Genomic DNA, 72,089 nt, shown 5'->3' on the forward strand with positions numbered 1-72,089 from the left:
AAATATATATAATGTGTGTGAAGAATAATATTACATTTGAATTCTATACCACTGTGTCTAGAATTAAACTTATTTTGCATCTATATACAAAAAAAAAGAAGCTTCCTGATGAGGAATGAAGTGTAAATTAGTCTATGGGTATAAGCATTTGCATTTTAAGGTTAGTTTGATGCCTGGGGCTGTAAGGTCCCCAGCAATAAATCTGAAGAAGCCAATATGAAGGGAAAAACCCCATAAATCATGCATTTCCTCCTATGTATCAGGCCTTAAAACTAATCTGTAGTGGTTGGCTACTCCAGTAACATCCATGCAACTCTTGCACCCACAGGAATATCTCACAAGGCTGATTGTTATTGTAGCTCAAAAATGGTTACAACTGGATAAGACAGCTGAGGACTTTTCTCCCTCAGAGGCCTGCATAGCACCTTCTAGTACTGTGAAATCTATCCAGCTAGGAACCCAGGCAAGAAAATAGGAATAATAGGGAGGAGAGGGATGGAAGGTTAGGGCAAAGGAGGGGTGCTGTGAAAGATAACTAGCTGTACAGATGTTTAAGGAAAAGCCTACTATGTTATAGGCCACACATACATATTTAATTAGAGTTACTTTACACAGAGAATAATTGTCCTTCTGTCCATAGGCTGCCAATCAAAAAAACCCAGTAGGATGCTTCTCCTTGGATCATAGGTGCGCTGGAACTGCCCAAAATAAAACAGGCTACTGCCACTGATATTGTTTGTCCACCGGAACTTGATAGTAAGTTTCCACTGCTGGAGACACCCCAAACTTTGGTTATAGAACATGAAAAAAATTAAGGTAGAACTGGGTCCAGAGACTTTTGAACTTGATAGAATTCTACGTTCTTTCATGTACTTTCCAAGGCATAGAATTCTTAAGGATATTAAGGGATGCTCCAGTATATGCTAGATGTCTTTTGTTGTTTTGTCTGTCCTGATGTCAAGGCTTTGAGAACCTTTTATGACATGGTGCCTTTTATGACATGGACAGTTATTAAGTACAGAAACTCCCATGGGAATATACAGCAACAGAGCCTTCTTCATTCTGAATGACCTAAGAGACACCCATTACTTACTTCTTAGCTTCATAACAGCAGGTGCACATCTTTGAGTCTTCAGGGCCCCATCATAAGCAAAGCAAACCATAAGACCTCAAAAGGATTTTTGGGGTTTCCTGAACATACTCAGGCTTAGTAGGGAAGAAGCCCAGGATCACCCTGGCAGGCCCCCTCAGAAGCCTTAGGCACACTCCAGAGGCACATGTTTTAGGCCATCTTTATTCCCACAGTGTAGTGAGCTGGGCAGTATGAGCTCTTTCATCCTGTCACTCTGTTATTTTGCTTTGGTTTACAGTGAGTGTGCAGCACCTGAATCCCCACACTCTCTACCTGAGGAATGACTTGTAGTCCTTAGGGAAATTACAGGTCCAACTCCCTTTCTCCTCATATGAAACCAGGAAACTGTCCAACAATCACCTGGCATTCCTGAAATGCCTCTCTCCGTGCATATGAGGCAGCTTAGTACCTTAGCTCACCAGCCAATGATCTATACCCACATTGGATATCCCTACCCGCTTCCCAAAGTTATAACCCTTCTCCACCCTGAATAAAATGGATCTGCCTCCTTGAAGCTGGTCCTGAAAGTCATGCTTGAGAGGCTTCAAACTCCCCATCCTTAGTCCCTGCTCTCTTTTCCCTCGTGGTCCTACATCAGCCAACATTCCCCAAGGACAAGCAGGGTCATAAAATGTAACAAAACAAACACGATAGACTTGGTGGCTTTGAATTACAGAGATGCATTTCTTAGTTCTAGAAATTGGGAAATTGGAGATTAAGATATCAGAAGATTCTCTTCGTTCTGACCCCATACAACAGAAGGGTGAGGGGACTCTCTTCCTTTTATAGAGTCATTAATACTATTCATAAGGGCCCTTTCCCCATGACCTAATCACTTTCCCAGAATCCCAACTCCTATAGCATCTCTTTGATACAATAATAGCATCTCTAGATACAAATGGTTCGGGGGGGGGGGGGGGGGCGCAGCAGCACAAACATTCCACCTGCAGCTGTCCTGGTTAACCTTAATTGTCAACTTGACACAGCCTAGTCACCTGAGTAAAGAAGCCTCATTTTAAGGGTTGCCTACATCAGGTTGGTATGAGGGCATGTCAGTAATGAATTAATTTGATTATTAATTGGTACAGGAAGGCCCACGCTCCATGGGTGGCACCATTCTTTGGGCAGGTGGTCCTGGGATCATACATACATACATACATACATACATACATACATATATATACATATATGTGTATACACACACACACACACACACACACACACACACACATATCCAAGTATTATTCATGTATGAACCAGGGAAAGAGCCCAGGAACAAGCCAGCAAGTAATCTTCCTGCACCATTTCTGGTCCAGATTCCTGTCATGAGTCCCTGGCTTGACTCCCTCAGTCACAGACTATGACCTCAAGTGTAGAATGCAGTGAAACCTTTTTCCCTTGAGTTGCTTTTGATTGTAGTACTTATCATAGGAGCAGAAGGAAAGACGAGCAGGAGCCATGCTTGTCTACCTCCTGTTGCTGTGCAAGACATTGACCAAAACCAACTTGAGGAGAAAGATTATATGGCTTGTTGGTTACACTCTGTTGTAAAGGAAAGCCAGGGCCAGAAGTCAAGGCAGGGCCTGAAACAGAGAGCATGCAAGTATGGTGTTTACTGGCTTGCTCAGCTCTCATTTCTAACTACCCAGCACCACCTGCCCAGGAGTTATGGGCTCTCTCACATTTATTGATCAAGAAAATGGCCCCTCACACATGTAAATAATGCTAGTCTGATTGAGGGAGGCAATTTCCAAAATTAAGATTCCCTTTTCCCAGGTGACTCTAGCTTGTGTCAAGTTGACAAACCGAGCACAATAGTAGATTTTATGGTGGTTAATTTTTGTGTTAATTTTGAATAGGCTATAGGATACACTTTGGGGGTCAAATAGCAGTCCCAATGTTGCTATAAAGGTATTATTTAAATGTGTGGATTAACATTGAAACCAAAACAGAGTAAAATAGGTTACTCTCCATCCGGCTTTATTTAATCAGCAGAAGACATTTAGAGAAAAAGACCATGGTTCACCATTAAATTAGAAATTTTGCCTCCAGACTCAAGAAGCAACACTGTTGCTATTCACACCAATTCTAACAGCAGGGAAGGTGCTCCTTTTATAAACTCTGTAACATTGTATAGTTTGTAAACTTTGTAAACCACCAAGGCGTGCAAGTGGCTAGGCTCTGTCCCCAGATTTCCCTAACAGCCCCAAAGGACTTTTAAAAAATATTTTCTAACATGGCAGCAGAGTGGCCAGGCCCCATCCTCCAAGAAAAAAAAATCCCACCAATCCCTGATCTTGTCTAAAAGACCAAGCCACATAATTCCTCCAATCCCAGGTCACCCTGGAAAACCCCCTGCCCCCCAAGAAGTCCTGTTTAACCATGGGTTCTGCCCAGTTCTCTGCTGCTTCTTGGAGACAGCTACTCTCCTGGGGTTTTCCCTCCCAATAAATGATGTTTTGTGTGTGTGTGTGTGTGGTGTGACTTTGTGACTTTCCTTGGCTCCTGGTTGCCAGGGTACCTTTCAGAGCATACTAGAACACTTTTTCTGGGGAGGCATCCCCCTGCCCCCCCCCCCCCCCCCGCCAGAGCAGAGCCGTAACATTTTCATTAGGGAACCTGCCCCCCCCACCCCCACCTCCAGAGCAGAGCTGAAGGGCTTGCATTGGGGAAACTTTGGCGGAGCTGGAGCAGATCTTCTGTAGGGGAAGCCTTTCCCTTCAGAGCTGAAGCGCTTACAGACATCACCTCATTACCTCCCCACTTTTGCTCCAGCTGAACAGCCTCCTTCGGTGCAGACTTCAGCTGCCAGGTTCAACTGTCCTATGAGTCAACGCCCCTCCCCCCACCTCCCCATCAATGCTATATAGATCAATACAGAAGTGTGCGTGTGTCTCACCTCAAAGGGAGATAAGAGATTCTGGAGTCAATTATGAGTGACCACAGCCTAGGAATATAGATTTAGGTAACCCCAAATTCCGTGTTACAAGTTGGAAGCTGTTTCGTGAACTTTTTATAATAAGGAGGGAACCCTGCCCCAAGGGATCCCAGACCCCCACCCCAAAGACCCCAGTTTGCTCAACCAGTCCAACTCCATGGCAGGCTTCAGGTTTTCACTTTGCCTAGCTAGGCCAAGTTTCTAACAATTCCTGGAAAACCCACAAGTTATGGACAGCTAGTCAGTTTATAGGACAAAATAACTTAGATGCCATGTTTTTACTACTTCATGCCTTGGTAAAGGACATGGCAGGCCACATCCAATCAAATTAAAGGCGAACTCCTGAGTAAGAGTGACTCAAAAGGTCCCCAGTAACCAAACAAGCAGCCAGTCCTAAATCCCCTCCTACACTCTGACTCTCTTCTGACCAATCAATTAAAGTTTGCCACAAATCCCTCTGTCTATAAATTAAGCCTGTGTTCTCATTTTGGGGACACCCTCTAGAGGAGAGAGGCTATCCCAGCATGCTAGAATAAAAAAATTTTTTTTCTGCTTTTGCACACTCCCTTAGGGTCTTTCTTCAGCACATCACCTGCACCATAACAAGTGATAACAGAGAAGTCACAAAGCAATGTGCCTCTCAAATATATTGGCAGGTGCGTCAGGTAGGAAGTAAGAACAAATCTGAGAAATCTCACCTATGGGCGTCAGATGCTGCTTGATGAGCCTTCGTGTTCTGCTTTATGTTACTATAAACTATGGTTTTGTTAAGCATAACAAAGTAGTCTTTATCTGTTTGTCAGAGGGTGTCAGGTCTGACCCAGAGGTAGGCAAGTGATGGCTATTCAAGAGCCTAAAGATAGCTCAAGGTGAATTGTACTTGGGCTCTGAACCTGACTATTCCCACCTCTACCTCACTGAAACTCTAAGAAGTCCTTCAGCATCCGCAGATACAGCCCCTTTCCAGGAGAGATAGAGACAGATATGGGTGGGCGTCGCTGGTGTTTCTCAATACTGTTGGTTCTGTCTATGAAGATTCTGTCAATGACCCACACAGCATAGGACGGACCAGGGTTCATTTTGATTCCAGAGGGTGCCATGCACCCCAAACCCCCAATTCCAAAAGCCTTGCTAGACACTGGGCTCCTATCTTCTTACAAAACCCTCACGACAGCTTTCAGCTACATCTGCCAAAGATGGGGGAACTGAACTGACAAAGTCAGTGTAAGTGAGCCCCGAAGTCACTGTGCCTAAAACAAAGCTGAGAGGCAGCATGAAGCTGGAGGCAGACATCCTCGCCGCCCCCCCCCCCCCCCCCGCATGCAAGTCCTGACATACTGGCCTTCACACCTGCAGCCTCCTCACAGGAAGCAGAGCTAACAGAGAACCCTATGCTTCATGTGATCTCACGGAAGAAGAGAGAACTGCATCTCAGAGAACATTTCCTGCATCTCTAGACTGTTCTGCAGTAGAAACTAACAGGAAAAAAACATACACGCTCCCAGGAACTCAAGAAAAAGTAATTTTTCTAGTTAGCTAGGATTGCTGCTTTATTCACTTGCTCCTTTTGGCTTCAGCTTTAATACAGTTTAGAAGTTATTAGAAATGCCTCCCTGGTGTCCTTCCTGCCTTCTTTTTGGTACAGAAAGGTCCAGCAGAAAGTGCAGGCTCATTTGCACCCCTCAGGGATGGGAGGAAGGTAAACACTCCTTGTCCAAGGAAAGAGCCAAGCTCTTCACTCCGCACCTGCTGCAGGGAAGAACCCCGCGGCTGGTAAGTAGCCCCTTCTTGTCTTTCTGAGGTGAGGGTTGTTTTCTGTCTCCCTGTAGGTAGGAAGTACAGCCTTAAAGCAATTGCTTGGCTGGTTCAGCCTAACCCTGGGGTTAGCAAATCCATGCTTCGCCTACAATCTACAAAATATTTGCTTTGTAGTTGTCCTTGAAGCCCAAGTGGGACTAATGGCTTTAACTACCACCCAATATGTTTCAAAGTGATTTCCCACACCGGGAAGCCATTGTCGGCTTTCCCCAAACCCTTAATTGGTACAGGATGTGAGCCATTCTAAAAGACACACTTCTGGGTTCAGACTCAATCATGGCTTCAGGAGGGGCTGGCTCCCAGCAAGCATTTCCATTTCTGCTTTTTGTGTGTGTGTGTGTGTGTGTGTGCAGGAACTAATCATCTTGTGGTTCCATTTTTCTGTGGACTCAACAGTTTCCTTGGTAATGAAAACACATTATAATCATCCTTGGTGCCCAAGAAATGAGGTTGGCTTTGTTGTCACAAGACTAAGGTGCTCTGTGTTGCCTTAAAACCATAGAGGTCCTGTTGTGAAGCACAGTCTTTGTAAGGGGAAGGGAGTGGGGAGGTGTGGGTGTGTGGGAGGGAATATGAGTATATGGGAGGGGCATGGGGGAGGGGGGTAATGTGGGTATGGGTGGGTATTTTGGGAAGGATTTGGGTGTGCCTTAACAGGGGTGGCTTTAAAGAGTGCAGCCTTAAAGAGCTGAACAAATCTTTTCTTTTAGTCCTCAGTTTCCTCATCTGTCAGAGCAGTCCAGTGTAGGCCAGAATAAGTCAAGAGTGAATAGAGTAAAATACACTTCCTTAGAACAGAGCTTGGCACACAGAACAGGAATGAATCATTTTTATGTCACTTTTCTCTTACAATCATTTTGCCATCATCATCATCATCCTCATCCTCATCCTCATCATCATCATCATCATCCTTATCATCCTATCATCGCCATCATCATCCTTGAAGAAAGGCCCCTTTTTAGAAATGAGGGAAAACCCACTCAGTTTAAGAACAATAACAACAACAAAAAATTGAAAATCACATATGAAAGAAGGAAAACATCCAGAACTGAGTCCAAAAATAAATTATAGGTAGGAGAAAAGTGGTTTCCACACATTTGCCAGATTCAAGGTAGTACTCCTGCTGACAAAGAGTCTACTTGGGTTTTTGTGGGGCTTTGAGGTGTGTGTGTGTGTGTGTGTGTGTGTGTGTTTAAATGTTGGCCTGGAGAGAAAGTTCAGTCAGTGAAATGCTTGCCCTACAAGCCTGAGGATGAGCGCAACCTCTAGAAACCAGATGTGGCAGCTTATCCTTGTGAGCTCAGCACCACGGAGATGGAGGCAGGCAGTTGCCTGGGGCTCACTGGCTAGGCAGCCTCCCCTGTGTTAGGTTTGGGATGAAATGGGCTATTCAAGAAGACACTGAGATAGTGTTTGATAGAAGAGTGACTAGCACCGTGGACAGATAGACAAAGGGACCCCGGTATGGCAAATGTTCCAAGGAGAGTTTGGACCCCAGAACAGAAGACAGGGCATACGGAGAATCCAAGACCAGGTGACAGGGGAGTGAAGTTTCATAGCAACTTCACAGCAAGAGCCTGTAGCCAGGCTCGCCGCTTCCCAGGCAGAAGATAAGGAAAGCAGTGGGGTAAAAGGATGTGGCCCACACAGGTGAGATGCTACAGGGGCAGCAAGTCTGCTCGCCAGGCACTCACAGACAGTGTCCTAACAGGATGGGATCTGTGAGAGGAGGCCTGAGCAGAAGCTGGACCCTAACAGTACATTCTAATTGTATTATAGCATATCACAGCACTTTTATTTCTTTAATTCATCTCAGTTTACAATTCGTATAAAAAAGTAATGGATTTCTTCATGGGTTTTCATGCATAATTAGCTTTGATTGATGACCCTCCCTGGTGGCCATCTCCCCATGGCCCACAGTGTCACCTCTGTACCCCTTCACCCTCATTATTCCCTCTTTTAATTTCGGGTCACATGTTCTATTGCCCAACTCCCCCTCCTCCCTTTAACCCTCTTTCTCCATCTCCCAAGCCCCTTTCTACTTTCCTGCCTCACCCACATTTGTTGGCCCTGAAGATACACATAGGTCAATTAAAAGCTAAGGTCTCCAAGTGAGAGAGAGCATGCATTGTTATCTTTTTGAGTGTAGGTTACCTCGGGTTTATTTTTTTTTTTCCTCCTAGTTCTATCATTTTCCTACAAATGTAATCATTTTGTTTTTACAGCTGAATCAAATTCCACTGAGTAGGTGTGCCACGTTTTCATTATCAGCTGACCTGCTGATGGATATCTATGTCCTACATGTGCATTTTAAAAATAGGGAAGAGCTCCTGCCCCCTCCACCGTCCAGCCTGGACCCAGCCGCTCCATTGTTAACCTCCAGGGCCCATCCCAGGAAGCCTCCTGAATTATTTATCCAAGGCGGGTCAGATCAGTTCCTTCCTTTCCAGCTCTGTGCTGTTTATAAACATTGAAATTGACATGTAAACTCTGCTGGAGCTCATCTGAGGAGGACCTGCGTTTCCTGGCAAGTCGGCTCCCTTCCACTCTGTCCTCTGGGGACACCATAAACAAACAGCGTTGTTGTTTCCACTTAAAGAACGCTCAGCTTTTCCCTTCATCTTGTCCGGCAAGCGGGTTGTTCTTAGTCTTTGCTTTCAAAGCATGAAGGATTTGTTGTGTTCCTCGCATGTGAGTTTAAAACAAAGATCACCACATTTGTGGCTTTTGTGGAGCAGAGGGTCCTAAGATTGCCTCCCCGTGTGTGTGTGTGTGTGTGTGTGTGTGTGTGTGTGTGTGTGTGTGTGTGTGTGTGTTGTTTTGTTTTCTCGGTACAGGGTTTCCTTGTGTAGCCTTGGCTGTTCTGGACTTGCTTTGCAGACCAGGCTGGCCACAAACTGACAGCGATCCACCTTTCTCTGCCTCCCTGAGTCCTGGGATTAAAGGTGTGCACCACCACACACAGCTAGCAGAATTTTCTTGAGGAAGTACATGTGCCTTTATGTGTGTGTCAGAACACACAGTCAGAGCTGATGAGAGCCATTCTCATGGAGCTTAGAGTCTAGTATAAATGAGATAAAGTATACCAAGTCCTCAGTGGACTCAGTGTACAGAAAATACAACACTAAAGTGTGTTTTATTGTTTTAAAATTAATTGCTGATTTTGTCTCCTGTTTAAGAAACAGCAAGGTTAAGCCAGGTGTGATGGTCATGCTTTTAATCCCAGATGAGGCAGGAGGATTGAGGTCAACCTGGTCTCCAAGTTGAGTTCCAGGACAGTCAGGGCTACCCAGAGAAAACAAAACAGAACAAAAAAACAAGAAGAGAGAAGGAGAAGGAGGAAAAGAAGGAGGGGAAGAGAAGGAGGGGGAGAAGAAAGGTTTAAATTCATCTCATGCGTTAATCTGTCTCTTTTTCTTTAAAGATCACCGGAATAATGGTTACTTTCGTTTTTAACCTTTCACCTTAATTCTAACACTAGCAGAGATGTTAAAAATCTTCAGACAGTGCAGGCCTCTCCTGGGCACTTCACCTGTTACCTGCTTACAAGGTAGGGACCTTATGGGGCAGAAGGGAGTTAATGAAATACAGAGCAGTGGAGGGGAGAGCAGGAAGTGTGGCTTTATCTGTTATGGCCAGATATTAATTGTGTATGTAGAGGTGTGGCAGGAATCTGGACTTTAGTTCTGGAATGCTAATTACTGTAGTTTGCGGAAATTTGTCACCATTTAGCAAAATTAGAAGAACCAGCTGACAATTTAAAGTCACATTTTAAAATTCTCTATTCAGTTTCATTTTTAGTAGCTCATTTGTGTTATTGATAAACCTTCCTAAGCATTTAGTCTTTATAAATCTACTAAATTAAGCTAATTGATAGAGTGATCCTTAAAGTGTCTAAAATACTCTAACATATCAACCTAATTAGATTTCAAATTAAGATCCTGAATCAAGATCAGTTATTTCTCAATTACATCTTAAGTAGATTCTACTAGACTCACCCATTCATTCTAATAGATTTATTAAATATAAGCATATAAAATGTATTTTCACATAAAATATTTAATACATATTGCTATGAATTTTATCATCTTGGCGTATATATAAAATAAATGCTACTTCATACATTTCCCCAGTATTGAAATGATGGCAGCCCAGCCCCTTCCAGTCTGAGAGGCCACCATTTAGGACTGCTGAGCTTCAGGACTGTGTCTTTGTGACTTTAACTCTCCAGTTCTCAAAAGATGCCTAAGGAAGGGTTGGGCACAGTCTCAGCCCTTCTCCACAAACAAGCCAGGTTTTGGGATCAGGAGACACATGACACCATGGTCTTAACCTATGTTTGAGAAACAGAAAAAAAAAATTCCTCGTGCTGTGAAAGTAAACACCAGTATCCTGTCTTCTTACCCTGGTAGCCATGCGTTGGCTGCTCCTTCTTTTTCTATTTACAGTTAGGTCCATCCGTGTCTATTTGCCTAAAAGGAACATGAACCTAACCAGAATCTGGCTTTTTAAAAACAAGCTCACAGCCGCAGGGCAATGACAGATGTATGACCAAACTGTGAGAATCTTTCTGGAAGATGGGAACTTTTAAAGCCTAATGTCCAAGATTACCCTCTCGATAAGATGTACAGCCTGAACTGAAGATAAACCAGAGCAGGGGTGGGGGGGTGAGGGAGGGTGGGGGCATGGGGGGGTGGGGGGGTTGTGGGTGATGAGAAGGCTGCCATTTTATAGGTGAGCAGGCACAGCCATGGGATCACAGACTGAGGATGGAGTCGGCAGGGACATGCGGACATCTTTGCTTGAGAGAATAGTGCTTAAGGTAGAGAACCGTGCTTTGCATTTTTGAAGGAACATAAAAACGGACTCACAAGGTGAAAGAGTGAGGGGTGACAGTATAACAGAGGACCATTGCTTTAGGAGTCAGGTCTTTTCCAAGTATGTAAGAAGATATTTATTTTACCTCATCTGCAAAAAAACCTTTTCTGCCTACTAGAGAACAGGAAGCCAGGGCCAAGATTGAAGTAGAGAAAAGGGTAGGATGAACTTCCTAGAACAAGCCATTGCAGAGAGCACGTGGGCTGTGGTTGCCATGGAAACAGTGCAGTGTCTAGCTCTTAGACATGTTTTCATAGCAATGCCATGGTTAGTGAGTGGAGGGAACTGAGAGAACCACCACACCTGGGAAAATGAAATGAGTTGTCTCCGAGTCTGAGACCTGTCAGGTGGGAGGGACTCGGGGGAGACACAGTGAAACACTTGGACACGTGAAGCCGGAGCTGGGCTGGTGGCGGGATCCATGGTTGGCATCAGCTCTCATCCAGTCCGAGCTCCAGGATGGTGCCCAACTGCACTTCCATGCCTCCTCTGGGGATCTAACGGGCAAATGTGACCTGCAGCAGAAAGCAGAGACTCTCTATGAGCAATGTCTGTCTGCCTTGGGTGTCTGCCTGGTGGGAAAGGGGCCTAGAGGAGGGGCCTGGTCCATTCTACTGAGATAGAGACATGGTGCCCTTGAGCGGGTTTCCTTTGTACTAGAATCTCAAAGGATGACATGTGCCAGCTGTCCGGTCCAGGCTAAGCCTATTGGACGCCATGCTTTGCATATGTGACAGGCTAAGAGCTCCATGTGAGATCCTGACAACTTCTGGCATTGTGAAGGTGCTGCTCACGCACTGATGTGTTCACTTGCAGGGATGCTTAGTAAGTCTCAACTCTGTCTCTCCTAGGCCCAGAGGCCACAAGCCAGAATCAAGATGCAAGCAGAGCCAAGCTCCCAGAGAGGTTCCCAGGGATTATGGTGGCTGTCCAGAATTGCTGCTCCTTTGACCTCCAAGTTCATAAGCCCTCTCTTCCTGTGTTCTGCTCTGTCTCATGAGGACACTTCTCATTGGATATCGGTCCCACTTGAGCAATACAGGATGATTGCATCTCAAGACCTATATGCTAACTGTATCTCCACGGACCCCTTTTCCAAGTCAAGTCATAGTTGTAAGTTCTGGGAGACAGAATGTACGATATCTTTTGGGGGATACTTCCCCAGGGAACCCATTATATCCAGCTGGCGCTTACACAGAAGATGCTGCCATTTCCATAGGCCTTTACTTGTGAGGTCTCAAAGAGCTGTTTCTTGGGCACACATTTTATTGGTGGCTTCATTTTGACTACTGCGGACTGAATCAAAGGTCATTGGTGAAAGCCTAACATGTCTCTCCACTTTGGGGAAATAGCATAAAAAAAAAAAAAGATGGGTCCCTCTTAAGTGCTCATGGGTTTTCATGCCTATTTTTCTATTTAAACCTCTCAGTTCTGGGAGGTAGCTATCCAGGCTCCCATCTACCAATGTAAAACACCTTGCACAGAGTGACAATCAGTAAGTAATACAGTCAGGTTTGAAACTCAGGTCGTCTAAGCCATAGTACGGGTTGTTCTGGGCCCATCAGCTCTGCTGTCCTCTGCCTCCCCCCCCCCATCTCCTACCCCCACTGGATATTCTGTGTTCTTTTTAGGCATAGCTAAGTTCTGTGGCCAGAAGCTCAAACTGGTAGGAAGGGGTTTTGAAGTTAATATCTATGTAACTAGGCAGAGCGAAATATTCTGTGGAGATTTCAGGTCAATTCTTCATGCCAAGTGCTCAGGCTTATTTCACATTCTAAAAATGTACAGGTCTTGGGCTAGCTTACACTGTGAAGAGTCAGAGACCTCAAGCCTATTAAATAACCAAGAATGATAGAAAGGTGTCTCTGCCTCAGCAGCTGAGGACCTGGATTGTATCTGAAAGTGACATCCTCAAAATCTGTTACATCCAAAATAAAAACTCCTTGTACTGATTAGAATTAGAGTCAGTGCAGACACACTTCCGCTCAGAAGCAAGCCTGCGTATAGAACAGGTTTCAAAAAGAAGTTGCCTTTGTTTATCTTTATGACCTAGTCAGAAGGAAGGGAGGAGGGAAAACATTTCTTTTTTCCAGTGTAGCTTTCAAAGGCCTGGCCTGGAGCCCTGGAGCCCCAGAGTCCTCTTAGTGATGCAACTCTTGGCTTCCGGTTGCAAAGGTGGATGTTTCCCATTTCCCAGGCCCCTCTGACTCTGAAATGTTATAGCCATCATGCTAATTCCATCAGCTAGGATGTGTTCTTATGGTTAGGCACAGTTCACATTTTTTTTTTAATGAAACAGATATTGAATTCTGAGTATACATTTTGCTATGAGTTAAATTAAGGAGAGTGATAATTGTGCCAGTCCAGGACTGGAAATTTGTCCACTTACTGCATGCACTAAGTGAAGGAGGACCATTTCTTTAAAATCGTATCTACAGCAGGACCTGGAGGCAAGGATAGCCCATTTCCTAAGTACACAAGGAAGCAAACTTAGGAGAACCCCTACAACCTGAAGCGTCATGGGTCCCTTTGTCAATTTAGCACCTCTGCAATGGATAAGCAGTGTACATCACAGAAATGTGTCCCTTCTGTTATGCTCCTACTGTGTGTTCTAACACCACAGTCGCCCTAAGACTACACAGTATCTTCCTTGTTTTCTATACCCATTTAGGAAACGCCACTCTGCAAGCAGCTCAGGGGACGGAGGCTCTGAACTAGCCTCTGGGTGGCCAATAGAGCTGGGGATGGGTCACACTGAGCACTTGTCCTCTTACCAATGAACGTTCTGTCCCACTGGACAGAGCCACCCTGTCTGTGTCAACCACCTAAATCCCCACTCTGTCAGTGATGCGATTTGTCTTTATTTTGAAAAAGTCCCTGAAACAGCTTTGTTAGAGGTTGCACACAGAAGATTTTAGGGGTGAGAAAAAGAATGGCATCTTAGAGGAATGGAGAAAAAGATTCTATGTCTGAAATTGACACTAAAAACATATTTGTTCATTTCCTCCGTGTAGTGAAGTGACCATGGCTTCCTCTGTTTTGTTGCAGGAACTGTAGGCCCAAAGAAATTGAGAAACTTGCACAATGGTTTCAAATCAGGGGTTCAGATGTGAACCACAGAATCAGCAATACAAATTCTTGCTCTGTATCAGGGATCCTCAGCTACAGATAGATGGATTTGCTTCTGGGGACAATTGGCGATGCTTGGAGACATTTGGGACTTAGAAGCTGAGGTTAGAGCTCTGTTCTGCAGGTATGTCATGGGTAGAGGCCAGAGATACTAGTAAACACCCTCCAAACCACAGGACAGGCCTACAGCTGAGATCCCCCCCAAGAGGACAGGGCTGCAGACTGTAGGAAACTTCCTTGGCTCTAGCTCAGATATGTGCAGCATTACTTGGAGTGGCCTTCTGTTCCTGGCAGGTGGATCATATGTCATCTTGGATTCATTTGGCTGTTAACCTCACCCTCTTCCAGACAGGGTGCAAAGCTGCTAACAAGGAAAAGGAATAAGCACTGGGTGTGTGTCAGTTACCCTTAGTGTGGGTGAGAGCTCAGTCAGCCAGCATTGAGCTTACTCAAGCTTGAGACACTGAGTTTGATCTCCAGCGCTTGCACAAAAGCCAGGTGTGTTGACAGAAGCTTGCAGCCTGGTGCTGGGGAGGCAGAGACAGGTGGAGGCATGAAGTTTGCTAAATAGCCAACCTAGCCTAAGCCAGTCCCATTGAAAGCCGGTCTTAAAAAGGTGTTCATGAGGAACACCATCCCACTAGTCTCCATATGTATGAGTTTACATATGTACGCACATGCACACAGAAACATGCATAGCCCCTCACACACACTCATGAATGCAGGCACACACACACACACACACACACACACACACACACACACACCCCTAAAGGGTACATAGTATCCAATGGAGACATGGATGGAGGCAGATATGAGGCTTAAAATGACCCTGACAATATTTCTAGCCGCTGCAGATCTGGTGTGAAGTTGTGAACCGTGTGTCCCCACCTCTGATGGGCCTATTACTCTTCCCTTTTCAGCACTTGAACCCCAATATTCATCTGTCAGCCACTATGCCTACCAAAAGCTAACACTTACTAAGCCTCCCACACACAGTGGAGAAATGGTAAGTATTTGTGAAGAGACACTCTGGTGAGGAATCTTTTAACATCTATCTATCTATCTATCTATCTATCTATCTATCTATCTATCTACTTGTTGTTGTGGTGGTGGTGGTTGTGTGTGTGTGTGTGTGTGTGTGTGTGTGTGAGATGTATGTGTATGGGTCCAGAAGTCAGGATAACTTTTAAGAGTCAGTTCTCTCCTTTCACTTTTATGTGGGTTCGAGGAATTGAACTTAGGTTTCCAGGCTTGTGTGTCAAGTACCTTTAAGTCAATGGGCTATTTCACCAACATCTAAGGAGATAGCCTTGACAGAAACACAAGTCTCCCCTCCCCCCATGGAGTTTAGTTTTCAGTGAGGGGCAAACAGGCCAGCAGGCACCAAAGTCCACATCCATAGTGCATTAGTTCTATGAGATCACTGAATGAAGCTCCCATGGCGACATTTAGCTAAAATGAAGCAAGCAAACAAGGGACTCAAGAAATAAGGAAGAAAAGGGAGTTGTTGGATGTGAGGTTGGGGATTATTATGTTAACTTGGAAATGTGTAACCTGAGGCCTGAAGTAGCAGGTGACAGCTGTCACAGACTGGAGGCCAAGGCATCTCATCAAGGGAACAGGTGGACAAAACATTTTGGGGACACCAAAAGGAGGTGAGGGCATGAGACAATAATCTAGGCCTTGTGAGATATGCAGAATTTAATCTTATTCCTTGTGCAGTGAGGACCGTGGAGTAATGCCACTGAAGGTCACCAAGTGTCCACTTCCATTTTCTCTTCCTAAAAAAATTCTCAAAGAATCCAAGGATGAGCTTAGATGTCTAATACACAGTCCTAGCTTGTTGCATCCCTATAATTCCAGCATCTAAGATGTAGAGGCAGGAAGGTTAGGAGTTCCAGGTCATCACTGGCTAGGTGGTGAGTTCACAGGATCTAGGAGATCCTGTCTCACATAAATAAACAGATACCTTAGAAAACAAAACAATAGCAACAAAACAACAACAACAACAAAAGAAACAAATAAAAATTTAAAAACCCTACAACTTAACAATAGGTAAAGTATTCTTCATCTTTGAAGGTTTGGTTTCTGTCTCTGTAAAATGGAGCCTATAGTTATGCCGTATGATTGTTGTAAAGATAATACATCACACACACACACCACCACCACCAACAACAACAACAACAACAAATGAGAACTGTTGTCATGTTGAAAGGCAGTCTGGATATTATATAGTTATAATTCGCAATCATTGAGTGTTATAGTGTTTATGGTATATAATTGTGTGAGTCTTTTACTACAAATGTCTGCAAAGTCTCAACCAAAGAAAGAATAGAGTTGGCATTCTATTCATTTATTGAATGATTCATTTTCCTAGCATTCCTGTCAGGTAGAACAATTCCTATAAAATAATGAATGTTCAATAAGGGTTCACTTGGGCAATAAAATTTTGAAAGATCTGAAATTTAACTCAAGGTCAAAAATTGAGGATCACACTGTCTTCCTCTTAGCTAGAATTGGACTTAGGAAAACAAACTTTCATTCTCATCTTCCCTCCCTGCTCTTGTCCTTTCTCTAGCCTCCTCTCAGAGGACCCTAGATAACTGAAATTTTCTGTTATATAAATAGGAAATCAAAAACACCTCTCCTATGTCCAGCTGCCTTTGAAGTCATCTCCATAATTTTGGAAACTGTAATAATAGCAAGCGAACCTGCATCAGGGTGGAGAATTCATCACAGACTCAGGAAATGAGGTAAAGATCACTGGCTGTTCAGTACCCTTGACCATGAGACTACATTTCCCAGCTTCCCTTGCAGCTAAGTGCAGCCAAGTGTTGTAACTCTGACACAGCATGTTGGAGAGAAGCTGTACTCTGATTCTAGGTTTGATCTACTATAACTTCCTTACTCCTTCCTCTTCCCCTTCCCTTACAGGAACCCAAAGAGGGTGTCTTTGAAGTGATACTCAGAAGGGACACCCGAGGCTGAAGATCATTTATTGAAGTGGGAGGTAAGCTTTTTTATGTTAAGGCTTTGAGTTTGGAGAGGTGGATATTTACTACTCATATGAGGTGGCCCCACAAAAGAAAGCTGAGTGAGATACAGTCAGCCCTCTGTATCTATAGGTTCCCCTATCTGGGGACTCAGCCATCAATCAAACACAGAGTTAGGCCTCTTACGGTTGTGTCAGTACCAAATGGTAGACTTTCTATTATTGCCATTATTTTCTAAGCAATACTGTACAAAAACTGTCTGCGCAGCATTGATTTTGAATTAGGTACTCTGGGTAATCCAGAGACAATTAAAAATATCTGAGAGGTTTACAGAAAGTATGTGTCAACACTTCACACTTTGATTTTAGTTTTTACAAAATGGTCTAGATTAATCACCCTGTGGGTACCAGGAGCTTGTTGAGGAAGAGCACTCTGAGATGCTGCTGCACATGACTCTAGTACAAGCCAGGCAGGAAGTGGTCTAGTCCTGCCTCTACCATTTCCTGTCTGTGCTGTTCTTCCAAAGGCTGTGAACAAGCTTTTCCCCCCTAATATGAGATGTTCATCCACCATCATCGCATCATCAGCATCCTCTTCTGAAGTGATGCTGGGGAAATCACAGGGATGGAGAGCAAGACAAGAGGTTTTTTGATTCAGCATCACTTGGTATTTCTATTTCGGCTAAGAATGTGGAGTTTAAAACCTCCATGGGAAGAATCTTCATCTTTCCATTTTGCTTCGTTCTTTCTGTGGTGGCAAGTGTAAAAGCAGATAACCAGATTTGCTGACCAAGTCTGTCTCTCTAGGAGTGTGTCCCCAGCCGAGTTTTTTGTTGTTGTTGTTGTTGTTTGTTTGTTTTTGGTTTTCTTGATCTCTGTTGAAGATACCATCACCCATCTTTCTGAGTCCTTGTGTGCACACAATGTGACACAATGTTAAAAGACGACAGCACAATAAACCCTTGTGTCAAATGTCACATTTTCTGGCCTCTATTAACGCTTTCAATCTGCAGCCATTCATTGAGTACCATGAAATGATCAAGACGAAGTCCCTGCATTCAGAAGCCTTGAAATCTAGCAGTTGGAAAATGGCCTCCATAGGACAGACTTATAGGGCATCCTAGAGGATGTGGCATTTTATGAGTCCCATAAACCAAGGGGTAGCCAGAGAGCAAAACTATAGGCTGGATCCACCTGGCAGAGGTGGGAACTGGCGCCAAGATCTCTGGATGGACAGGGGCAAGCAGGAGACAAGGGTTGGGGCTGGAGCAGAGGGAGTGAGGCCAGCTGGGCCACACACTGCCTGCCTGATCCTGTGGCACAGAATGAGAATTTTTAAGGCTTTGTTTTTAATATTTATTTATTGTGGTATTGGGGGTGGAACCCAGGGCTTTGTGTGTTGTAGGCAGATGCCAAGCCACAGAGCCATACCTTTGGCTATCACCACCGGTTTTCAGTGTGGTCCTCAGGCCAACAGTAGCACTTAAGGGCTTTTTGAGGAATGGAAATTCTCATGTTTGCTAAGTCAGAAACTCTGGGTGAGCCTCAGTGGTCAGCATGGCTTCCAGGACCCCTGCTCTGGTCTAGAAGTTGAGCGATTATTTCTCTATCTTCAAAGAGGAATCATCGAGAAGCTTAAGGAGCCATAGGTGTTGGGACTCCTCCCTCAGCTGAAGACCTTCAAGACATCTTCAGCTAAGGATTAGCTCCGTTAGTTCTCAGACAGTTCCCAGGGTGTTCCAAGGGCAAAAGACTCTGGAAGCATCCCTCTACTGCCTTCTGACGACAGCAACCACGCCCCCCCCTCGCCCCCACTCCCCCATCCCCGCCACATTTTTCTTCTTTTCACCACTCCTTTCTGCTATAAGAGGGCGCAAGTAGGGGAATGACCAGCAGGGGGCGAGCGAGACTCAGAAATGTGCTTTGCAAAGACCAAGGCAGTTTCCAGTTTCCCAGGTAGGAAAGAAGTGGCTGGCAAATCAGAATCCCGGTGTATTTTACTGAGCAGCTTCTACATGTTAGATTATGCGCACGCGCACTGGAAGTTTTCTCATTTAATCTGCATTAGGTGCCCCTGTGTTACACATATTCAGAGTCAGAAGTGACCCAGACACACATAACTGGACTTGGCCTCTAGTTTATCTGATTCTAAAAGTTCGTCAGCAATAAATGCAGGCTCATCAGTAGTTCCTTGCCTGTGGTAGTGTTTTTTTCCCTTGGGGAGATCACCAACGGAAGGTAGCCCAAACCAGGATATATAAGGAACAGCTGTGGAGTCAAGCTCCATCGGTCTTGCTCATCACACACCTGCTGTGTGATGGTGAGTGAGTTACCTAGTGTTTCTGACATTTGCATATGACTGAAATGGCATCATATATGAGGTAGTGAGCCTGTGGTGAGACGACCCTATGGAACTGACCCTATGGAACTGACTGGAAACCTCGCCTGTCTCAGGTGAGCTAAATGATTACACAAAAGGCAGATACCACCTCGAAGACCCCAGGACTGTGTTGTCTGTGTGTGCTGTCCACCAGACAACTCTCAGCCATGCGTGGCTGGGCACTTTGGTTGTAAACCTGAAGAACTGAGTTTACATTTTCAGTTACACTGAGTTTAAGTCTCACCGAGATCTCAGTGTTTGGCTAGTGGCCAGGCTGTTAACAGTGCAGTCCTAGAATGTCGCGTATCTAAGTTCAAAATTCTGCCTGAGATGTGAAATAAAAGACGCTATGCTCACCATTTACAGCCTGGTTTACAGCAAGGGTGTGGTGCATTTGAGTTTGGAAGAAAGAAACACAAGAGAAAGGTAAAAAATCTGTGAGCAGTGTTGTGCTTTGCTCTTGGAAGGTTTTGTGAACTGGGTGGGGGCTAGGCTTTCCTGCAGGACACCCTCCCTCCCTCCCTCCCTCCCTCCCTCCCTCCCCGACACACTCAAGCAAAGCTCAGCACCTGGAGGGGGCTGGATGTGATATTTGTTTCCTCCCCCCCCCCCTCGCCCAGCAGAGTTCTTCAAATATTTCTTCGCCTCGTGTTTGGTGAGACAGAACAAATCCACAGTTCGTTTGTACAATACAAATTCCCATCGCCCATTTGCTGACTAAAGAAATCCTTCCGTTTGAAACCTCTCAGTTTGCTTTTACAATTCTATCGATAGCATTACAGAAAATTCTTAAGAGTTTCAAGTGTGAATAATAAATTAATTGGCCCTCCAAACAGTGTTCGGCCATGCAGTTCTCAGTTTCAGAATTGTCCCTGTAGGTATTGGGATCTTGCCTTTTATTGGTGACCACTGGTGGCATCGAGGGCCTACTGGCAGAAAACAGCCCTACAATGGTCAGTTTGCACTGGAGACATTGTTACTCATGTCTCCCCGAGGGCGCCCTCCTCTGATGTTCTCGGGGTCAGCCTGCCTCCAGTTGTAAGAGGAAACCTGAATGGACAGACACAGTATTTCCAGCACATTCTAGAACATGATCTGTGTTCCTCTGAGCTGCTAGCTCGCCTCTCTTCTGACCCGGGCCCAATTACACAGCCACTGTCTTCCAGAATCACGATTGCTGCTTGCTCTCCAGGTCCTGCTTCCCTGGGCGGCCAGTCAGACCTCTGTGCCGTTCCTCACCTCCCCAGGACTCGCGTCCTCTGTGGGTGCCCTGGGTACCGACCTCAGGTAGCCCTAATTGGCAATATTAGAGCCAGATTGATGACTCCGATGGTGAACAGCCCAAGGAAAGGAGCTGGTTTTGCCTCCTGTGTTTTGTTTATTCCACTTGCTCTGTTCTCCCTCATTGCAGAAAGGTAGAGAACCCTCTGTCCAGTGACCTGTCCTCTGTCTTTTAAGACTCTTTTTCTTGACACAGCACTCTGCTAATTGTGCCACTAAGGTCCTTTTGGACTACACATAGGGTCCAGGATGAAAAGAAAGAGCATCTTGCCTTTCTGACTCCACTTTGTACGAGAAGCAAAGGCATCTCTACAGACAGACTTCTTACTGTTCCCTTCACCTTGGTATGTCCTCCTCATCCCCAAATTGTTGTGTGTCCCTTTCCCTAGAATTCCAGCAACCAAGCAGCCATGAAGACAAGTCCCTTCGGTGTGTGTAACAGCTATCAATGAGATAAACCTCATAGGACTCTGTGGTGGTTTGAATGAAAATAGCCCCGTTATGTTCATAGGGAGCAGCACTTTTAAGCAGGCGTGGCCTTGTTGGAGTAGGCGTGGCCTTGTTGGAGTAGGTGTGGTCTTGTTGGAGTAGGTGTGGTCTTGGTGGAGGAAGTGTGTCACTGGGGGTGGGCTTTGAGGTTTCAAATGCTCAAGCCAAGCTCACTGTCTCTTCCTGTTGCCTGTGGATCCAGATGTAGAACTCTAGGCCACCTCTCCAGCACCATGTCTGCCTGCGTGCCGCCATGCTTCCCACCATGATGACAATGGACTAAACCTCTGAACTGTAAGCCAACATCAGTTAAATATTTTCCTTTACTAGAGTTGCCATGGCCGCAGTGTCTCTTCACAGTAATAGAAACCCTAACTAAGGCAGACTCAGGGGCTCTGCAGGGCACAGGAACCTTCTGCCAGGCTTAGCTGGCACCTTCTTAAAATGACCTGGTGGCTGGCTGGGTTTTCATGTTGTATTGTTGCTCCTTAACATCAGGATCGTGCTGCAGTCTCATCCCTCCCCTCTCTAGCCCCTGTGAACTGGTCTACATCAACCCTGTCTCAAGGGAAAGGAGAGAGATGCTATCCTCATATTCTGGCCTTGATCTCTTAAAGTTTTCCACTCCACACCACCTCCTCTGCCCATGGTGACTGGTCATTGGTCATAGCACTTTGCTCTTGAATGGGGCTCAGCCAATGCAGAGGGTAGGACTTCCTCAGCCCTTCCTTTTGAGGTTCCTTTTAGCCAGGCAGTGTCCCCGGACTAAGGTCTCTGCTGCTTTCAGAATGTTACAGTTCTCTCACAGATGCCGACTACAGCTTCCTTCTCTTGGTCCTGATGCCTTGAGCATGCAGAACCCTCTGCTGCCTCTGCCCTTGAATTCTTGCCCCTCTCAGTACCCTAAGTTACCCTGGCACACAACCCATCTAGTTAGGCTAGGTTAGTGGATTGGCTGGCTTCCGTGGGTCCCTCCCTGGTAGGGCCTTGCTTTGGCATATTGATATAGTCTGCCTCGGCTGTATTTCTATCTTTGGTTGTTCCATGAACCTTCCTGCTGACATTTTCCTTTTCTGTTTGGGGTTGAGATGTTTGCTGAATCTCCCACCATCTGAATTCTCAGTTCTAGTCTTTTTTTTTTTTTTTTACATAAAACATCTAGCCTTCCTTCTTCCTCTTCCTTTTTGTGTCCTGTCCCTCCTTCCATCTTCCCTGCTGCCCTTCCTCCTGGCCAGGTGTGCATGTAAAGACTGGATCAGGACTCCCTTGGCTTAAGTCCTGGGCCAGCTACTTACTGATGTTGTGTTATAGCCTCCTGCACTTTATATGTTCACAATTGGCAGATAGAGCTGGTGGTCTGGGCTGTTGCAACAAATACGCAACACCTCCGAGATGCCATTTTCACCATTCAGTGTCTTAACCTAGGTTTTCAAAGACTCACTTTCTTGCCTTTCTACTTGGTCCCTGTCCTTCTCTGTCCCTCCATATTTCCCATGGTTCTGAAGCAATCTTGCAAGTTCTGACCGTTAAAGAAATCCTTATTGCCTAATCCACAAAGAAATCCTTATACTCCCAATATAAGCAGAGCGCACTTCCTATACTTCAGTCTGCCCATCACCCATAATCACTGGTGGAGGGCAACAGAAGGAAGGTTTGAATTGCATTCTTATTTTTAGGATCTCCTAACAAGTACCAGATATTCACAGTGCCACAGAGGGGAGTACCAAGGCATACGTGGCTCTTTTCTTACCCAAACTGGGCACAGCAGGAGGGAGACTTTGACACCAAATTCTAGCCTACTTAGGAGAGAGGAAAGTACAACATAGGAGAACACTGAGTGCTTGTGCCTTTACATTGGATTTCATCCAGACTGTAGAGGAGGCTCCCCTCCACCTCACCAGTTATAACAGTCACCTTGGACATTTGGCAAGGTCCGTGACCATGACAGCTTTATGAAGGGTTGGTGATATGATCTGTTATTTCTAAGCACCTGAGAATTTTAGGAAATGGATCAGGAAGGAGGGATATATGTTTGTGTGTACCTGTATGTGTGTGTGTGTCCACACAAATCACTAACAAAGAGTTAAAGATGCAGTTGCAATCCACCCACAGCTGAACACATTTTCCTGATGCTCCATTTATTTCATATTTTTATTTTCTCAACAGTTTCCCAAAATAGCAATCTGTGCACATTTGTCTTCTCATCTAATTTTGCCTTAATAACAGTTGGGAAAACACAGCCAGATGCTTTCTTTAAAAAAAAAAAAAGAAAGAAAGAAAGAAAGAAAAAGAAAAGAAAAGATGTCTTCGTGTTGATATCAGTGTATAAGTTAACCCTCAGGTCCCAGGAAGCCACTTTTTCAGTTCATTTAATAATGACCCGTTCACAGACTTACTTCTTGAGTTCTGGGACATCACAATTAGGGTCTAAACCTAGATCTAACCTCAGCAAAGTCAGATAGCTAGTACTCTCTTCTTGGAGCTTTCTGGAGAGTCGTGCCATAGACAGGCTTTCCTTTTTTTGTATTGAAATGTTAATTACCTGGTTGGAGGTATGAACACTATACATTTAAGGTATTTCTTCCCAGACCTTTTAATTTGCATTTTCTACACATATATGTACATGTAGGAAGTAAATAGCATGTGCTTTTCTCTAAATTCACTTTCCCCATCACTTTCTTCTAGTCTTGTTTTCCATGGCCTCATGTCTTGGAAGATTCCCTAAGTCCAGAGACTGATGAGTAAATGACTATGTTGTTGCTTATTGTCCCTTGGGAGTAGGGAGTTGCCAGAGCCCTTTCTCTGTATGCCATACAATTGAAAATGACATAAAGTGGAGACGAGAAGATGGCCTAGCAAACTGTCTTTCTGCATGGGAACCAGAGCTTGGATTCCCAGTGCCAAGGGAATGGCCTCTGTAATCCCAGTACTGCAGAGGCAGACGGGAGAGACATGGACCTCATGGGCTAGTTAGTCAGTGCGGCCAAATCAGTGAGCTCTACATGGAGTGAGATACTCCGCCTCAAAAACTAAAGTAGAGAGTGAGGGATAAAGGCACTCAATGTGATGCCCATACCCATGTACATATGTGCATGTGCGTGAACATGTAAACACACATATACTACATGTATTCCAGAAAAAGAAAAAGAAAAAGAAAAACAATGTAATGTGACCAAAAAAAGAAAAAAGAAAAAAAAGAAAAAGAAAAAGAAACAACTTTACTTGTATTTCCACTCTAGTGACGCTTAATAGAAAATTAAGGAAAAAATTCCCACTAAGAATGTAGTAATATGATTTAAATTAGTAAGATCTCCTAGAGTATACATTTTATAAATCAAGAGGTACAGTCACAGGGGGGAATGAAGCAGCTGAAAAGACCAGAGGAAAGGACCTCCTTCATCCAATTACACAGTAGCAGCTGGAGTGTAGCATCCCATCTCACTCCTGCCTTCTTCCCTCCCCTCTTCCTTCCTCCCCTCCTACTGAATGTCCTCTCTCCTCCCTCCACTAATTCAGCAGTTTTTTTTTTCCTGTTCCTCTTGCTACTTACCTAATATACATGGGGCATGGCAGGAGCTGGGGAGTCTTGGACTGCTTCAAGGCCACTCAGTTAAACTCCCCCCTCAGGAAGTTTCAAGCATCCTGGCTAGAACTTTCCTCCTGTTCCTTGCATCCCTACTCTGCAGCATCAATGGGTGAGCGCCCCGCTGGTGTAGCAGGCCCTCCCCTATGTCTTCCTTCTATGTACTTTTCAGTGTCTACAGCAAATTCTGTCGCCTCAGCAGCGTTACTGTGGGATGCAGCACTCCATGGCTGAGGAAGACCTAGAGCAACACTGATGACTAGCATCTATGTTTTTGTTTTGTTTTTGGAAGAAAGGTCTTAGTAGGCAGCCCAGGCTGGCCTTCAGCTAACCACCCTCCTGCCTGAGCCCCCCCAGTGCTTGTGTTATATGTGTGTGTCACCACTCCCAGTCCTAAAAATTCACATGACAGCATATTGTTTTACTTCTTCTTGCCAGTAGAATGACACTTTGGTGGGGGAGGGGAGCTTCAACAGCTGTTTTACTCAACTTCCCCTTTTCCAAGTCAGGTTCTTGTTGTTGTACTCTCCTTGGCAAACTCATCTACTCATCTCTCCTCCTGGACTTTCTGCTTTGACTTTCTTAGTCTTCCAAGCTGACTGCTTAGTGCTGATGGAGATTGTACTGAAAAAAAAATGTTGTACTGAGGATTACAGGGTGCTTTCACACATCTACCCTCATGGAACACCATAGGATGTTAGTACCACTATTATCTATGCCCACAGTGTTTAGAGATTATACGTACTTGGCCACGATGCCCTCACAGCACATGGCAGAGCTGAGATCAAATTCTATTTGCTTCTCACATCCAAGGATTGCCCTCCTGGTTGTACCCTGTGCTACCGTGTATTCAGTAGCTTTTCAGAACAAGCGAGAAGAAATTAGAAAAGGAATAGGCAGATTAGACACACTGGGTGGGCTGGCAAACTGCCCTTTGGGCAGCAGGAGCTCCATGCATTGTAATGACTAACTGAAATGTGACCTGGGCAAGGCACCTACAGCAGTACTTGGCACTTCCTGAAATCTAAATGAGTAGTAGGTATTACTAATTTGAAGGGCCAACTACGTCGGCATTTTGTGCCTCTCAGATCCTCAGAAGACAAAGCTTTCCTTGTCCTCATCATGAGATTCAAAGGTACTAGGGGTCTATCACAGGCATTTGGTAAACTTCATTTAATTCTTGTTAATGAATATTTTACAGGTCACATTTTGTGTAGCCAAGCCTCTGCTAGAAACTAATGTTTACTCAGTTGATTATTATGACATATTTAGTGATGAGTTATCATCTTCTTCTTCTTCATCATCATCATTGACCACATTTTATGCATTGGAGTTAGATCTGGGAGGACACTAGAAAATGTAGTTGATAGTGTACATCATCTTGGAGCCCAGAGTCCCACGGAGATAATGGATGCTCTATAGAGATGCACAGGGAACATAAGAGTGTGTGTGATACATGCTATGAGTAAAGTCACCAGGAACAATGATAGCATATAACAAAGGGTTAGTGGGTTCAGAGCATCAGGGATGGGAAAGTCATACTGAAGCTAAGCGCTCTGGATGAGTTCACTGCATGAAGAAAAGAGCAGATGGGCCCACGGGAAACTGTGTCACAGGCCCTTGGTCAGCTGGAAGAGCCTGATAGCCCAGAGGACACATCCTGGAGGCTTAGGAAGCCAGGGGAATAAATCGTGCACCAAATTTCCGCCTTTCAAAAAAAAAAAAAAAACAAAAAAAAACAAATGCTCCTCTGTTGGAACCAAAATAACTGACTGGTGGGTGAGAAACCCACGATCAAAACAAATGCCCCAGTTGTCACTGAATTGGAAAGCATTTTATTGACGTCAAGATGTTTAAAAATATGAGTGGCAAGTTTAAAATAGCCCCTCCCTGCTTTTCCCAGCTCTGTTCCTTCGCCAGTCATCAGTACTTCAGACCTTCGGGGTCCTCACGGGAGGCAGGAGCCAGTGAGTCCTGGTGTCCCCTGGTCTGCTTTTGGCCTCACCATCTTGGTGGAGGCAATAACACCTAAAGGCCTGAGGGGCGAGGCTTAAAGGAATATAAGCAGGTTTGCAAGTCCAGTCCAAAGATGGTCACTGGAAACACAAGTCTTCCTGTCATCATTTGCTGTGCGTGTTTCTTAACCATCATCTGCCTCACACAGCAGTCAAGCTCAAATACATCAGGTACTGCCTGTAGTGGGAGTTTTGGTTTCTTTAAAAAAGCTCAGTTATGTTAGGATAATGTGTGTGCGTGTGTTTTTTTTAATCCCAGGTGTGGGATATGGGGGCTGCCTCAGATTGTCCTCAGCAGCAGGCCATTGCCTTGTGCAGGCTCTGAGAGGGGTGTGATCTTTGCCAGCTGCAGATAGTTTAATTCTGAAGATTCTGGAGAGGGAATAAATGCCAGAGCTGGAGTGTGTGTGTGTGTGTGTGGGTGTGGGTGTGTGTGTGTGTGTGTGTGTGTTGGGGGGCACTCCAAGGAAGAAGGAATCTTCTGCTCCCTGCTGCTGCTCCTGGTTGCTATTGATGCAGTTTGATAAGAAGAAGTTGGAGATGTCCTGAAACAAAGGTTGGACTTGCTCCAAGAAACCCAGCAACCCTAACCAGCAGGAAGTAGTTAAAGAAAACTATGGCCCCTCTCCCCACTGACCTTCTTTCTCTCCAACCTGGTGTTGGGGTGTTAGAAGGGTTAAGGGTTGGAAGGAAGGTAGAGGCATAAAAAACTCGAATAAAATAGATAAAAAATACATGCCAACAGCTACCTCCTTGTAAGACATGGCAACACGACCTCCACATAAGCCTTCTCATTGGCTCGCTACAGAACTCCATAAGACAAGCACTGTTAGAACGATGCGAAGTTGCTGAGCTGAGGACCACTCGTAGAGAGGACCAAAGTTATGTTCTTCCTGCAGATGAGTGAGAGAGAGAGCCGGGGGGCATGAGGCAGGGAACGGAGGGAGGCAGGAGGTAACTACCATGACGGATCTTTTTTCTTTCTCCTGTCCTTGTTGACCAGTCAGTGTGACTGGTGGGTTCAGATATGAGAGACGAGTGAGAAGACCTGAGGCCTGAAGCTCTTCTGCATTCTTCCTCTGTCAGCCCATGCCTACCCTAGCCCCATTTGAAACCCACCTTCCAACCCTTTGGTACAGCCCTGTAAAGTCTAGGTTTATCCAGGCCTGACTCAGGCCCTTCCATAGTACTGAGAAAAAAAAATATTTGTATAGATTTGTCAGATCTTCTTTCAAACTGTTAGTGCAGACCTACAGCCCATGGCCTACCACTTCCTGGGGAAGAGAGACTAGAAATGGAGGGGAGGAGGAAAGAATATGAGGGGATTCCAAAGCAGGCTCATTCGCTTTCAGTAGCATGAACCAAGGCCTGAGTAGTGATGCTCCCTTCCCTCTCTCCCTGAGGATGCACCAAATGTTCTCCTTTTTGGCATTTGATAATTTTATTAAAGATTAGAAGAATAAGGACAGAGAGCTTCTCCATCTTGACATTTCCCCTCCAAGACACATCATGATGATAAATTGCTTTCTTCTTAAAAGTGTTGTATTAATTCTTTGAGAATTTGATACAATGTATCTTGATCATATTTACCCCCCATCTTCCCAGAACCACCCTTCCCTCACCCCAACCCTCAACTCCCACTCTCTGTCTTTTTTTTTTTTTTTTAAGAAGTCATACTGAAGCCAAGCACTCTGTAAAGAAGAAAAAAAGGAAGGGAGGGAGGGAGGGAAGGAGGGAGGGAGGAAGGGAAGAAGGGAGGGAGGGAGGGAGGGAAAAACAACATACCTTGGAGTAGACTTTCCTGGTCTTCAGGCTCATACAATCTTTCACTTCCCTTTCAGTGATGTTCCCTAAGCCTTATGTGTAGGAGCTGTGTTGCCAATGTATTTACTGGGGGCAGACACCCCATGGTCAGTTGATCTCTACATTTTTGACCAGTGGTTTTTTTGTAATGATCTCTGCTAAGGGGGAAAGAAAAAAGAAAAAAAAAAGCTTTATTTTTAGCCTTTCGAGAAGGCTCCACACCAATTTCCATGGTGAGTGATTGCAAGCCCACCAACAGTGAGTTAGAACTTCCTCTTTCCACATCTGTACCAGTTGCTGTTGTCAATTATTATATGGTCCTTGCCATTCTTGACTGCAGTAAGATGAAATCTTGATGTTGTTTTAATTTACATTTCCCTAATTACTAAGCATGTTGGGTAAGTTTGAGATAATTCTTAGTCATTTTTGTTTCTAGTTTAGAGAAATCTCTGTTCAGAGCTATAGCTTACTTTCTAATTGGGTTGTCTGCGTTGATGACTCTTGTTTTGAGTTCCTTATATACTATGGATATTAATCCTCTCTCAAGAGTTTTGGAGAGTTCTTTCTTTGTCCATTTTAAAAAGTATTGATTGTAGATATTCTTTGAAAATCTTGTAAAAGTGTGCTTTGAATCCATTTGTGCCCAGCCTTTTCTTAGTTGGAAGGTTCTTATTTGTTTGTTTGTTTGTCTGTTTTTCACTCTTTGGTTATTTTTAATGTAAAAGTATCTTTTATTTGCCTGATGTAATTATCATCTTGGAGGCTTACTTCTGAATAAGCTCACCCTTTCTAGTTCTTCCTAAACTCTAGCTGGCTGATTCAACTAAATGGAACTGTACACACTCAACTGAACTCAACTGCATTCAACTGAACTGCACCAACCTGCACTGTATTACCTGAACTCAACTGGATTGCACTCATTGAACAGCCTGCCCTCCACACCTGACTCACTCTGCCTCTGTGCTGCTCTTTTGAGGCACTTGTCTTTCCTGTCTCTCCTCATGGGAGTTGGGCATATAATTATCTCCGACTCATTCTGCCAGATCTTTCTCTGATTCATCACTTTGTCTGCCCCTCAATTAGATGTCACTTTCAAACATGGCTGCTTCCTTCTATAAACTAACCTTACCTACATTGTTTCGGATTTAAAATGTGTACTAAGGGCATGTCTGTATTCCAGCCAGAGGGACTAAAAAGTGTGTGTGTGTGTGTGTGTGTGTGTGTGTGTGTGTGTGTAGTGTCTTCATTCTACTCAGATCATACAGATCTAGAAGGTCTTTGCATGTGATCCCTTGCCAGAGCAGCCATGTTGCTGAATTAAAATTCCTCTACACTTTATTGTCATGGGTCTATTTAAGTTGTCAGTCTCTTCTTGGCTCAACTTTGGTGGTTTGGATGAATCTAAAATTTTATTTTATTTTATTAGATTTTTCTAACTTAATGGGGCCCTATAATATGTTGACTTTTTTCCTTGTTGTATGTTGTAAAGTTTACCTGTTCAACTCTGATTATTTTCATCAGTATCCTGTCTTTCTTTCTTTGGTTATCTAGACCAAGGGTCTGTTGATCTTGTTTATATTCTCAAGAATCAGTTCTGGGATTTGTTGAACACACACACACACACACACACACACACACACACACACATATACACACACATACACATACCTGTGCACACACATGCATATATATATAATTAATGCCTGCTCTGATTTAATATTGATTGCTATCTACTGAATTTGGATTTGATTTATTGTTGTTTTTCCAAATTCTACAGTTATAATAAATTATTTATTTGTGTGTGTGTGTTTTTTTTTAAATGTAGGCACTTAGAGCTCACTAAATTTCCCTTGTAGGACTACTTTTAAAGTACCCTCAAAGGTTTTGTTGTAGTGGATTTTCATTTTTATTTAGTTCCAGAAAGTCTTTTGTTTCTTTCTTGGTTTCTTCTTTGAGCCATTCGTCATTCAACAGTGTGTTGTTTAATCTCCATGAGTGTGTGCTCTTGCTAGAGATTTCTTTGCTGTTGGTCATGCTTTGTTGCCTTGTAGCCAACTGATCTTGATGTTTATTATTCTCCACAGCTCTAAAAATTAAGGGCTATCACATCATCCCATTTTACAAAAGTTGAGATGAGACTATCACCGAGAATGATGGGGAAGTGACCACAAGACAAAAGGCTAGTGGACTCTAGGTAAGCTCTGGGCCTCTCTACGTGTCTTGGAATGCACTGGTTGGTAGCCATGACTATGGCTGGGATATGAGGAGCAGGCTAAAGGATCAGCTCTGTGTAATTAGTAGCACTTCAGTCACATAAACTGATAGCACGGGGTGGGTTTTTACCATGGGAAATACAATGCTCCTCCCTTGAGAAGTGGGTGTGGGTGCCACACAAGTGCCTCCCACAGCGAGACTATAGAAACGTTTTGTTGTTGTTCTTTTAACACAGAGGGTATTTTTCTCTGCAGTCTGAAGTTGGGTCCTGATTTCAAAGGACAGGGTGCTAGCTATAAAAAGTTCAGAGGAAGGAAGTGATAATTAAAAGGTCCCTGCTGGGTTCTATGGTCAGAAAAAACATAGCATCATACATTAAAGCGGCTCACAGTATATAGCTTACTACAGGGAGCTGGAGGCAGGACATCCAGCAGTTCATTCCAAGCACAATAAAGGGTTACGTCCTCTCTAAGTCAATTTTTAAAAATTTTCATAACAGAGATAAAAATATCTAGTGTATTGATAGGATTTGGATGGCTTAATATAAGGCAAATTCTTGGCCTGGTGCTTGGCATATAGCTAAGAATACAGTGTATTCTCAGTACCTGGTAATGGCTGTCAGGAAGGTTGGTGCTGAAGCTATTCAAATAGCAGCGTCCTGGGCACTCTTCCTCATAGGCCTCTCTTCATTCTCTTGCATGATTACAAGATCAAGCGCTTCTCTTAATATCTATGATCCCAGGCTCCACCCTCGTTCCCCGCCCTCCCCCCCCCCCCCACACTTTGGCATTTTCCCAGAACGCATGGTTTGAATTGAGGCTTGACAATGTGGCTGCCATCCACATAGATCACTCCAGTATCCGGCACTCTCTTCTGTCAGGTCTTTGGTCAGGAGTACACCAACGACCACACTGTGGTGTCATTATTCCCTCCACATTCACTGGTTTTCTACAGGACGCCTAGCACAACTCTATACTCTTATCACCTTTGGCTAGTTCTCCTGGCAACCTTGCTGGGCTCAGCCTCAGAACCCACTTTTCTGCCCTGCCTTCTCTTTGAAGTCTGCCAGGGCTCTGGGCACCTCACACTGTAGACTAGCCTTGCTTCCTGACTGATACAAGTGGATCTGGTTTCTCTTTGTCGCAAATGACAGAAACCCAGTTGAAGTGAACTTAACAACTATGTAAGTGCAAAGTCAAGACACTATAGCATCTAAAGATTCAGACACTATTGTCCGGGCTCTGTCTCTATCGCTTACCTCTGGCTTTTCTTTCTGTTGCCTTTATTTGGGTGGGTTCACAATTGGGTGGCAGAAGGGATACTAGCAAAGACAGCTTAACACTAGCTGACCACATGATTGAATTCAGCTGTCACCCTTCCCCAATGACTGCTTTCTGCTTATGACTTTGCAGTCTCTTTCACCAGAGGTAGAGTGCATTTGGCAGCTTAGCCATGTTGTAGGGTGCTTTATGATCTAGTTAAGCCAAAGGAATATAGTTCTAAATCACAAGGTACCAGTTCTGAGCCTAGGTCTTAAGAGAAATCTTCTGTTTCTGTTTGTTGGTTCCTTGTATGGTTGAAATTGTCATGAGCATATGCCACACCTAGCCTGCTAGTTCAGCAGAAAGCAAAGACTGTGAGGGGAGAACTACCCGACATGACTACAAACATACATCCAGAAACATACACCCAGAAGTGGGGGTGCTCTGGATCCCTGGAGATGTGCGAATGTGATAGTAAGTACTGTCATATAGTTCCGAGTTACAGAAAGATATGCTGTATGTCATTGTTAGGTTACAGTTGATAAACACACACACACACACACACACACACACACACACACACACACACACACACCAGCTGCTAACAACCATGAACAATAGAGATTTTCCTGTTGACAGTCCAGTTTCAGCTAGGCAGATGTGGACCCACTGCTAGTACCCAGATAGTAAAGAAAGAAAAGTATCCTGTGTGAATGTGAAGAAAAAAAAATCTGGTGGTGGTAGTGAAAGGAATATAAAGGATGCTGAGCAGAGATGACTTGTTCTCATTCACCATCCCAGAGTGGATTGTAGAACATTAAGTCCATAGTAAGGCAGGACTCAGGCATCTCTTAGCTCCATGTCTCTATAGAAGGCATAAAGAAGAGCTAGGAGCCAATCTCCAGAAGGCCATGTGGTGAGTCTTATACAAATTCGCCATCAATCAAAATTGCGACGTCTGTACTTTGACCACTCTCCCTTGCAAGGTAGAGATTTGGCTAGCTAATAGGCTCCACTTGGCAGCACATCTTTTCCTGAGGAACAGTTCAAACCAGAGGAAGAAAATAATAGCCAGTTGCTGAGTCCGTGCCTGGCTCTGAATTAGCCCAGTTCTTTCTTCGCCAGCCCCCAAATTTGAGTGTATACAGAGGTTTTTAGTCTCCAGTATACTAATATCCCTCCACGTTTGTCCCTTAGAGAGTATAGACCTGAACTGGACACATGACAAGTGAAAAATGTTAACTCTGTGCCCTGCTTCATGGGGTCTCTAAGTCTCCTGCTGGAGATAATGTAAAACTAAGTGTCACAAAAACTGCAGTAGCAATGTTTTGCTTTCTTCCTCCAAATTCCACCTTTCTGTCCCCATCTTTCTTTTGCTTTACTTAGCAGCCAATGTCTTCAAGGGGCGCTACGTGGTTCTAAGGCAACGCAGGCATTATCGCTATTTATTTTATTTGTGTGTGGAGTGAGCGGGGGTGGAGTGCACGTGGAGGCTAGGGTATCCTCCTCGGTCATTCTCGGTTTTATGCTTTGAGTCAGGGTCTCTCACTGAATCTGGAGCTCATTGGTTCTGCTAGCCTGGCTGGCCAGCAAGCTCCAGCATCCTTTTATCCCAGTCTCTCCCTCCTTGGAGCCACAAGCACATGCTGTCATATCTGGCTTTTCCCCTGAGTGTCCATGGGTGGGGGGCTGAACTCAAGTCCTTGTGCTTGTGCAGGAAGCAGTGTACCAACTGAGACATCTCAGCCCCATCACGGGGCATTTCTGATGGACACCGTGTTGCAAGAAGGCTGGATTATGCCTCGCTCTGACACTATCTATCTCAACGCTGCAAGGCATCCTGCATTCTATGCAGGGCATTTGTTTCATCTACAGTTATAAAAAGGCTTTGCTTTCTTTACTCTCTGGACTCACCCAACACTTTTTTTTTCTCCCATATCCCCTCCCCTCCCCCACGCTTTCTTTAAATGCCAACTCTCCCTGTGGAGATGGGAGAAAATGTTGGGAGAAAGCCCGGGTGGGGAAAACAAACAGTGGCCAGTGTGTTCGCTCTGATTACAGCCCTATGTGCCAGACAATAGCTGCTGTGAGTGCAAGCAAGCAGAATTCAATTCAGCTTTCTTCCTTCCTCAATGCAACTCTGATCCAGCCGTGGCTACCCAGGAGGAATGGTGATCTAACTGGGGCAGCTCAACCTGGGAATCATACGCCATTCTCTAGGGCTGTCTCCTCACATGGTCTTGGGAGGAGACCAAGGTTGAAGTGTTTTCATGAACATGAACTGCTTCCACACCATCAGGGCCCCTTACAAAAGTCTACCTTTTGTTAGCACACATATCCATTGTAGTTATGAGTTTTAGCCCTATCCAGCGCTAAATCTTTCAGCCCCAAATCTACCAGTGTTTTGGAAGGCGGTGCTTTGAATAACCATTTGCCCTCTTCGGCTGGCGTCTTATTAGATTTCACCACTAGGCGGCGTCAGAGGGTGATTGCAAAGCTCCGAGCTGGGGGAGGGGAGAGGGAGGCTTTCAGCCTTCTAATTCTTATCAACTTCAGCCTGTCAGTGGCATTTGTTTTGTTTCTAGCTTTCTCGACGTTATTAGCACCAGCCTCTTACTCATTTTTTTTTTCTGCCCCATGGTTTGCAAAATGTCTCCTACTTGATTAAAAGATGCTCTTCTGCTTTAAAACAAAAACAAAAACAAAAACACAATTCCAACTCTCCGTATACATTTTTACTCAGAACATAGAACAGCTGTTTCAGTGGGGGAGAAAGGTCCCTCATGCTTAAAGATCCAATTTCCTCCTGGGCGGTAGATAAAGCTAAGGAGATAAAAAATGACCTTTCACCTCCAGGAACAGAAATGTAAGATTAATCTGGAGCTTTGAAACTAATGAGTTGGCTCATCTCAGCAGAGCAGCCCATGGATAACATACCATGTGTGGAGCCAGCAACCTGGCAACTTTTGTTCATCATATGGGGCTTGGGCGGGAGGAGAGCTGAGAGAGGGATCGTTTTTTTAAAAATAATCCTCAGAGGATGCTGTCTGCTAGGTCTCCATGAAGCTGGTATTAGAGGAGGAAGAGTGAGGGGGAGGGGTGAGCAGGGGAGAAAAGTGTGAGCCTTTAATGAGCTTGGCTTCTCCCTGTAGAATAGCGGAAGGGCTCGGGCCAGAGTTAAGGCCGTGAACTTGGAATCAGACCCCCCTTGGTGTCTAAGGCCGGGTCTGTGGGTTTCTCCATGTGTAATCATGGGTGTGTTTCTTAACTTGTGCCTCAGGGCGTGGGGGGGGGGTAGTTTGGATTAGATAATGCACTGAGAGTACTATGTTCCAGCCAAAAATCTGGTTAGTTTTGCATTTTTACTAGTGATTGAAGGAGGCAGGAGCAATTTGAGGGCGATTTATCCAGGGAGTAGGAAGTCTAAGGTTTCTTCTCTGACAAGAGGAAATGTCTAACAGCAGAAGACTGAAGTATCTCACAGCAGAAGACTGATTTCAGAGTCACCCAAGAAGGAATGAACAGTCTCCGGGGACCCCAGGATGGCCAAGCACCATGGGAGGGCTGTCTAAACAGACGCCCATGAATACCGTCTCAGCGGGCATACCAGCAACACAGACTCTCCGCTCCAGGAAGTGACGAGCTCGGTTACTTGTAAGGATCCTTACCCCTTAAAAGCTCTGCCTCTCATTCTTGCTAACAAGGGCTTCTAGAATTATTGACTCTCTCAGGGACTGGGTGGCTTCACTTGTGAATTAAGCCGATGGAGCTATTGATCCCCCTCGATGATCAGTTTCCTTTTGTCTTTTACTCTCTCTAACAAACTAGTGCGTGTGCGCGGTGTGAGGTACTACGCTAGGAACTGGGACACTGACAGGAATGGGAAAATATGTGGACATTGATTTGACAGAAAAACACAAGCATTTTGTGAGGGGGACAGAGAAATAAGCAGATAATTACAAAGCAAGTTTGCAGTCCAGCCAATAGACCGCCATTGATTGTTCTGGGCACACAGAAAAAGGCCATTTAACTTGACGGAGGTGACATAGAAAAGGAGCCAGTGGCCACTGCTGAACTAATTGCATAGTAGGAGCAGCTGAAGCAGAAGAGGCTGTGAACAAATAAATACTTAGAGATAAGACAAAACAGAGAAGAAAGGGAACTATGTGAGAGATAGCTCCACAGGGTGGGAGGCAAGAGTGGCCTTAGGTGACATTTAAGAGGTTCCAGAGACATAGGATTGTGAACCCGAACTCCATACATCACCAGTGGCTGATCTGAAGCAGCAGGGAGCCATGTCCATGTTTCCAGTTCAGAATGCCCTCTCTGGAGAGAGGTCATTGTTTAGATGAAAGGGGAAGAGGCCAAGCCAGGCCACCAGCTGACAGACTGTTGGAGTCAGGAAGCCATCTAAGGCAGAAGGAAAGATACCTGGAACAAAGCTCTGTACAGAATTTTGGTAGCAACCATGAGGATGCTCATGGAAGCCAAGAGCGGCAGGATTTACTCTTTGCATGTATAATTAGGATCACTCTGTAAAAGGTTGGATTTGGGGGCCCATTATAAAAACTGAGCCTCCTATCTGAGCTGGATTTGACCCAAAAGCTGCTTCCCTGAGGAGTAGTTTTCAGGAAAGCAGAAGGTGACGTGTGAGGGAAGTTACTTGGTATCACAGTCATGCCCAGGCTACGATACCTATGAACTAAAACAATGACTAATGCCAGCGTGGCGTGCTATCCCTAAGGACGCAATAATGGCACACATACCTCTGTGGTAACCAACAGCTCTCCAATTGACTATAAGGGCTAGTTAATAAGAGGGAAATCATACCTGGCACATTTGGAAACCTAGCCAAATCCCTAGGGCTAATGAAGTCATGGATATTGAAGAGCCTACTATTGTCACTTTCTTGAACCAGCATATTCCTCAACTACATTCTAAATATTTATCCTTATATTCACAGATAATTATAGGTCTTATTACACATCAAATAGACCTCTCCCTGGAACAGACATAGGTCAATCAAAATGCAGAGAGAAGTTGCCATGTGGTGCCCAGCCCTAACTGACATATCCACAACACAATTCCTGCACTTAAGACTCAGGGGTTGCAGTGGAAGAGAGGGGCAGAAAGATTATAAAAGCCTGAGGAACAGGAAGTTCGCTGTGAGATTTTTATCTCCTAGGAATGTCAGAGAAGCTACACCTCTGAAGTCTCACCAACATGGCTGCCCAAAACAAGAGAGTCAAACAAGGATGACACCAACAGACATGCTAACATGGAAGGGAAATCTCATGAAACCCCAACCCTAGACAAAGAACTACAGGCAGCTACAGGATATGAGAGTAGGAAAACTAGGCTTCTCTGGGGAACAACACACCAATTGGTTGCAAAATACCAAGTGGTCTGTGCTGAAATCATATACATACAAGTAACATTGTTCAGACTGAGCCGTGTGTGTGTGTGTGTGTGTGTGTGTGTGTGTGTATAATTAAAGAAACACATGGCATGAATAATTTGAGAGAGAGCAACAGGAGGAGGACTGGAGATAGGAAATGATGGATGTGGCCTTCTCATTACTTTACCTGAGCAGTGACAATAAAAAAACACACATGTAGTGTACAACAGCATTAAGGGTGCTTATCGCTAAAAAAAAAAAAAAAAAAAAAAAAAAGCTTTTAAGATGGTAATGAAACCACTGACTTGAGAAATAGTTTTGAAGATGCTTCTAGAGTTAAAAAAAAGAAGAAAAAAAAAGAAAGAAAGACTGAGTTTTGCCGCTTAACAGAAGAATGAAGGAGAGAAACACAGTGTTAAATTTCATGCAAACTAAATACAAGGGGATACGTATGCTCAAATGTGCTGAACTGCTTTTGCAGACAGCTGTAAATTCACTGACATAATCTTCTGTTACCAGCATATTTTGGACCTTTGGAGAGGTGCCCTGGGATACCCCACCTCAGGCAAATATAGGGGAGTGTCTCAGTGCAAGTGTGGTGTCTGCTTCCCGTGCTGTTTATGGCAGAGCTGAAAACTGTCTTGGAAATTAACAATAGATGTGCATAAATCTTCCTCAGTTACCTAGCAACTGCTCTAAGACAAGGCTGAGGTTCCCTGGGCTGGGTGGAGGTAAACCTGTTTCAGGAATGCCTGGGGGTGATCTAATAATACTTGGAGACTGCAGAAAAAGGGAGAGAAAGAGAATTAACGTGATAATTAGATGTTCAAGTTTCTCGTTGTTGTTGGTTTGTTGTTTTGTTTTTTTAGCAAATTAAATACAATAATAAAAACCCTTTGTTAATCTCAGTGTCTAACAATAGTGTAGTGAAGGTTTTACAAAGGCTGACTAGGGTTGTTTTGTTTGCTTGGTTTGTTTTGAGGGGAGTGGGACAGGGTGACACTATGAGGCCCTGGCTGCCTGAGAATTCCCTATGTAGACCATGCTGGGCTTGAACTCACAGAGATCCACCTGCTTCTGTTTCCCAAGGGTTGAGATTAAAGGCGTGCACCACCACATCTGGCTTATACAAGGTGGCTTCCAAGTACTTTCCCAAGCTAAAACTTGGGGCCATACGTTGGCTGTATGACCTCATGTGTAAAATTAGAAGTCACGGTAAGAGGATTGTTGTTTTATCCTTCTTTCGAGGATTTAGGGGACCCCAGGGTGCTTTTATTGGTTTTGTTGAACATGACACCACAGGCATGTGCTTGGGTTAAGGTTAATTTTGTAAAAGCAGCAATGTTGGAATCATAAATGGCATACATGATTCAAGAACCACACACATACGGCATGACGTACCTCCCCGTGTGTCTGTGTGTGTGTGTCCGTGTGTGTCCGTGTGTGTGTGTGTGTGTGTGTGTGTGTACATGTGTGTTTGTGTGTGCATGTGTGTGCATGTGTGTGTGCATGTGTGTTTGTGTGTGTGCACCCATGTGCGCATGCGTATGTGTGTGTGTAACTATTTTGTGAAGAATCATATAGCTGATTACAATTGATGAGAAATAGACATAAGCTAGTACAGGCTGCTGGCTAGTGGGCACACATAGTTTCTTTAGAAAAAAAAAACCCCACAAAAAAACAAACCTAAAGGTATTTGAGCAAACAGAGAGAGCAAGCCAATGGCAACCATCCTCCATAGTCTGTGCCTCAGTCTGCTCACCAGGTTCCTACTTGGACTTCCTTTCTGCCTTAGCTCCCCTCAGTGACAGAGCATAAAAGCTATAAGATGAACTAGATCCTACCCACCAAGAGTTGCTTTTGGTTACAGTGTTAATCACAGCAACAGGAAAGCAAACTAGGACAACACGTGTTCAGTAACCGCCTGTTGGGACGTTAAGGAAAGAAAGCAAGAACTGTGTAGAAAGGGTTCTTCATGCATAGAACCCCAGCTCGGTTAGTTCTGTGATGCTGGGGAGCCCTGGCCATTCTGCAGGGCACGCCATCTGAGGTTTTATGAACCCCGTGTCTGTGTCTCAATCTCTTCTTCCTAGAAGGACACCGGTCCTGGTGGATTAGGGTCACCCCAAGACTTCATGTTAGCTTACCTCTTCAAAGATCTTATACTTTCTTATGCAGCCGTGACAAAATACTCAACCTAAGTATTTTAGTGTTTAATTTTTAATATTTAAATACTTGCGAGCCAAGGCAAGAAAGGTTCATTGCGGCTCATGATTTGAGGGTGCAGCCTTTCATCGTGGATAAGGCATAGCAACTGGGTACAGCCTGTCGTGGTGAGTAAGGCGTGGCCGCCAGGCGCAGCCTATATCGTGGGTAAGGTTTGGCAGCTGGATCTGCTCCTGGCTGTGGCTGCAGGAGTGCGTGGTCACTTAAAACTGCCGATAAGGAGACAGAGAAGGATCCGTCCCCATTGGGAAACACAGCCAACCTATAAGCCACATGACCACTCTGTACTCCCCGCCACTTACTAAAGATTTTACAACCTCTCAAAACAGCACAATCAATGAGCGACCACCACACAAGCCCACTTAGGACATTTCACACTAAAACCATAACATTCTGAGATACTGTGGAGTAGGACTTTAATATATGAATTAGGAGGCACAATTCATTCGACAACAGAAGCCATCCATTTTCTTTTTCACCGACATTGCTTTAATATCACTGTTAGCCCTGGAGTGGCTGAGAGGAGTCTTTTCTGTCTGGAGCCAGAGTCTGTGACAGGATATTGGAGGACCTGAGGGTATGTATTTATCTCCTGACTTCCATAAAGGCTGACCCAGCTCTCAGCAGCTGCAGCCCTTGCCCAGGAGTGCAGTGTTTTCACACTCTGCACCTCAGCGTTGACACTTTAGAACACATGAAATGAGAGAGCACAGTTAGCGACGCCCTGTTTTATTTAGCGTCCTTGCTTCCATTCTCCTGCTTTGATTGTAAGATAATATGGTTGTAAACAAGTGGCATTATTTATCACATCAGATATTGGAAATCATCTCAGGGGCCAACAAGAGGTTTTGGTATAATAGGATTTTATGCATACTTTGGAAACTGCTGTAGAAAAATATTGGTGATGTGAGAAAATACACATGATGGATGAAGTAAAAACAAAAGCACTAAAAAAAAAAAGGCATTGTTTTGTCCTAAGCTTTTAGAAAGTTTATTATGTGTACAGTTATCTTCATACTTATGTGTTTGTTTAAATAATATGCTCCAAATATTTTAAGTGACTGATTTCTCAGTGAAGTTACATACTTTAATTTTTTCTTCTGATTTTTTTTTTTAAATTTTGGGTGTTTTAACTCTTGCAATAAAGGGAAAAATATAATAAAAGTCTGGATACACCATCTATAGAGAATGTCCTCTACCTTAGTATCCATCACAAGGATCTGCTTTCCTCTCATTGGGATAGCAATTGTAAAGTTTAATGTGGACTAGGGAGGTGATGGCTCAGTGGGAAAACTGTTTGCCAAAGCTTGATGACCCGATTTAAGTGGAACCCACGTGTCTTAGTTACTGTTCTATTGCTGTGAGGAGACATCACGATCAAGGCAATTCATCTTGGGACTTGCGTGTAGCTCCAGAGGCTCAGTGCATCATAGTGATGGCAGGAAGCATGGCAGCAGGCCGGCAGGCGTGGTGCTGGAGCAGTGGCTGAGAGCTCACGCCTGGTCTGCAATTTGCAAGCAGAGAAAGTGAGACTGGGCCCAGCATGGGCCTTTGAAACTTCAAAGCCCACCCCCAGTGGCACACCTATTCCAAGGCCACACCCCTCCAACAAGGTCACACCCCCAAATCATTTCCTAAGAGCCCACCAATGGGAACCAAATATTCAAATACGTGAGCCTGTGGGGGCCATTCTTGTTCAAACCACCACACCACATAAAGCCAGCCGCAGCAATAGCAGGTGTCTCCAATGACAGTGCCTCTATAGTGAGACAGAACACCAAAACAAAACAATCCCTGACATCCACACTGGCAAGACCCTGTCTCAAGCAAGGGAAAGGCCATGACCAATACATTTTTGCAGTTGTACACACACACACACACACACTACACAATTTTTTAAAAGTTTACCTTACCTTAGCATCACTACCTGTATTCTAGAATTTTGTTTTTTTGGGGTGGTGTGTGTGTGTGTGTCTGCGCGTGTATGCGTGCGTGTGTCCCCATATGGCTCTAAGTTCCCATTAAAGGAACTAGGGAGTGAACTTGGATAAAAGGTACTGTCACACAGATCTGGAAAAAGAGTGATAAAAATAAACAAATGGACTAGTTTAGTGTGTCCAAAATATCATCCAAGGTGACCCAAAAAGAGGCAGGACGGACGTTGCTTCATGGGGACTTTATTCCTTCTCTTTCTTTTTATCTGAGGCCCTTTTAGGTACACACTCTTTTTAGAGAAGGCTTTGACTGTTACATGACTATAACGCGTTATTCTGCAAAGGAGAGGCTTGTGAGGAGTGAGCTGTCAGGGCTCTTGTCCCCAGCTCTAGGCATCTTCAGTTCCTAAAACCCTGACATCCCCTGCAGAGCGACTGTAAAGGTCAGGGCTCCATGACGTCACAGAACTAGGTGGGACCTGGGTTGGAATTCTACACAGAGCATACTTTTCCCCCTTAACGTCCCAGTAGAGACAGTTACTGAATATATGTTGTCCTACGTTAGTTTTATGCTGCTGTGATAAACCCCATGACCCAAAGTAACGTCTGCTGGGAAGGCTTTATTTCATCTTAAAGCTTACTCTCTGTTATGGAAGGAAGCTAAGGTAGGAACTCAAGGCAGGAACCAGCAGTTGAAACTGAAGCTCAGACCATGGAAGAATGGTTTTGATTGGCTTCCTCGATCTAGCTTTCTCAGGGATGCCTTAACGTTTTGTTCATTTAGTTTACTTATGTGCGTATGTATGTGCCTATATATATGTGTGCAGGAGCTAATGGAATTGGAAGAAGGCATTACATACCCAGGCACTGGAGTCCCAGGAGACTGTAAGCTACCTAGTGTGGGTGCTGGGAACCCAGGCTCTGTGCAGCAGTGAGCACGTAGAACTGCTGACCCAGCTCTCCAGTCTCTTTCTCTTTGTTTTGGTTTTTTTCGAAACAGGGTTTCTCCGTGTATCCTTGGCTGGCCTCGAACTCATAGAGATCTGCCTGCCTCTGTCTGTCCCCTCTTTTCTTAATTTAAGTTTTATTTGAAAATTTCATATATGAGCACTGTATTTACATCATTTTCCCCTCTCTCCCTCCTCCAACATCTCCCATGTCCACCTTTAGTCCATCTCAAACCCATAATTTCTTTAGTTACTATTGTCACACACATAGAACCTATTATAAGTCTAAACACACACACACACACACACACACACACACACACACACACACACACACACACACACCCTAATGGGTCCATTTAGTGTTGTGATTGGCCCCTTGGGATTGGATAACCTATCCCCGAAGGAAATCGATTCTCTCCCTCTCAGTAGCCACTTACTGCCTTTAGCTCCTCATTCAAGGGTGGGACCTTGTAAGATTTCCTCTACCCACAGTGGTGTGACAGCTGGTGGGATCATTATGCAGGTCTCGTTTAGACAACTATATTGCTGAGATTTCGTGGGTTCAGCATCCTTATCATGTCTAGATACATCCTGTCTAACATGTGGCCCTGGTCCTCTGGCTCGTACAATCTTTTTGTACCCTCTACCAAAATTTCCTCCGAGTCTTAGGTGTAGAGGCTGAGTTGCAGATACCAACTGTGGTGGGACACCCCACAGGCATATAGTCTCTGCATTGTGGCCAGTTGCGGATCTATGGAGTAGTTCCCTCCTGTTGAAAAAAAAAATAAAGAAATTTCTTTGACAAGAGGTACATTCTACACTATTCTCTGGGTAGAAGTACAAGTACAGTACTTAGAATGAAGTTGGAAGTTATATTGACTTTGGTAGGTGGCAGCAATAGGCTCTCCCCTAGAGTTTGTGACCTTTCCTGCTAGCAGTGACTGGCTAAGTTTGCAGTTCTAGGCATGAACTTCCTCCTGTTGAGGCAGCTGTTGGTTACCCCTGAGATAACAGAGTCATGATTGCAGCAGTGGGCATATCTTTCCAGGCCAGTTGTGGTGGTTTACGGGCTGTACAGCCGGGTAGGGGAGCTTCTTCTCCTTAGCAGCTTGTGTAATACCCCCTCATGCAGGATACTTACTTCCAGGTCAGCTCCAGCTTGGTTTGTCCAAATCCTGTGTCTGATGTGTCTGGCATCTCAGTAATAGCGTCTTACCCTTGATTTCTGGGAGGCAACCAAAGGCATTGGCGATAGGCTATTTTGTTTTAGGAGTCTCTTGTAACTCCCCTAATCAGCAACTCCACGGGAGGTTTTCCATACCTGGCCCAGGCATTTTTTAAAGATAGTCTTTGGCTATTGGGGGAAGCATTATCACTGCGTGTAGGATAACTGTACACACACACACACACACACACACACACACACACACACACAATATATATATATATATATATGTTTCATAATATATATAATTGAAATTTTTTTATTTATACAGTTCATGTCCACCTACCTAAGGATGGTACCACCCATGGTTGGCTGGGCCATCCTATATTAATTAGCAATTAAGAGAGTGTCTCATAGCGGCCCAGATGAAAGCATTGTGCAAGTATTTCTACTATTTTGGGTGGGCAGAAGCCCAGATAGGAATGATTAGAGCGAATGGCATGGGATGTGGGACTGGGAAATGACAAGGTAGCTTAGGGAGAAGTTTCTGCCCAGTCCAATGGGTGGGCATATTAAAGTTAAAAGAAAGAAAAATAGAAACAAAGAAACAAGGAGGGGGGAAGAGGAATGTTTCATAAACAGACTACAGGCCAGTATGACATGGGAAACTTTTCACTTGGGGGTTCCCTCTCCCCAGGCGTCTCTATGCTTGCGTCAAATTGACAGCTGATGCAATGACACCTGTACAGACATGGGGGAAGTGTCCATCTCATGTGCTAGCCTGTTTTACAGTTAGAAAGCAATGATTCGTGATTCTCTTTTTGTATATAGTTTGGATCCCTTCACCAGTAGAAATGCTAGTCCTGGGGTCACTTTGCTGGTGTAGCTCCCGTGTCTGTATTGAGCCATGTCTTCTGAAACAGAAAGGATTGCAATGGGAACTTGACATACGGCTTCAGAAGAATGGCACATGGCATTCGATTTGTGACCTTTACAGACTTTCTCAAGGTCATTTTACCTTTCCTTCCTGAGGCCCTCAGATCATCTCACCCAGGCCTCTCTAAGAGCAGCCCACAGGCCTTTTTTATTTCATTATCTCTCACCTGCACTCGCTTTCAGCAACAGAGTGGATCTTCTTCTTCTTCTTCTCCTTCTTCTTCTTCTTCTTCTTCTTCTTCTTCTTCTTCTTCTTCTTCTTTTCTCTCTCTCTCTCTCTCTCTCTCTCTCTCTGTGTATGTATGTGTGTGTGTGTGTGTGTGTGTGTGTGTGTGTGTGTGTGTGTGTGTGTGTGTTCTCCATTCTGGCTTCTTCTCTACCATCCCTAATACCCACACTTTCTACAACAAAGGAAAACCCACAAAATGCTTAACAAACAAAATCTTGCCCTGCTCTTCCATTCCAGTGGGACTTGTTCTTCTGTGCAATGCTCTGATTTTGTGATACTTCTTAAGAGATGGGAACTAAAGACAAGTGAGGTTCGTGTCAAAAACAAATTTCCCTTTATTGAATAAGACTAGAGAGAGTTAAAAGTGCCTATCTGGCAAATAAATAAACCTTCCTGCTCATCCCAATATTGACTTCTCTGCCTGCTCCTGCAGCCAACAGGCCCCTCCACAGGGTGTACACTCCTTGCGTCATTTTAACACATAGGTGTTTCAAACAAAACCCATCTACTCCCAGCTACTGTCTATATAATTTTTTTTTCAACCCTTGCTCTTGTTTCTACCCTCCAGCTGAGTTTCTCCCTGATTACCATGCTGGGGGAATATTAAACAATACTGTTTTGTGTACCACTGGCTCCATGAAATATATACCACTGCAGTCTGGATCCTGGTGTTCTCACAACCGAAAGTTGGCTTTTGAAACCAGCTCTGTCTGCTGTGTGACACTGAGTCACTCCACGTCACCTTAGCTTCCCCTCCTGTACATAGAGAACCATAAAACCAAACTCAAAGTGTCATGAGAATTAAGGTTAATTAAATCAAGTGTTTTGCACAGTGAAAAGGCGAATTCTATATGTACCCCAGTATTTCCATTTTTATTTTTTTACAACTCTTCCTTAGGGAATAAGAAGAGAAGGGTTGATTTTGCCAGGAAGGTGTATCAGCCAGGGTTCTCTAGAGGAACATAGCCAATAATATGTATGTAAATATTTACTTATATATGTGTGTAGGGGGTTACTGGATTGGATTACATGATTGGAGGCTAGAGAGTTCTGTTACAATGGTATGTAAACACCAGAGAGACAGAGAACCCAGCAATTGCTTAGTCTAGGATGAAAGCGTCAGAAAAAGAGGACCAATGATGCATTCCCAATAGGAAGCGGATAGTCTGGATGCTTCATGGAGACTTCCTGGAATGCATCCCCATAGGAACGATGCAGAAGGAGCACAGGCGATGGCAGGAGCCAAAGGTGTTCATTAGAAGAACAGCTCTCTCGATCTGGATTTCTCTCCATCTCTTTCACTCCATTCAGGTCACCGCCATAATGAACGATGCTGCCCACGTTCCCGGAAGTCATTTTCCCCTCAGTTGCTCTTCCATATGTCGGTCCTCTCTGGGAAAGCCCTCGCAGACACAGGCAGCAGAGCACTTTACTACTAATCCCCTAGACGTCTCTTAATCCAGTCAATTTGATGACCAAGATGAATCATGGTAGAAGGGGAGAGATCTGGGAAACAACTTAGAGCAGTTGTGCCCAGGAGCCAGATTCAACCGACCCCCTGTTCTGCAGAGCTTCAGTGAAGCACAGTCACGCTCACACAGCCATGGCTGCCTTTCCAGAGCTGAGTCGTGATAAAAAGCTGTGTGATCCACACAACCTAAAATATGTCTTTAATGTGTCCCTTTATTTAAAAAAAAAAAAAAAGACATCTTGTCACCGATTGGCTTAGGATATGAGAACAAGATAGCTTTTCTACATGACCTGTAGTGGTGCGAAGTCTACGCTGGCTTTTTCTATCAAGTAAAGCTGTCAACTGTTGCTTAGGCATTCCTGTACCTAACGGCTAACCTCTGCTAATATTTAAATTCTTTGTTTTTCTAGCAAAAGGTAACATCCACGAAGCTCTATCAGGAATGAGGTAAGAGCTTGGCACGTAGGTCAGTGGTACAGCACATGCGTAGCATACACAAGGCCTTGCGGTCAATTCACAGCAATGCATGCATCAGCACATATACTAGGATGACTTCCTGTCCCTCGGAAGCTTGGCTGGTGCTATTAGGAATGTGGCGGGTGGCATAAACAGCACTGCACTTCTGCTCAGGCCACTGTGCTAGTGATGCCAAGACTTCTCTTCCAGTAGTACAAGCCATGACTCAAGCTTTTGAAAACGGCATTAGCAATGAAACAAAGTTGGTATTCTTTGACAACCCTCCACAGTTTCCTCTTTCCTGCCTGTAGGTCAGAGAATAGTGTCAGAGCAATCAATCTAGCAGAACTTCCTGGAATAATGAAAAGCCTCTGATCTGCATTATCTGGTGCTGGTTGTTAGGTATTTGAGGATGATATTTGGCTGATATGATTGAGGAAGTAAAATTTTACCTTTAGTTCATGTAACTGAATAGTCACCTGTGTCAGTGACTACCATATTGGACAGTGAAGTCCTCCTGGGTGACACACATTCGGGCACTAGAAAGTCACAGACCTGAATGTCTGGGTAGCTCTGAGCAATACCTCCCACCTCTGTATTTCCACCCCCTCTCCACTGCCTCCTCCCCGCTCTCTGCCTGCTTCACTGTTACAGATGTAGAAACAAGCCATTCTTTTGGTGGTTCTGTGTAATTTAGTTGTCCTGGAAAAGTCAGAAGCCTGCCCTGTCTATATAGGCCCAACTCCTTGCAACGGCTTTTATGAAGAAATAACAATCCAGTCTATTACTCACCCACTTTGCAAGCCCAAGGAGAGCCAGGAGCCACCATTTGGGTCTCGTTTCTAACCTAGTCCATGGCACCGATTATCTTGATTAAAAGGCAAACTGGATACTGAGCAATTAGCCTGCTGACCCCAACTGTGAGCTGGGAATGAAGGTTAGGTTTCTTTCAAAATCAAGCTCTGTGATTTTTTTTTTTTTCTCGAACAACCACTTTAACTTGCATATGCCCCATACATGATGGAGAAAGGACCATCTGGTTTGATGATTTATGTGTGGTGTGGAAAGAAGAGCACATGAAAAACAAAAACAGAAGTTTCATCCCCTGGAGATGAGATTCGGCGCTGGAGAGGAAATGAGTGCATGTCCAGGAGCCACCGAGCGGCCAGACAGCACTCTCTAGGGACAGTCCCCACAGGGGCCGTGAGCGTTAGCATGACATTTTTCTTGGTCATTTCCAAAGTGAGACATTTAGCTTGCCACCGGAGCAAGTCCTCTGGGGGCTCCTTCACATTCCCCTCCCCTCCCTTCCCCTCCCCTCCCCTCCCTCCCTCTTCCCTCTCTCATAGAAACTCGGAAAGCCCTTCACGTTTCAAGTTGATACCACACCAGCTGCTTACCTACTGTGTGCATCTGCCTGCTTCTGGTTAAAGTGGCACAGCATCGGATCCCATTAAAAGCAAAACAAAACAAAAACATGTTGAGTCAAACAGATCTCTCTCACATCCTGAATCTGTCACAAAATAGCACTGGCAAAGCCACTTCACCTTTCTCAGCTTTAGTCTCTTTCAATAGAGAATAATAATAAGCCTGCCTCACAAAAATAGGCATCAAGGACGCAGCAGCTCTGAAGCAGGCTGATAGTGGTGGTGCACACCTGTAAGCTGAGCATTTGGGAGGCAGAGGCAGACAGATCTCTGTGAGTTGGAGGCCAGCCTGGTTTACATAAGCAAACTTCAGGACACAATGAGACCCTGTCTCAAAAAAAAAAAAAAAGAAAAAAAACAAAAAACAAAACCTAATACAGGTGTGTGTGTGTGTGTGTGTGTGTGAGAGAGAGAGAGAGAGAGAGAGAGAGAGAGAGAGAGAGAGAGAGAGAGAAAGGATAATAAAGAGAGAGACATTTAAAGCAGGATTTTGTAATACCTTGGGAGAACTGAGTGTTTGTGCCCTATAGTTCCAAGCCCCGTGAATCAAGGAGGTGCTTCTGAATGTTCCTGCACTGAAGATGTGGGCTTAAGTCTTCATTAGAGCAGTGCTCCTCAAACTGCAGTGCTCCTGTTAAGTGCAGATTCTGAGTGAGTAGATTAAACAAAGCCTGGGAGCACGCGGGTGACTCTAAGGCTGCTAGGTCTCTGATATTGCAGTGGAAGGGAAAGGAACGGATTCGTTCTGATATGTTTCTCTCTTCTGCCAGCTACATAAATGGGGGAGGGGCCCAGTCACTGCGAGTAGGGAGAGTGAGAATTGTAAAAGGATAATGTGGGATCATACACAGAAGCAATGGCTGGGCAGATGAGTCAAGAAAGCAAGCATGGGAAAAGGAAAAATTGTTGACCTTGGCTAGACTTTAACTCACCTAGAGAACTTTAAAAATTATCGTTGTCTGGTCCCAACTCGGGATCCTGGTTTAATTCATTCAGATGGGGCCAGCTGTGACATATTAAATAAAACAGCTCCCTGGCTAATTCTAGTGTGTAGCCAGGTTTGAGAACTGCTGGGCTAAAGAGGCGACTTCCCCAGCTGGAAAGAATCAGGCACAGGTCATACCCAGACGCTATGTCAAAGTTGGTTTTTGGGGGGAGGGTGATGATGAAGGGGGGAGTTGCTAGTTAATTGCAGGTAGTATAAGCCAATTGGTTGAAATCTTAAACAATCCGATTAATTTGATCATATTGTTAGGAAAAAACAATAAATCTTCGATTCACCTTTAAACTGATTTGTCTGTTGAGCAGGCAAGAGTGAATAGGAGAGGTTGAAATTTTTAATATTTATTATAATTGGACTGGCTTCTTTCATTAGATTGTGGACTTGGTTATTCTCGGTGCTTGTTGAGACTGGGGAATGATTTTCATTAGGATATATGAGCTACTCTATTCTGGGAATCTTTGGGGCAGTTCCCACAAGGGCAGTGAACAGTTCTCTCAGTCACTTCCAAAGTGAGGCATTTAACTTGTCACTGGTGCAAGACCTCTGGGGGCTCCGCTTTCTCTCTCCCTCTCATACTAACTCAGAAAAAGCTTAAGTTTCAGTACAAAGCAAGACAAGTTGGTATCGCACTAGGTGCTGACCTACTGTGTGCATTGACTTGCTTCCCATTAAAGGCATTTGGCATCTGATGTCTCATAAAGAAATCTGACAATTGGAATCAAACAGACCCCCATCAAAATGCAGAATCTGTCACATTCTAGCATGGAAAAAAAGTTCACTTTCCTCAGCTTTAGCTCCTTTGAAGGGGAGCAGCGACATACATAACACACACACACACACACACACACACACGCGCGGTAGCAAGGATGCAGGAACACCAAAGCAGATGTTCGTAGAGTCCATACCTTAGGCACTGAAGGTTTGAGTCACATTCTTCCAAGCCCAGTGAACCAAGGCCTAGGTCTCTGCATCAGAGTAGCAAACAGTTCAGCACAGGTGTTCCAGCAAATTGCAACTGATGAACATCATGGATCTTGCTATTTAAGGTTCTTGAAGGCCAAGAACAGACAACCTCCTTTTTAGTAGATGCCAATTCTACAGTGACCTTTCCCAGGCCAGATACACAGCTCAGGCCCCTTCTAGGTTGCTCTAAGATCCTGTCATAGCGAGCATCTGCAAATGTTATACACCAGAATGAGGCTGACTGAGGAGCCAAACAACACTTACTTGAACAAATCCCAGTAGATACATCTCTCCCTGAATAATTATCCACATAGCCAAGGTACTATCTAGTTTTATGTCAACTTGACATAAGCTAGAGTCGTCAGTGAGGAGAGAGCCTCAAATGACCAAACGCCTCCATATGCCTCATCTGTAAGGCATTTCATTAACTAGTGATTGGTGAGAGGGTCCAGCCCATTGTGGGTGGTGCCACCCCTGGGCCGGCAGTCCTGGGTTCTATAAGAAAGCAGGCTGAGTAAAGATTTTCATGAAACCTGCCCCTTGGGCTAGTGTCCAGTTATAAGTGAGTATATACCATTTGAGTCTCTCTGCTTCTGGGTTAGCTCACTCATTATGATCATTTCTAGTTCAATCCATTTGTCCACAAATTTTGGGAATTCCTTGTTTTTAATAGCTGAGTAGTATTCCATAGTGTAAATGTACCACAGTTTGGGATAGAGGGGAGGACATCCTATTGGGACTCTAGGTGAGAAGAATATAGGAGATAGGGAAATAGATGGATCCAGAGGGTCCTAGAAACCTACAAGAAGAACACCATGTTGGGCGAGTCTGGGCCCAGGGGTTCTGCTTGATCTATGGCACCAACCAAGCACAATATGTGCAGTCATCATCAAACCCCTACCCAGATCTAGCCGAGGGACAGGACATTTTCCACAGTTAAGTGGAGACTGGGAACTGACTTTCACACGAACTCTGGTGCCCCATATTTGGCCATGTCCCCTTGATGGGGAGGTCCGATGGCACTCGGCGGAAGGATAGCAGACTACCAAGAAGAGACTTGATACCCTAGCATCATATTCAAGGGGAGGAGGTCCCCCTCAGTCACAGTCATAGGGAAGGGGAATGGGGTGAAAGCGGGAGGGAGGGAGGAATGGGAGGATGCATGGGATGATGGGATAGCAAATGAGATGTAATATGAATGATTTTATTTTTCAATAAAAATGTGTTTAAATTAAAAAAAAGAAAGAAAGAAAGCAGGCTGAATAAACTATGGGAAGCTAGCCATTAAGCAACATTTTTTTTTTCATGGCTTCTGTGTCAGCTCCTGCCATCAAGTTCCTGCCCTCACTGCTTTTGATGATGAACTGTGAGTGAAATTAACCCTTTCCTCCCAAGTTGCCTTGGTCATAATGTTTCATTGCGTCAATTGCAACCCTAACTCAGACAGCCAAGTAATGGAAGCTTCTTTCCCTTGGCCCGTGCAGTGCTCACCCCTCCCTGTGCTCCCTTAAGAGACAGCGAGCATCATCTCTTCCAAGCATTGCACACTTGCCTGACTCTTTCTGGTTTTAACCGGAAATGTCCCCCATAGGCTCATGTTTTGAGTGCTTGTTTCTCGGCCACCTACACTATTTTGGGAGGTTATGGTTCTTTGGGAGGTGGGACCTAGCTGGTCAACACAGATCCCAGATCCAGTGCAGCCCTTGGCACTGCACTGCCTCCCAGTGCACAGCCTCTTCCGTTCCTGTGCCGTTCCTGTCCCTGCCTCCTTAGATACCACGGTAACCATCACTGGGTTGCCGACAAGGTCATTATGATGAGCAGAACAGGATACGGCTTCTGATAAGAAGAAAAGACCACGGCAGATACTCCAGCCCCTAGTTCTGAACCTTCTTATGACAGAGCTCTGAGGGGGGGTATGAAATGGGGAGGACAATGTTTAACTAGGACTGAGAAGACTTACCAGCTTTCTGTGTCAAAACGCTGCCCTTCATGCCCCTCAAGGATGGATTAGGAAGACTGTGGCAATGCAGTGCGCAGAAATTTTCTTCCTCCTTTTCATAGCCTCTCTCCAGTTATGTGAAGCCATGACATTGCAGGCACAGCAGAGAAACAGCACAGCACTGGTGAAGAGCTGGAGAGTGGGGCTTATCAGGAAACAAAAGTAGTCATGGGGAGACTGTGAATGTCTACTGTCTCCATGCTATGACACGCTGTCCTCCCCAGTGCATGCTGGTCCTTAGAAACAATTCTGGGTGAATTAGAAGGCACCATACTTTTCTAGATGCATCCAGCTCTCATATCAGGTCAAATGTGGAATCGAACGATCCTTGGGAGGCGGGTGAATGAGGCTTTTGATTGACGTTAGCCTTTGAGATACTAAGGGAGCAGTACACTTGACCTCACTCTTTCTGAAGCCTGCCACCACCCCCCCCACACACAACATGACTGTATTAGGCAAGTCACGGTCTTACTTGTTTACCCCTCCGATCTTCCCAGTTGGGACACGGATCCTGAGGGCTGTGACGTAAGTAGGGAGATACGATTAAAAGGTTAACTTGGGGGGGGGGGGACGGTTAACTTTGGATCATTGTGCTTCTGGAGAGATTTTAGCAAACACACACACATTGTAAAGATCGAAGAGAAGAGACCAAAGACATAGTTTTTTTGTGTTTATTAAAAGCATTTAATATTCGTAGGAATAATTACCCAAAAGTATAGAAAATTGCAAAGAGAAATATCTGAAATATCTTCAAAAACCCCCTAATATTTGTCTCATCAGACAATTACATATTTAAAATGTATACTTTCAGTTTAAAAGTGAACCTTAATTTTGGTATAAAATATAACTTTTGGTATAAAATACAAATTTAGTATAAAATAATATTTGCTATTAAATTTTGGTATAAAATAATTTTGGTTGGAAATACTCAGATAAGCAAAAAAAAAAAAAAAATCCCACTGTTTCATACCCAAAATTGCCTCAACTGCTACAGCACTCAAAAATCAAATAAACTTAAGAATTAATTTAGTATTTTCAGCTTTACTCATTATATAAAGGAGTATAAACTAATTGTAGAAAAATTAGATAGTTATATTAATTAATTTTCTCATTGCTCCGACAAAATACCTGAGCTGAGCAAAGCAACTTGTAGCAGAAGGATTTATGTTGGCTCAGTGTGGGATGTAGTTTATCATGGGGGGGAGCATGGTGGCTGAAGCACAGGGCAGCTGGTGGGGGGAGCATGGTGGCGGGAGCACGGGGCAGCTGGTGGGGGGAGCATGGTGGCGGGAGCACGGGGCAGCTGGTGGGGGGAGCATGGTGGCGGGAGCACGGGGCAGCTGGTGGGGGGAGCATGGTGGCGGGAGCACGGGGCAGCTGGTGGGGGGAGCATGGTGGCGGGTGCACGGGGCAGCTGGTGGGGGGAGCATGGTGGCGGGAGCACGGGGCAGCTGGTGGGGGGAGCATGGTGGCGGGAGCACGGGGCAGCTGGTGGGGGGAGCATGGTGGCGGGAGCACGGGGCAGCTGGTGGGGGGAGCACGGGGCAGCTGGTGGGGGGAGCATGGGGCAGCTGGTGGTCACAGGATCAGTAGTCAGGAAGCAGAGGGGGATGAATCTGGAGCGCAGCTCACTTCCCCCTCTTTATTTAGTCCACGACTTCAGCCCACGGGATGATTCCATTCACATTCAGGGCAGGTCCTCTCTGCTCTGTAAGCCTTTCTGGAAACGTAGTCATAGACACCCTCAGATGTGTGTCCTTCGTTAGTCTAAGCCTAGTCAAATAGACAGTGAAGATTAAAAGTTACACAGTAAACTATTCAGTTGCTTGAAAGTCAAGCTAATTATCTTTTTAAAACAACTTTTATTAACCATTTTACATATTCATTTATATTATTACACATATCTACAATAAACTACCTACAGCAAGGAGAACCATGAAACAACCAGGAAGTGTGTGTGTGTGTGTGTGTGTGTGTGTGTGTGTGTGTGTGTGTGTGTGTGAGACATTCAAAGTGTTTTGGTTTGGTTATTTGTATTTTGTAGCCTTGAAGAGAACATCTTTCCTGTCTTGGTGAGTCTAAAATTCTGAATGTAAATCAATATCTATCATATCTCACCATTATCAACTTAAAACATCTCTCTAGACCTAAAAACATCTTAACCCCTAAACAACTAAGCTTAATTGTAAAACTAAACTATCTGGTCTTCAACCCCATTAGAAACTTGAGAAGGAATAAAATTAATTACCTGAGTACTCAGGGAGTGCAGGTTAACAGCTTCCCAAACGAGAAGATGTTATCTTAATTAGTAATACTGTGTATTGGCATTTCTTGTCTTTTCTTTCTGTTATTTATGTATATACAAATGCATATGCTTTATATTCAAGTTTAGTGGGTACCACATATCTTCAACATGTGTATTTTAATTACTATTTTGTAAACTTTTAAATGAAATAATACTCAGTAAAAATGTCCCATATTGTACATTTTCAATGAGAGAAGAGTGTCATTCAAAGAACAAGATGCTGAATACTTGGTTATTTAGTATTTTCTGTTGTTTAGTAAGCCTTCTGTGCTTAGATATTAAGCTAAATGGTGACTCTTTTTGCCTCAGAAACAACACTCCGGACTATTCCTTTAGCTCCATATTTGTCCTTTTTTTTTTTTTTTTTTTTGCATTTAACATTTTGGATGAGCTGGACCAGTGTCTCTCAAAGTACTAAGACTTCTCAAAGTAGGTACATTGGTTAGTTCTTTTTACCTTTTCTAAATGCATTAGAATGTACTTATAAATTCTGGATTATTTAATGCTGTGAAGTACTTAGCCTAAGTGCTCTGTTTTTATTCCTAATTAATTTGTTTTCTGATATATACATATATTCACACATATAAATGATGTATATATGTATATAAATGTATATATGTGTATATATGTATATAATGATCTCTGTGTGTGTGTGTGTGTGTGTGTGTGTGTGTGTGTCTGTGGTCTATGCTTACAAGGGCTGGCTGGGAAGAAAGAGAAAAGCCTGTCTAGTCCATCACTAGGAGAGAAGTCTAAGTCTCCCTGGTCCCCCTCATCAATTTCCCCAGCACTCTAAGTCTGAAAACCTCTTTTGCCAAATACCACTTGTAGATTCCTGATTCCAAGGACATCCTGATTGGTACTTGTAAGTGCTGACTGCTGTTCAGGGAGATTTTACCCCTTTTTACAGCATCCACATTTGTCCCTAGTACATACCACAAATAAATGTACCCCTGGTGAGGCCGCACTTACACACTGTGCTCTTCGCTCCTGTGACAGGAAGCTCTTTATGGACACATCTTTGAGGTTTTCTGCAGGTATGCCAGCACAGCAGGAGAGAAGCTTCACTTGACTAAAAAAAAATCCCATAGATTTATATAAGAGAAAATAGAAAAGCTGTACTAAATAATATAGGGACCTTTATATAGGTTAAGGTGAGGGAAGACACACAGTGTTTGCTATACCTGGTTCAGATTTGATGTTAAAAAAAAAACCTCTAGCATCAAGGGCATACTTCTCAATTTTAGATACTTATGTTTCTGCTTATAGAATGAACATATGTTCATTACAGGAATATATTTCAGAAGCAGAAAGGAGAAAAACTTTATCATCTCCCATCAATCCATCCTAAGGTGTGGTGTGTGTCTTCTTGGTCAAAGCTGCTCTGGCTTGGTTTTGCTTCTCTACTTTATGTTTCAGCAGAGCCCCCCATGCTGACAAATATGTTTGAAGATTTCTTCATGCTCTGTTTAGTTATCGCATTGCCTGGAGCGACTAGGAGGGAACATAGATCAAAGCCTACAAATGCAAAGATACAGCAAAGCAAGGTTGCCTGCTGTTTGCGTATAGCTGGTGGCAAGGGTCCACCTTCTTCCCCCCCCAACCCACCTGCTTACTAAACTTCATCTTCCTAATCAAAAGGAAGTGACTGGTGAGTATATAGGAGAGCTCTTAGGAGCCGCAGGTCACTTGCACCTGCCTGGTGGGAATGCATCAGTAGGGACCAGGTCTGGGAGAAGGTGCTCTCATAAAAAATATGCCCAGAGAGGGCACTCCTGCAGCTTGATTCGTGGGGTGGGCTAGGGCTTTGTGCCTGTGTGTTGTGGGATACTGTTCCTGAGGAGATCTAAACAAATATCTGCTCACCACAGATAGGAAACTAATAACAGATACCAGAGGATGGATACCACCAACGTTCAGTTTGGTGACCAACTGAATTCTACTGGAGTTACTTAGAGCAATATGGATGAGGGGCTTACTTCCAGGAACAGAAATGACTCAGATAAAGCTGCACCGCCAAAAGCCCACCCCACCACGAGTGACAACTCATGAATTCTGGAAACCTGGAGCACACTGTGTAGCTTGCAAGCAGCTTAACAGATTGGAGGGTGTCCTTTTTAGATCTGCACCTCTTTCAGGCAGCTCAGCTTGTCTAAGAGCGTCTCTCAGCAGTCTTTATTGTTTGTATATGCCTGGGGAGGGAGGAGCCTAGTGATTCTGGTCAGTTTCAGGGACTTCCTAAAGCCTTTGAGTTGTTTACTTCCCTGCAAGACAGAGCATGTCACTTCCATTTAGAATAGCCTGGGCTTTACTTCCCTTTAAACTTCTTGATGTTAATTCCCTCCAAAGCGGAAGGTTTTAATCTTCAGGAAGCTACTACATTAACAATATGGCTTATTTTGATGACTCATGAAGTTCACTCCTCATTCTTGCATCTCTTCTTTTTCCGAACAACAAAGGTTTCACGGAGCCATATTCCCAAGGATGCCATTATTGTCTCACTCTTTACCAGCCACACCTATCCAGGAACAAGACCTGGGACAGGGCACATGCCCAGTAGCTCCAGTAGCTCCTTTTTGGGGACTCTGAGGAAGGTTTCTTTTACTCCAATACATGCTGTCCATCTCCTGGAAACTGTGCCGCCCTAAAAAGTTTCACCATTGTAATACAGACACACGTCATCCACAATTGCAGCATCGCCACTGCTCCTCATGACTGTTCTCTACAAGGCAGAGATGAGTGTGCAGCAGCTTGGCTGAGAAAGTCCAGTGAGCATCCTGCCCCAAGACGTTTCCATTACTAGGCTATGCTCACCCCCTCTCCCCACCAAAACAGCTGAAGCTACTGCCCTATATTTAGTCAATAAAATGTATTTTTATTAATTCTTTGAGAACTTAATATGTGCATACATGTATTTTGAGCCTGTTCACCCCATCTTCCCACCTCCTCTACTTTGTGTTCCCCCTATACTACTTATAAGTATCCACTGGATTCTGGTAGACCTACCAGAGAACATACCCAACTTTCTCCCCCCCCGCCCCCCGTCCCCCCACCCGCCCCCGGGAAGCCACCGAATGTCAGTAGCTCTCTATTAGGGCTGGGGAGATGAGGCAGCCTTCCCTTCTCCATGTTGGTTGGTGTGCTGATTGCTTGATCTTCGGCAGACAATTATTCGGCTGCCATGAGTTCGTAAGTGCAGTGGTGCTGCTGTGTTCAGAAGCCAGCTTCACCCCATATGCCGTGGCTTACTCTCTATGACCACCACCAAATATGGTAGCGGGAGGTCGCCACTTAGATCAGTGACATAGAGGAGAATCAGTCTTTCATGTCTGAATTTCGGAACATGCTGCACGTGTATGTGCGTGCGCGCCCAAGTGTGTGCAGACGCTCTGCCTCCTTCTCCCTGAGGGTTATCACACTTTTCTTTGAGATGGGGACTTTCCTTGGTCTGGAGCTCACCAAGTAGGCTAGGCTGGCTGGACAGTGAACCCCAGAGACCTTCATGTCTCCACATCCCCAGCTCTGAGTTTACATTGTGTGCCCTACCTTGCCCAGCTTTTTAGTTTTTAAATGTGGGTTCTGAGGATCAAACTCAGGCCCTCGTATGTATAGAGCACGCACGTCACCAGCTCAGCTCTTACCACAGCCCTCTGAGGTTCGGAGCATTATTTTTTTTTTAATCAAGGCCAAGATGAGAGGAGGTAGGTGAGGCAGAGCAGGATAAGGCAGGATTCTGCGGATATATTTGGTATTGATTTCAACTCACAGATTACGGCACACAAATATTAGTCATAAGTACTGAACTCGCTCTCTGTAAATTTTGCATCTGAGGCGAAGACCTTACATGCCTCCCCCTTTAGTTGTGGGCCAGAAACCAAACTAAACTTTGCTGTCTTGTTGGTGAAGATGGACAGTTGTCCTGAGGAAGAAGGGGATGTGTTGAGTGGCTTGACCGCCCCCCCCACCTACCCCTCCCCCAACTCGCTGCGTTATCTCAGGTGAGGGTGGCTTTTTTTCATTCAACTTCAATGCCCTATATATAAAATGCTAAACCAGACAACCATCTTTTCTTTTTTTTTCAAGTTGCCTTCTTTTGACGTACAGGTGTATCTAGGGTGTGCAAGCACCATGTAAGTGCTAAAGGCCTTTCATCATTTGGGGTTGGTTGAGAACAGCTATTGTTAATGTGTACTTTCTATGACACGGATGTGTAAGAGATGGAACAGTGGGCGGCAGAGAGGGTTCAGGGGAAGTGCTTGCTGTTTGACCGGAAACACCAGTGACTGGTGGACACCATAGCCTGTGCCTCTTTAGAATGACATCCTTGGTTTCGATCCCTGATCTTCTCTGAGCCCCAAGTTTGTGCCTGTCACAACAACTGCATGTCCTGACTCACCCTTCAACACACTATCAGATAAAGACTGCTGCTACATCTTCTTAAAAAGTGTTGATAGACAGGTTGGGCACAGTTGTACATTACTTTAACTCTAGCACTCGGGAGGCAGAGGCAGGACAATACTTGTGATTTAAAGGCCAGTATGTTCTACATAAGCCAGCTAGAGCTACATAGTGAGACCCTCCCATTCATATATATACATATATATATATATATATATATATGACATACACGTTTAACGAATTTTGAGAGATCACTAATATACCATGGAAGAAGAGTGTAAATGTTTAAATCTTAACCCGAAAATCTCTCTCACCTTTGCATTTCCACCCGACATCTGTGAAGTGTCCCCTACCCCCTAATTTTAGAGATCAGGGTGAGCGGAAGAGCTTTTAGGGCCTGGGCCAGCCAAAGAGTTTTCCCCAGAGGGCAAGGAAGCTGGAGAAAGGAGAAAGTGGCCTCAGCTGGTGCCAGAGAGGATGGGACTGGCTGGGGGAGGGCGGGGAACTCGCAGAGAGGGGAGGGACCAGCAGGCGGGGAGCGAGCTGCCGAGGGAAGGGAGGAGGGGATATGTGCTCTCCCGAACCAGCCGGGACAGCTAGGCGGAGACCGCCAGGCTGACGACCGTGCCGGCCCAGGCTACCCGCCCTCCCGGAGGCAGCGGCGCGGACACATTCAACCGACAGCGCTGCGTGCGGGAAGCGCCCGGCCATGTTCAGCCGGAGCTCGCGGAAAAGACTGTCCCGCCGCTCGGTGAGTGTCCTCCACCCGAGCGGAGCCGCCCGCCCGGTCCCCAACGCCGGCTGCCAGCGCCAGGGCCCAGCCCCTCTCCGCCCGGCGGCCGCGCACCTGTGGCCCCAGGTAAGCTGGCCCCGCGGGCGCGCGAGGGGCTGGGCCCTACCCCAGGCCGGGCGACAGTGCCACCAGGGACCCGGACCCTAAATGTTAATAGTTCGGGGGCACGACCGGGAGCGAACCTTCTTTTCCTCTTCTCTTAAGGAAAATGGGAACCCCAGCACAGAGACCGGACCTGGGGATGGCTTCTGGGTGTCCCACCTACCTTCTTCCTAGAAGCCCCGGCTTAGTCCAGGGCAGCCACCAGGTGGTCCCTGCAACTCCAGGGAACAGAAAGGTCTTGCTTTTGTTTCTTAGAAACCGGTGACCAAGGTGTCTGGGGGAGACAAAGCCCCAGCCAAGCCATTTCTTGGTGGTTTGGTGGCCATGGTCTATAAACAACCCACCTTGGATCACACACCCTTCTCCAGGTGTGGGAGAATCTGGTCCCAGATCCCCAACATCAGAAAACAGTTGAGTCCAATCACAGAAGCGGGGTGGGAAGGGCCGGCCCTTCCTGCCTAGGATACAAGTGGGGCTTTGAAGGGAGCCCTGGTGGTGGACATGCTTGTGTTGTCTTTTTGTTTTGAAGTTGACCGGACTGGGTCGGATTGAGAGAGGCCAGCCATGTAACGCCTGTGGTGACCAGTGCCCCGGGTTCGCCTTGCATAAATGGAGGTAGGATGGTCTTAAACACACAACACTATAGGGAGGAAAATAAATACACTCCCCCCCCCCCCCCTTTTTAAGTCTATCCTGTAAGTCACATGGAAAGAATGCAAACACTGTTCCTTTAAGAGCCCGGCTACATCTGCTACAAATATTGAAGGTGGAAGTGGTGGCCAGACACTGGAGGATGCAGGAGATGCATTTTCCTGATGCCAGAGCTTTAAATGGGAAGTGTCTAGGTAACTCAGCCCCAAACAATTCAAACCTGGAGCATACTTGGTGTTGCCAGGCACCATGGTGCGGTGGGTGGGGAACTGCCTAGACTAACTGGTGTTTTCCAATTGTGCTTTCCGCTCAACCCTTGTAACTCTGGGTCCCAACCACAAATCCACCACTGCCTGCCTGTGCTGTGTCAACCCTCTTCCCGTGGCCAGATGTTTCTTATTAATGTGCCTTGAATGTTGATTTTTTCAGACAGCCTCAGCTGGCTTGCAATGATTTTGTTTGGGAGTGGAGGGATCGGGGTACCCTCTCACTGCATCTGACTGGTAGGGAAGTGGTTGGGAAAAGTTGGGGTGTGGGTTTACAGACTCAGCTTGGTGACATAAAGGGGACTTCTCTCCCTGGCATCTTTATGAAAAGAAAAAAGAGGGGACAGTGGACAGTTGACCAGTATCATTCTTGGATTAAAGCATACTTCCCACCACTCATGGGGAAAATTTGAAGAAGACTGTTTTGGAGACAATGGAGAAAAATTATCTGTGACCCCTCCCCACTGCCCCCACACCTTTGCACATCTCTGTTTTCCTACAATGGTGGCACATGTGGGGCATTCCATATTAAGGAAACTCGCAGCTGGGTTCTTCAGAGATGAAGTGCTTTCGTTCCCACCTCAGATGGGTCTGGCAGGCTCTCTGCCTTTGTTTCAGGGCAACGAACGAGCGCAGACTTTCAAGCATTTCATGACTAGTGTGGCGGAGTCCAGGCAGGCAACCCGATAAATACGTGGAGACATAGGCATCTGTTGATAGTGCCAGTGCCATCTTCAAGTAGATGTACTCTGGACATGCCCTGGGGTGTCTCAGGTATGAGAGTGGGTTATGCATGGGCGTGGATACTGAAACTTCATGTTGTGAACTAAACTCAGTATGACAGAATAGCTCATGGCTTCTCTGGACCCACCTGACGATGTGTGCTATGGAAGTGGTGAGCAAGGCAGATGACCTGCAGTTGCCCGGTCCTCCTTTGCTTACAGGTCACTTGCTGACCAGAGGCCTGCTGGCAAGTGGCTCAGTGAGGCCATGTAACTTGGAGCTTGTCTCCTCAGCTGTGTGACCTCTAAACATTCAGTCCCTAAGGGACCATAGTTCCTAATTTCCCTACCTGTTAGGTGGACGTGACAAGGACACTTACCCAGGGGTTAAACCCGATGTTTGACCACATTGTTTGTTTATTTCCAGGCCCAAAGTAAATGCACATTAATTTTGTCATTTCCAGCTTCCTTCCAAGGGTCGCTCAGGAGGAGACACAACTCATTTATTTGAGGATGCCATGAGCATTTGCTTTGACCTTCATGATCGTAGCTTCTTAGAACTTTACATCATTTTAACCCAGCTGATTTTGTTATGAGAAAACAAGGGTTTTATTTTCAGCCCATGAAGCAAAAGAGACCTTTTCATCGAACTGAGGGATATTCACATGGAAGCAATTTCCCGACTAGTACCAGAAAAAAAAAAAAAAGGCCTCCCTTTGTGCCATGAATAGGGTTTTTATGGTGTTTCCTCCCCATCACTGGACAGGAAGCAGCTTGGGTTGACCTCCTGTCTGATCATTTGTGGGTTCTAGTAATCTTTGTAGTCTTCTTTTAAATGGTCCTGTTACCTTCTATTCCTGAGGAGCCCTAAGCCCTTGGTGGACACTGATGCCTGTGTGTGAAGAGGGGCTGGAATGTCAGGCACCGGGAACTCGCTGTTGTCCTGACTCCCGGGCGATCATGCATCCTCTTTCCACAGATTCCAAGTCTCGTTGCTGTGACAAATTGCAATGGGTAAAGCAACTTAAGGGATAATGGTTTATTTGGGCTGAGGGTAATCTACCATGATGGAAAGGACATGAGGGCAGAAGCTTGAATCAGCTAGTCACATTGCAGCGACAGTCAGGAAAGAGAGAGAGAGAGAGAGAGAGAGAGAGAGAGAGAGAGAGAGACAGACAGACAGACAGACAGACAGACAGACAGACACAGAGAGATGAATTCTGGTACTCTGGCCTATGGCATAGTGTCTCCCATATTCAGCATGGATCTTTCTTTCCTAGTTACACTCTTCTGGAAACAGTCTCATAAGCATACCTAGAGGTGTATTTCTAAGTCCAATCAACTTGACAATGAAGATGAACCATTATAGCAAAAAGCCCTAAGACCCTTCCCTTGTTACCCCCAACCACTTAAATGATCTGTGTGTATCCATCCTGGTCCTCCTCCATCCCAACGCCCACACAGGCATCTCTTCAGAATAAGAATAAGATAGAGTTAAGGTATTGCCTCCCAGCACAAAGAGCTGTGAGTTCTTAGGAAGGAAACACAGTGAAAACCAACTGCTTGCTTCTGGCACAGTGCTCAGACCTGGGGCTTTGATGTACACCCAAAACTTAGCTGGCGTCTATTCTTTACCTAGCTCTGTGACCTTGGGCGGAAGACTTAGGCTCCCTTTTCCTGTCACACTGGAAGACTCTACAGCACAAATATTTGAGTGGCTGACCTACGCCCGGTGCTTTGGTGGCGGTGTCAACTTAGCAAGAGACAGACAGACAGCATTCCAGCCCCATTCCACAAAGAATTAAATCGTAGATAAGGTGGTTCATGGGAAGCCTCTGAGGAGATGACGTTTGGGTGGAGACTTAAATGAAGAAAGGGAAGGGCATCTTGCTGGCTGGAGCTGGTAAGAAAACCAGCATCCAGCTCCAGGAAGCTCGTTAGGAACGTACAGTCTGAGCCCCCTTCCTGGACCCACTGAGTCTGTCTTGGCCTGGAGCAAGGCTGACTTGTATGTACACTAACATCAAGAGGCACTGACTCAATATACCTAGCAGAATGAACGGCAAACCCTTCTTCTCATGTTGGGTCTTAACCATGAGGGAGGAAAGATATCTGTGAAGGACTGTGGGTTTTATCAAAATGGCTGTATTTTATTACAAGGACTTTCCCGAGTGATGGTACACATCCGTTTTATTGTTCTGTTTTCTTTTAGGCAGCAAATATGGATATTTTTAGAACTTATGATAAAAAAAATAAGGGGTTATGTATCTTGGGAAATAGGTCCCACAGTTCTTGTACCCTGTGTGGAGCACCTGGAGGCACAGGTGGCCTCTGCTCCCCACAGGTGACCTAGTGAGGAGAAAGCATCTTGTCTTACGGCACCTGAGTGGAACCCCTCACAGCTTTCAGGCTGCAGAAAGGATGATCCTGAGGAGGAGGAGGAGGACGGCAGCTTCATGGACTGTGGCTGGGTACTTAGGGTACTTAGTGCATCTGCTACAAGAGTGCTAGCGGAGACCAATCATGCCTGTGTGTTTACATTTAGCCTGGGGGTAGGGTGGGGATTGGCATAGCAAAGACTTGATCGCTGCGTGTCTGGGTACCGATGGATAGCAGTGATGGCAGTACCAGCTCTCCAGCCATCATGGAATGAAGCACATGTACTAATAGGACGGACTGACTGGTGGGTGCCAGGCTCCCATGTGTAACACACCTTTCTATATACACTTACAGACCTTGTGAGGTAGGTGTTATTATTAGTAAGGAAATCAAAGCTCCCAGTTGTCACATCACTTAGCTAAGGCTACTGGGCCACAGAGAATAACGCTCATCGTCTGTGACATACTTATCTCTTGTGACTTAGTCTAAAGAAGTGGTCACACCCCCAAAGGCGTGAGCCCTCCAACAGTAGTGAGTTCTGTTTGCTTGGCTTAGCCTATTAAACAAGTAACACGCACTCTCCGCCCCCCCCCCCCATCAACTTTCTACCTTTTCTAGGAAAAAAAAAAATCTATTTGATACTGTCAGGCTAGATTTTCTGCTTGACTGTAACTGGTGGCTTTTCAGTAGTTGCCCTGTACATGGAACTGACGCTGGTGTGTCTTAGTCCCCCATATTCTGGTTTGTTCAAGGACCTCTGAATGTCCAGGTTACCTGCCCCGTTCTGCAAAGCCCAAGTGAGTGCTCTCATCTTTGCAAATAACACTGGGGGAACGCTAAGCTGCGCTAATACTAGCAACCCTGTGTAAAAGAGCGATGACACAAGAAGACAAGTGCTTGGTGTCCCGCCTCTCAGGCCTGGTGACTCTTGTCACTTCTTTTAGTGAGAGGGAAACTGAGTCCCAGAGAACTTTACCAGGTTACCCTGGGTTTTCCCAGCCAGATGGTCAGTGACCTTCCAGATCCATCTGACTGTAAACATTTTTCTTATGGAGCAAGGCCTCAAGATTTTATCTGCGTAGAAATTGCTCGGAGATTTTGGTCAAACTCAGGTCTCTTGGTTTAAGGTAGAACCTGAGAGCCTGTGCTCCCGAGAGAAGTTCCAGCAGGCTGCTTGAGCTGCTCCAGGAAGCCTGCTGTGAACTGCGAACATCCAGGCCATGGATCTCTTGGCCAAATCTGAGCCTCAGGTCTTTTGTATGGTTGTGAATAAAAAAAAAATGGATATTATGATTTTAAAGAGCATGGAGAAAATTAAGAGAATAATGATTCACAATTTAGGGAAATAACCTGAAATTATTCAAATTTCCATGATTATATATGGAAATTACTGAACAAAGCCTAGCTCATTTATTGACATCTCATTTGTTTGTTTGTTTGTTTGTTTGTTTATCATGATAGGAGTGGGGTTGAGTAGTTAGGGAAATAATCTGAAATTATCCAAATTTCCATGTTTATATATGAAATTACCAAACAAAGCCTAGCTCATTTGTTGACATCTCATCTTATTTGTTTGTTTGTTTGTTTGTTTATCATGATAGGAGTGGGGTTGAGTAGTTGAAGATGAGACCATAGCCCACAGAGTCCGAACTACTTAGCATCTGACTATGGAAAACGGGTGCTGGCCTCTAGTCTGGACTACTCGATATTTACAGTGCATGCATGCCTAGTTTAGAACAAGGAGCCAGAGACTCTTTGGAGTCATGGCCAGAAGGAAACATTTCCCTCCAAGCTAGATGAGAACAGAGGTAAAATAAAAGCAGCCGGGGAAGCAGGGCGCAGACCAAAGCTCTTTCTAAAGGGCTGTTGACAGGGTTTGCAAGGCCAGATCAATGACCCTCCAGGGGCTTCTAAGTCCCTTGTAATCTCTTTAACATTGCAACTTTATGTATACATGTAGGTTCAATTTGAGCAGGAAGAGGTAGACTTTTACAACAGCCTCCTGGAGTCCCATTTTCATGAGCAGCTGACAGGGGCAGCCCACAGCAGGGCTGGCTTGGCGAGGCCATTATAATTATGTAGAGCAGTTAGTCTCTGGATAAGGGAGGCTTTTCCAGGCACATGCTTTGGCTGGACCACGGTTGCTCCAGAGGCATTGCCCTCAGGGGGCAGCCGTGCCTTTGCCTTGAAAAGCATCCTTTCTTAGTTGCCTTGGTGACTCTAGGCTGCTAGCTGCAACCATAATTTGGGGTGATAGAGGCTGGTGGGATTTTTTTTTAGTGGATTGTGATTTGGCTGTGAAGTAGTTTCCCACCTATTGTGCTGTCTCAATCAATGATTTTTCCAAGAAGAAGGAAAGAAAGTACGCGTGTGTGTGTGTGTGTGTGTGTGTGTGTGTGTGTGTGTGTGTGAAAGAGAGAGAGAGAGAGAGAGAGAGAGAGAGAGAGAGAGAGAGAGAGAGAGACTTAGACACTTATACCTGGGATTTTCTTCAAGGCATGACTAAGAAGGTTGCTGGGTGTATAATTTGCATTTGGTAAGATGTATGATAGAAGATGAATCCTTTAATAGGGGTTTCTCATTTAAAAAAAAACTAGTCTATCTCAATATATTTGGCATGTCTTATTTAAATAGATATTTTTAATTATTTTTATTATTAATATTATTAAATGAATAAAAATTTCTTTTATGCAAACACGCACACACACACATGTGCACCATACCAGAGAGGAGGAAACAGCAGCTGTAGGACAAAGCCTGCTACCTATTTTGTGCTACCTATTTCGTGCTACCTATTTCGTGCTACCTATTTTGTGCATACTAGCTAAGATGGTTTTCATATCTTTAAGTGGTCAGAAAGAAAATAAAAGAAAAAATGAGCAGTTTGTGGCACATACAATTATGTGAAAATTCAATTTTTAGAAGCCTGTAAATAAAGTCTAATTGGCAGCCAGGCCCACCCATTCTTTTGGTGACATCTGAGGGTGACAGTAATGCATTACATCAAGACAGGCCTTGTGTCATGCAGAACGGAAAGTGCTCACTACCTGGACCAGCTCAGAACCTGCTTCATATATACGTGTGTGTGTGTGTGTGTGTGTGTGTGTGTGTGTGTGTGTGTGTGTGTGTAAAATAATGGTTTAGTATCTATTTCCCAGATTCAGTCACATCATTTTTATTAACATTTATATAGAAAAGATACATTCTTCATATTATCATTGAAAGCTTGCTTTTTTCATACTTTGGAATAATCTATAGATATTTTTCACATAAGTCTATATAGGGCATAATGATCTAATACATTTCTTAACTCTTAGCATCCATTGTATATACAGCATATTGGGTTTTTTTCAATGTTTCTATTGAATACTCTTACACCATCACTGTACCATGCCTCTGTTTGCCCAGTACATAGCTGGAACTGCTGGGTCAGAGGATATGGATACAAAAAAAATTAAAAACACTTGTCAAATTGTCCTGCCAATTTTCACCCTAACTTCCTTAAAAACCCAGGAGTGTTGGTACACTCTTTGGGCTATGATGCTGAGACATCTCAGCTTGCACAGCAACGTGGTAATTAATCCTTGCTTAATTGCCCCAAGTGACAGTTTGTGTCTGACGGCCAGTGAGACAACACAGAACATCAGTGTCAGCCATCTATTTTCCACAGTATATTTTCATTTGTCTTTAATCCTGCTCGTGATGCCCACGTTCTGTTGAGCAGCATCAAGCAGCATCACTCACCCCCATGTTTCCGTGGCAGGAGGAAGGAGAGCCAAATAAATTTGCTATTTTATTGTCCTTTGTTTCTGCAGGCTCAGTGGTTGTTACCCTTTAACCTTGCCATTACTGAGTACCTCAGAGGGATTTCCCCGTGGAGAGAGGGAACACTGCCTACCGGGAATCGTTCCCAGATCTCCCAGCTTCTTGAGATCAAAGGCTTTCTACCTACCTGCATACAGGACAGTAATAGGTGCGGTCTCCGGGGGCAGCCAGAGACTATTTCCAGCCAGTGTCATAACTGTTTCTTTGAAGCACATAAAGACTTACCTGGGAGCATTAAAGTGGAGTGGCTGAAGGGGCGGGCTTTAAAAGCTGATTGCTGGGATGCTGTCTTTATGTTTGTGCCGTGTGTGTGGAGGAGGCCAGGGCTTAACCTCAGATGTCATTCTACAGGGCCATCACCTGGTTTTTTTTTTTTTTTTTTTTTTTTTTTTTGGACAGTGTCTCTCACTGGGACCTGAGGCTTGTTGAGTTCACTAGGCTGGGTGTCTAGTAAATCCTCTGCTTCTGCCCCCATGCCTCCCGCAGGACAGACTTCAGACACGTGTGACATCACATCCAGCATTTTACTTGGGTTCTGAGGCTGTAACTCAGGCTCTCATGCTTTTGCAGCAAGCAATGTCCAGCCCCTGAAAACTTGTCCTGGTTCTTCTTCCGAAGCTGAGCCACACCGAACAAGTGGCAGTAACGTTACTGAGGTCAGTTTTCTCAGTTAATGGCTGGTCTGATGAGGCGGTTGTAGGATTAATGGGCTGAAACACACGGGCCTCCCATAGAGCCCGGGGTTTCGTGAATTCACTGGCTTCAGGAAGGTTCAGTGGAAACCGGGCTGTATGAGAAGTGAGAAGATCTGGGTTCAAGGCCCTAGAAACTGTAGATTATAAGACTCCCTTGTTCAGATAGAGCCAATGGACGGCTCGTTCTCCAGAGTGATAGGGTGACTGAGGACTGCCTCTGACATGAACTCTGTTGCCCGTGATTTGATCACTTCCTCTTGGCTGGGTGGCCTTGCAGGCACACAGAGGAAGGGGATGCAGGCTGTCAGGATGAGACCTGATAGGCTGTGGTCAGATGGGGGCAGGGGAAGAGGGCCTCCCCCTTCCACACCACTCCTAACTCCTCGTCGCCGCCTCCCCCGACCCTGTGTCAGAGGCCTAGGGGAGGGGAGGAACAGGAAGATACAAATAAGGGGATAACAATCAGGATGTAAGATTAAATAAATAAATAAATAAATAAATAAATAAGAAAGATTTTAAAAGCCACTTCCGCAGGAGCTGAAGCCTGTCAGTTTCAGTGGGAGTGATGACTTTTATAATCAGAGAGACAGTGTAGAGCTCCCAAGAGGGAGCTTAAGTGACAGTGACAGAATGAGAGCTCATGGAGGGTAGAGTTAGCTCCTTACGGCGTGTGGACTCTCACTGAGGGGTGAAGTGGCTTTTGGTAGGACCCTCTACCCTCATAACCTCTATCTAAGCGAAGTGTGCATAAGGTGTTCATAAAAACAGTGTGCGAAGTCTAGGAGGAAGATAACGTTCAAACTCAGCCCCTAGGAGCCTCCCATGAGTATCCTGTCGTATCACCTGCACCATGAAAGCTTAGGTTTGAGTTGAGTGCTACACGTGGTGGAGTGTGTGGTCTATTGCTCCCTGGCCTGCTTAGCAATGAGCTCTATGGCTCTCCTGCCTCGCTAAGCACTTCCATTGGCATGAATACTAGCCCTTAATCCAAAGATCCCTGTTATATGGCGGGAAAAAGAAGGACATTTACTCAATATCTGAACCTGAGATCATGTCCCGGAACCTCTTAAAACAAGATCTGCATTTATATCTTGCTAGCATCATGCAGGATTTAAATCATGAATTAATTGACATTTGATACAGGGGGAAAAATACCAACTTCTGCTTTCTTGGGATAACTGAAAAAAAAAAAATACAACTCCCATCATGCAGTTCTTTCCTTTTAGATGGAGCGTGTGTGTCCAGCAGGCACAGTCTCTGCCATTCCCTGTGCTCTGATACTTGTTCTGCCTTGCTTGTTCACACTGATTGCTAGTGTCAGTACACAGCTGGTTTCCTGGCTACAGATTTGAAAGAGACCATGACTGCGGATATCTAGGAGGAGGCTAGGAATGTTAAGTCACTGCTTGGCAGGGATAGCCATGCAAAACAAGACATCTAGGTAACAAAGTCCTCTAGGCCTGGGGGATGCTGTGGGGAAGGAACTCATGTTATGGACACTATGTGTGCCTGGGGTCACACATGCATTGCTTCATGTCATACCTAAAACAGTTTTCTGAGATGTGTCTTTGACCTTCCATTTTTCAAACATAAGGAAACAGAGCAGTGATGTAAGCAGAGAGCAAAGTCTAGGTCACATCGACAGCAAGTCACAGGGGCTCAAGATACCAAATTGTTCAACCAAGACATGTTTGGTTATATCTGTTTCACGTCTGTAAATGAACCCAGTATCTGAATATCTTTGGATTAGTTGATGTATGCCAGGCTGGGCCTTTCACCTGAAACTCCTATCAAAGTTGGCGGGGGAGGGGCGGTGGGGGGTGGGGTAATTGCTTGTTAGGGTCTCTGAAAGATACTTCCCAGATTCTCAGCTCTGTGGAAGGGGAATTTTAGCTTGACCAGATCTGTGAGCAGTGTAGGGAAGCTTCATTCAGCTTGTTAATGGCTTGGGGTTTAATTGGGCAGACTGGAGAGTCTGGAAAGGAAGTCTTTAGAAAGATCATCATCAGGGCCTGGGGAGATGGCTCAGGGTATAGACTTGCCATACAAGGGTGAATGTCCCTAGAGCCGATGTAAACGCTGGGGGTAGTAGCTAGGACCTGTAATCCCAGTGTACATATGGTGAGATGAGACGTGGAGACAGGAGAATGTCTTGGCTACGTTCCACACATCTGTGAACAAGAGACCATGCCCTAAACCAGGTGGAACACAAAGACCAACACCATAGGTTGTCCTCTGACCACCACACGCATGTGTACCCACACTCACACATTAACATGCACACGTATATGCTCCCTAAACCATACACATGAAGAAAACCAAGAAAGGTCAACCTTTTGCATGTTTCCTGGAGGAAATCCCCACAAAAAGGACCAGTCAAGGGAGAGTTCATAGTATGCCTTCTGCGACCGGTTTGAAACAAGCACAACAATGTGTCATGTGACCCTTTTTGAGTCATTGGACTCAGACTTTTGAATGTGTCTCCTGACACTTTGGAGGTCTGGGTGTCTCACTGGAGAAAACAGTACAATCGCGCATGGACGTGAAAGGCGTCAATGTGGACATTATGAGACTTTATCTTTATTAAAGTATGAGGCCATGTGGAATTGGCTTGCCCGTGCTTAGGAACCAATTCATTATGTGCACACATAGCCTAGGAATGTGTGCTCCAGTTTGAAATGCTGAAGATTTAGGCCTCGGGGGGTTGGGGGGGACACACTTACTAAAAGAATACAAGTGTCTTCTCTTTCTTTTTTTTTTTTTTATTAATGGCTCTATAACGTTGCCCCGATGACATAATTTTCAAAGCCTTTGGCTTAATAACCAAGCACCCAGGGCTTTTCTTTCTCATTTGTATCTTTGATGACTTGGTGTTTGAAGCCCCTCCAGCAACTTGTTGAGTTGTTTAGAAATCTCCATGCTAGGTTCCTTTTAATCTTTATGACTTCCCTAAATCAGAGGCAGCAGTGAACTGGGGAATGAATGCCCACTTTCTCTCGGGCCTGGAATATTAGTAATTCTAGAAAATGACACAGTGATGCTTCTTGGGTTCTAAGGGTGGAAGGACAAAATAGATATGTCCTGGGTTTGGGGCTTATTGTTACTGTTTAAATGTGAAAATATTCCCCACAGGGCTTCCTAAGGTGCTATTTGGCGAAGTGGTAGACCCATTAAGTGTAGGGTCTAGGTGCAGGCCTTGAGAAACCTCAGCCCTGTATTGTGGTCCTGTCTTACTGCTTTTTTTTTTTTTTAAAGATTTGTTTATTTTATTTATTGCATATGAATGCTTTATCTGCAGAAGAGGGTATCAGATTACATTATAGATGGTTCTGAGCCACCATGTGGTTGCTGGGAATTGAACTCAGGACCTCTGGAAGAGCAGAGCAGGTGGCGCTCTTAACCACTGAGCCATCTTTCCAGCCCCCTGTCTTACTCTTAATGTGTCAAGATGTGATCAGGCACCAGCCTGGGTTCCCACTGTCGCAACAGAAAGGACCCTTCTCGGCTACCATAGCAAAACAAAACCTTCTCTTTTTAAGTGGCTTCTGTCAGATATTTTGTCACAATGACAAGAAAAGTAACTAATGTGATACTTAAATTATTTTTAATACAGTATATAACAGCATTTTAAAATAGGGTCGTCTCTTGCTTTAATTGTGGCTGAATTTGCCAGAGAGCTCATGTGTAGTTTAGACAACTCTGAAGATTCAGCGAAGTGAGGTGATTGATGAATAAAAAATAAATTGTCCAACTTCATCACCCAGGAATGTGTAGTCCTAGGTGTAAGGCATGATTTTCTTCTAGCCCGCTTCCTTTGTGTGTAGTTTCAATTAGCTACCCGACTTCCCTAGAGCTACTGAAACGAATTCCTCCTGA

At 44.9% G+C, this 72,089-nt stretch overlaps 1 protein-coding gene and 2 long non-coding RNA genes across 4 annotated transcripts in view; 2 read left to right on the plus strand and 1 right to left on the minus strand.

The window, feature by feature from the left end:
* The first annotated feature begins 16,738 nt into the window (after positions 1 to 16,738).
* Positions 16,739 to 38,950, plus strand: LOC311588273. Its single transcript, XR_014776131.1, has 3 exons — positions 16,739 to 16,908; positions 30,526 to 30,635; positions 35,379 to 38,950. It is a non-coding gene; the product is annotated as an uncharacterized lncRNA (long non-coding RNA).
* Positions 38,951 to 47,597: 8,647 nt separating this feature from the next.
* On the minus strand, positions 47,598 to 48,405 carry LOC311587951. Its single transcript, XR_014776026.1, has 3 exons — positions 48,340 to 48,405; positions 48,083 to 48,105; positions 47,598 to 47,607 (listed from the first exon to the last, which is right to left on the minus strand). It is a non-coding gene; the product is annotated as an uncharacterized lncRNA (long non-coding RNA).
* Positions 48,406 to 59,370: 10,965 nt separating this feature from the next.
* PRICKLE2 (prickle planar cell polarity protein 2) overlaps positions 59,371 to 72,089 on the plus strand; it is a 348,904-nt gene continuing 336,185 nt past the window's right edge. Inside the window, exons 1-2 of one of the 2 annotated variants that reach the window (XM_084765612.1) lie at positions 59,371 to 59,639; positions 60,205 to 60,290. In XM_084765612.1, the coding sequence (XP_084621738.1) occupies positions 59,490 to 59,639; positions 60,205 to 60,290 (236 nt within the window). In that variant the 5' untranslated portion in view covers positions 59,371 to 59,489. The remainder of the gene's footprint in view (positions 59,640 to 60,204; positions 60,291 to 72,089) is intronic. The other variant, XM_084765613.1, reaches the window with a different exon arrangement.

This window comes from Acomys minous (assembly GCF_964271855.1).
Source record: "Acomys minous genome assembly, chromosome: 17".
Lineage (NCBI taxonomy): Eukaryota > Metazoa > Chordata > Mammalia > Rodentia > Muridae > Acomys > Acomys minous.